The 72,089-nt window shown below is 34.8% G+C and overlaps 2 protein-coding genes, 1 long non-coding RNA gene and 1 pseudogene across 3 annotated transcripts; all 4 read left to right on the top strand.

Annotated features, from left to right (window-relative positions):
• The first annotated feature begins 588 nt into the window (after positions 1-588).
• LOC146906461 (F-box/LRR-repeat protein At4g14096-like) lies at positions 589-2,141 on the top strand. The gene is made up of 3 exons (XM_085728835.1): positions 589-1,447; positions 1,593-1,730; positions 2,052-2,141. The coding sequence occupies exons 1-3, from the start codon at positions 683-685 to the stop codon at positions 2,139-2,141; spliced, it is 993 nt and encodes a 330-aa protein (XP_085584961.1). The 5' UTR covers positions 589-682.
• A 1,205-nt stretch (positions 2,142-3,346) lies between these two features.
• On the top strand, positions 3,347-7,009 carry LOC146906462 (FBD-associated F-box protein At4g10400-like; annotated as a pseudogene).
• Positions 7,010-13,018: 6,009 nt separating this feature from the next.
• LOC146906463 (SNF2 domain-containing protein CLASSY 4-like) lies at positions 13,019-18,313 on the top strand. The gene is made up of 4 exons (XM_085724026.1): positions 13,019-14,527; positions 14,903-15,366; positions 15,579-15,722; positions 16,314-18,313. The coding sequence occupies exons 1-4, from the start codon at positions 13,072-13,074 to the stop codon at positions 18,270-18,272; spliced, it is 4,023 nt and encodes a 1,340-aa protein (XP_085580152.1). The 5' UTR covers positions 13,019-13,071; the 3' UTR covers positions 18,273-18,313.
• Positions 18,314-68,532: 50,219 nt separating this feature from the next.
• On the top strand, positions 68,533-69,333 carry LOC146906464 (uncharacterized). The gene is made up of 3 exons (XR_015019742.1): positions 68,533-68,649; positions 68,737-68,846; positions 68,921-69,333. It is a non-coding gene; the product is annotated as an uncharacterized LOC146906464 (long non-coding RNA).
• The last annotated feature ends 2,756 nt before the right edge of the window (positions 69,334-72,089 follow it).

Here is a 72,089-nt window from a genome sequence, read left to right on the forward strand (position 1 = left end):
TATATTTGATGTAAATGTTTTTTTTTAGGAAATATTTTATGTAAATGATAAAACTACTTTGCAAAAAATTATATTTAATTTGCTCCAAAACTTAATTTCTAATATTCATATAATCGCAATTCATATTTTTTCTAATATTCATATAATCGCAATTCATATTTTTTTCTTTTCTCATAAACAAATAAACCAAAATAAAAAACAAAAAAATTAATGAAACCCTAACTCATAAAGAAAAAGGCAATCAACAGCCGCAGGAGCTTGCTTTTCCTCTCTCTCTCTTCTCTCTCGTGTTTTCGTGTCTGTGCTGTGCGACTCCAAAGAAAAACATACGAGGTATACGGTTCTTTAAAGAAGAAAGTTACAACATCCTTAATTAACCTTGTTGTGAGTACAAATAACTTGCTCTTAATCACTCTTCCATTCTTCATGATATGCAATTTTTCATCTCATGAATTTTGCCACAATAATAATTTTTATACACATGTCTCTTTGAATTGAGTTCTCTCTTCTATGATGGTCGGTTTTCTTTTGCGGTCTAAACATTCATGTCTTATATGCGTTTTGCGTGCTTTACTTTGCATGATTATGCATCAGCAGTCTTGTTTTTATTTTATTTTATTTGAAACTTTGCATTTTTGTTTATTTTTGTTGTGTAGAATTTCAATCTTTGGTACACCCTAAAATGTCATCAAGAACAAGAAGGAGTTATGATGTCATCAGTAATTTACCAGATGCCATTCTCTGCCATATTCTTTCTTTTCTCCCAACCAAACAGGTTGTTGCAACTAGCGTCCTATCAAAGAGATGGAAGCATCACTGGCGCTCAGTTCCCGATATCGACTTAACTGACGACCAAGATGTACAGGGAACCGATGCCATTGAATTGGATGATCAAATTACCCTTTATCGATTTAACGAGTTTGTGTACTCTGTTTTGCTCAAGCTAGATTCCATCAAGAGTTTCCGGCTCAAGGTTGGATATAATGGTTCTGATCTTGGATACCTTGGCTTTACTAGAGTAGCTGATTGGCTCGACCATGTTGTACAACGCGGTGTTGAGAGAATTCTTCTCACTCTTTTCTTTAGCGTTGATATGAAATTGCCCGTTAGCATTTTGAACTGCAAGACCCTTGTGGAGCTCCACTTGTTTTCATTTAATGTGAAGGGTTTTTCTTCTGTTAGACTTCCCTCCCTCAAAATCCTTCATTTAGAGGAGTGTACATTTCTAAATGCTAAAGATTTAGTATTGCTTCTGGCTGGATGTCCAATTATAGAAGATTTACATGCATATGGTATAGAGTTCCTCTCTCAAGACTCTCTAACCTATACAGAGTGTGAAAGCTTAAGCTTAAGCAAGCTGACCAAAGCACAAATGGCTGGGACTTATTGTCATTTTCCGTTGAAAGCACTTCATAATGTGGAGAAACTGCAGATAGCAATAAATCAGGTTTGGAATTTATTATTGCTATATGAACACACTGACAGTGATGGAATAGATGAGAAGAATATGTTGATTTTGTTTCTGCTTTGTTTTTGAGAATTTTGTCCTTATTTTTTATACTATATCGTTCTATGTTGTTTACATTTTTTAGGTGTATCGAAATTTTGATGAGATTCCTACCTTTCATAATATGATCAAGTTGAGACTTCACTCTATTGAATATAATTGGGATTTGTTAGTGCAAGTGCTCGATCATTGCCCTAAGCTTCAAAATCTTGAGCTTGATGAGGTTTGTTTAGTTTAGGGATATCTTATTTATTTTGTCTTACATGCTTTTGTGATTTTATTTATTTTATCTATGTTAATAGGGCACAAAAATCCAGAAAAAATGGGTGGACCCAAAATTAGTTCCTCAATGCCTTTCATTACACCTCAAGACTTGCATATTTCCGAACTTTTTCGGCCAACGGGGCGAGCTTAATTTAGCAAGATATATTTTGAAGAACGCAAGAGTTTTGCAAACCATGATAATTTGTGGCAGTAAAGTTAAAAAATTATCCTTATGTCCAAGGATCTCTCCTAGGTGTGAACTTATATTTGATGCAAATAGGTTCCCCAACTACCAGTTCCTCTGATTAACTTATATGATGCAACTTCTTGGTTTGTTTTTGTTTCTAATGGGCTAGGTTTGTTGGTTTGAATTGTGAACCTTGATGGTCATGAATTTTGTAATTTTGCACAAGTAAGGAAAAATTATCCTTGAACTTGTACACCTGATTTTTTTAACTTGTTTAGGACTGCAATTAAATTCATTCTTCGCTTTTTGTGTTGTTGTATGCTAAATTATGATTTGATGCATGGCCTTCTCTTTGACACAAAAGCATGTACAATGATTAAACGAGTCATCTCCCAAAGCATTACACTCAAATGAATGAATCAGAGAAGTGAACCAAACATAGTATTTTGAAACAGTGAAACCCTAGTGAAAGCAAGGCTTCGACACCATTAAGGTTGCAAGTCTCCAATGCTTTATTCCTTGCTATGGTTGATGTAAAAACTCGAGTTTGATAACTTTTAGAGGAAGAGTTTGTGAGAAGCTACTATCCTTGCCAGGGCCAAAAGAAACAATGTCGTTCGGGAGTTATCTCCATGATAGTTTACGCATTTTTTAGGGACCAAAAGAGAAAGAAAGTTATACCCCATACCCCTACACAATATTATTTTTTTGAAGAAGCCGTACCCCCTTTGTTTAACCCTTCACCCTTACTAACCATGAAAAATTACAATTTTACCCCTAAAATCCTTTTGGATTCACCTCATCAAACATTTTTGGTATGCAAAAATTTTCCAAAATTGAATTTACATACCGTAAAACTTAAAGAAAGTTTCCTGGAATTTTAGCTATTAGCCATAAGATTATGTTAGTTCTATTAATTCCTCCAAAAGAATTGAATTTTAGTTTAAATGTGAGAACTAAAAGGAAAATGGATGTTTTGGTTGGTACCAATTGAAACTCAATTCACTGTCCACTGAAGCTTCTCAAACAAATAAAAAAAATGATTAATTGTGACGGGGCCAAGCCCAAGTGAGGAACCTAGCTCAGTACTCACCTTCATTCACTTTTTCATCCTTCGCTCGCTATTTGAAAAGACCTTTCCAAACGCAGGCTCTCTTTTTCTTTCCTTCTACGATTCGATTCAAGGTATGTTCTGTTTGAGTGTTTTCATTCATCATCATGTTAAATATTGGTTGGTGTCTTTTGCTACAATAAAATTAGTATGTATGTTTTATGTTATGCCTAATCTTCTTTTAGTTGTCTTGTTCATGTAAAACAATTTGCAGCAAATATTTAACGTGTATGACATTCCTTATGCAGAAAATTCAAGTTCTCTTACACTAGAAGAAATGTCACCAACTTTTGTACCAAAAAAGAAAAAGAAATGTCATCATGATGTGATCAGTAGTTTACCTGACACTGTCATCTGTCATATTCTCTCTTTTCTCCCGACCACACGGGAAGCCATTGCCACTAGCGTCCTTTCAAAAAGGTGGACACATCTCTGGCGCTCAGTTCCAGTTATATCAACTTCTTAGACGTGGAGTTGAAAGACCGAGAAACCTGTTTTCGCTTTAATGAGTTTGTCTACTCTGTTTTGCTCGCACATAAAAACTCCATCAAGAGTTGCGTCATCGACATTTTGTATGCGGATTCTCATCTTTGTCATCTTGGCTTTCATAATGTCATCAAATGGGTCAATGATCTGGTGCAACGCGGAGTTGAGTGCCTTGAAATTTGGACTGGCGTGATTGATGGTTATCTATTAAAATTCCCTATTAGCATTCTCAGTTGCAGTACCCTTGTTGTGCTCAAGTTCTATAAGTTCATTGTGAAGGATTTTTCTTCCATTAAACTCCCCTCCCTCAAAATTCTTTATTTTGAAGAAACTAACTTTTTAAATTATCAAGATTTACTATTGCTTCTGGCTGGATGTCCGATTCTTGAGGATTTACATGCAACTTATCTAGATTTCCACTCTAAAGAGTCTCTTACCTATCAAGAGCTTGAAAGCATAAGCTTAAACAAGTTGACGAAAGCAGCGTTGGCTTGCACTTTTTGTCACTTTCCATTGAAAGCACTTCATAATGTGGAGCAATTGTGCATAGAAATAAATAAGGTTTGAAATTTATTATGAACGTGATGTGACTTGATTTGAATTTTCTTGGGGGGAATTTCGGCCTTATTTAAATATTTCTATGTTGTTTATTTGTTTAGGTGTATCGAGGCTGTTATGAGATTCCTATCTTCCATAATTTAAAAAACCTGGGACTTTACTCTATCAATTGTAATTCACATTTGTTAGTAAAAGTGCTCAAGCACTTCCCTAACCTTCAAAATCTTGAGCTCTGTCAGGTATGTTAAGCTTAGGGATCATACCTGATTTATTATTCCTAAAATGCCTTTGAGAGTTGTTTTATTTTATCTGTATTAATAGGACTCCGCCAATGGGAAAGTAAAAGATGTCCTGCAAAAAAATTGGGTAGACCCAATATTTGTTCCGCAGTGCCTCTGATTACAAGACTTGCAAAATTCTGCACTTCTTAGACCAAGAAAGTGACCTTCTGTTGGCAAGATATATTCTAAAGAGTGCAAGAGTTTTGCAAACCATGAAAATCAATTGCGGTGAAGACCTAAAAATACAAAGAGAATTATTATCATGTCCAAGGGCCTCTCCTATATGTGAAGTTATGATTGACAGCAAGCGACGTTCTATGTAAGTAGCACTTCTACTTTTCAACTAATAGGTTTGATGATTTGAATTGTGAAGCTTGATGGTCTTGAACTTTGTATCCTTAAACTTAAACTTATCCTTAAACTTGCAGAGCTGTTTTTTTTTCACTTGTTCATTAACTTCAACTAAATCTATGTTATCCAGTTTTTGGTTAGTTGTATGCTAAATTCTGATTCAATGCATGACCACATGGTAAGAGAGTAAAAGTTGTACATTAGTGTTTTTCATGTGCTAAATTATGATTTGAATCTTGATGCACAACCTATTAATTGACACAAAAGCATGGCCAAAGATTATTCATAACTTAGTTGGAATTATATTTTAAAGACTACCAAACATAAACTAAGGGAATCATGAATAGACCGAAATTAAACTCAAAAGGTGAATCTAGTAAGGCTGATTGCTCCGGTGTAGTTTTAATGGCGCTTATGGCGACTTCTGTTCCATGGTTAATGAGTCATTTAGGCAAACTTGTTCAGCTTTTCAATTCAATTGTTGAACCTCCATTTTAAGCTAAGTGTAAGAGATATTTGATAGATTCAACTTTCAAGACATTAGGGATAACATTTCTTATGATGTCTTTTGTCTTGTGTTGTCTTTTCTCTTTGACACAGAAGCATGGACAAAGATTAAACAAATACTTGATTTCTTTTTTCTTTTTTTGAGCAAAAATACTTGATTTCTTAAAGTAATATGTATTTGTCTTTATTTTGAATGTATTAATGGTTTGATTGTTCCATCGGAAAAGAACTTCAAGACTAAATGTTTTTTATTTTCCGGAAGATTTGGTTTATCTATCATGGGTCACTGGGCAGTTAAGCTATAAGGAATCAGTAATTATAGTTGTATGACTTTGGATTGGGTACAAGCTCATGATTAAAAATTAAAATACCGTAAAGACATATAAGTAAGTGAAGCTTAAGAAAAGGTTCATCAAGAGGAGAAAGGGTAGTAAGTTCTTCCATCCTCCAATATCTCACCGCTTTTTCTTTTAAATAAAAAAAGAACTTAATCTCACATGCAACAATATGAACTAGACGTACTGGATAAACTTTGTAGTGCTGATAAAATTTGAACTTGAATTTCTTGTTGTGGCTATTTTTAAAGAACCTATATTTCCCTGCTCTAATTTCATGATTTCATCCTTGTACGACGCTGAAGTAGTTACAGATTTGGCACTAATATTTTTCAAAGGAATTACAATTATGGTTATGTGTTGTTTTTACATTTTCTTAAATATACCCTATCGTTCATCATTGATGCCTCAAACTTACTTGTTTCCTTTTTTGGCTATGTCAGGTTTCATCACCATATGGTTGACCTTAACCTATGATATCCTTACCTTTTTTTCTTTTCCAACGAACGCTGAAAACTTCTACACACATTGTGGGTTTTATCATGTGTTCTACACATCCTATATCATTTTGTGGAGGAGCTGATTTATTTTGGTGGAAGGATTATGTTTTCTCAGGCAAGATGCTAGAGCCCTAATTTCCGGTTGACATTAGTTGACTGTGTTCATGATAGATGTTGTACAAAAGGAAGTATATTGCATTTTTGTTTGTGAAAAAATGGTTTAATCGATGCAATACTGAACCAATACTACGATATTATTTATTCTTTTTGTGCTGCATCCAAGCTATAGCTTTTTTGAATTAATTTCCTTTACATCTTTGGTAAACATTAAGATTTAGTTATGCAAGGGCTAAGTAATAGTGTTGTACCTGGCTAATGTTCAGGGTTAAGGGTTAAGTAGTTCTGTTGTACTCCCTTTGTTCCTTTATAAGCATCGTTTTAGTATAATTTTTTACTCTTATTTAACAGTTGTTTTATAGTTTACGTTGAATTTATCAATTATACCCTTTCTCTATTACTTCTACATACCGAGTATTTCTTTGGTTAGTTGTATGTTAAATTCTGATTCAATGCATGACCACGAGATATTAGTAATTGTATGGTAGGAGAGTGAAAGTTGTACATTAGTGTTTTTCATGTGCTAAATTATAATTTGAATCTTGATACATGACCTATTTGACACAAAAGCATGGACCTAAATTAATCGATTTAGTAGTTGACTTCTCAAAGGAATTTGTATAAGTTAGAGTTATATTTTAAAGACTACTAAACATAAACTAAGGGAGTCTTCGTGAATAGACCTAACTTCAACTCAAAAGGTGAATCTAGCAAGGCTCGTGGTTCTGGTGCAGCTTGGATGGCGCTTACGGAGACTTCCTTTCCATGGTTGTTTCATAAATGTAGTGATTATCCAGATTACTGATGACTGGTTCGTATCAACTTCCCCCGGATAGTTAGTATTTCTTTGAGAACTGAAAACTCGTTTCTTTTAAGTCTAATAAATTCAAAAAATACTGGAATGAGAAATTGAGCTTTTATGTTACAAAAAAAAATAAAGCTTTTGAACTGTCTTAATGAGTCTGTTGGGGAAGTGTTCAGCATTTTAATTCAATTGTTCAACCTCCATTTTAAACTAAATGTTGGAGACGATTGATTGATTCAACTTTCAAGACATCAGGGGGTAACATATTTTATTCTCTTACCTAAGATTTCGTCATTACAGATTTGCAATGTCATTTTACAACATTATGTGCTCGAGTAAGAGACAAAAAGGCTGAAGAGGAATTGGGCGCTTCAAAGAGGAAGGAGTAAGAGTGGCATTCTTAATTAACCTTGCCGGTATAATTAACTTGTTCTTAATCTTGTGCTGCTCAATTTGATTTGAACTTTAAAGTTTAAACCAATTTATTTCGTTTTGATTGAATTTTCACATTAATGAAACTGGTTTGTGAAAGAAACTCATCACTTTGTGGTATTCATGTTCTAAGTATATATAAAAGTTCATTCTTTTATTAATCACTTAGAAGGTAGTATAATTTTGTATTGTAATTTCATTTTAAGTTGTCCTAACTCCTAATTATATGTTTGGTTTATTGAGACAATAAAAAAATTATGGTTTCTCACTCCGTAAGAACATTTATATTACTTTTTGACACCTTGTTCATTAGGGATTGAAAACGACCCAGCCCGCCCCATTTCTAACCGCCTTGCGACTAACCCGTCTAAAGGTGACATGCCAACTTTAGTGGTTGAGCCAACTTTAACGGTCAAGCTTAAAATTTCAACTTGAGCTGCCTAAAATAATTGATTAAACAGACTTGATTCATTTTGACACCTCCACACATCATGGTATTGTCCTCTTTCTTGTAGTGGGGATTATTACGCATAAATTACGGCGAGCACATTTCGTCAACATAGTTTTGATATTTGAAAGATTTTATCATGCCCACATAAATTGGTCCTTCCATCCTACATTTTCACAAAATTTCAATAATACCCTAGTTGCTTTTAACCATATTCCACAAAACTCAAATTATACGCCATAAATTTTATGTAATACTAACAAAAAAGACGGGCACTCCCGTGTTTGTCTTTCCGCTCTTTTCATTGCGCTAACGTTTGAAAATTATAAATGGTATTTTTATATGAAATTTTGATTTTGATTTTGATTAAAATTAAAAATATGAATGTTTTGTCCCGTGAGCATAGCTCAGTTGGTAGAACAATGCATTATTATATGTAGGGGCCGGGGTTCGAACCCCGGACACCCCACTTTCTAGCCACTAGGCTACTTGACAAAAAAAATATATGAATGTTTTTTGCTTTCAAATTATAACAAATCAAACTAACCATGATTATCTACTTTAATGACACCAACAATATAAAAAAAATTAATGTTTTTTTAATGACGACAACACAATATTTATTATAGAAAAAATTATTTAAGGTTATAACTGAGATAATGAAAAAGTAAGTATATATATAGTTATATATTCATCTAGTTTGTTACATTTTTTAAAGGATAAAGGAAAAAAATTGAACATATATATACTCATATCGTGTTTGTTACTCATAAGTATATATATGCTTGATTTTTTTCCTTTATCATTTAAAAAGTGTAACAAACTAGATGCGTATATTTATACTTACTTTTTCATTATCCCAATTATACCATTAAACAATTTTATATATAAAAAAAACACCGTTTATAATTTTCTAATGTTAACGCAATAAAAAGAGTGGAACGCCGTCTTTTCGCTAGTTTTACATAAAATAATTTATATAAATTAAAATTACAAGTATAGATATCTTTAGTCAAACAAAAAATATAAATATTTGCGACCTTCAAATGTAACAAACTCAACAAATATTTATCCTTTTTAATGACAATAATAATAATATAACAAATATATATATATATATATATATATATATATATATATATATATATATATAGTGTAAAGTTTAACAATATACGGTCAATTATAGGTGGACTGTCCAAGCAAAATTGTAACAGGACAATAAGTTATAGATCAGGTTTAAGGCAAAGTATAAGTTATAGATCAGATTTAGACATATAAATAAAAACAGACTGACCTATATATATACGCACACAAATAAAATTTAAAATTAGTATTATAATTTTTAATACCTCTATATAATTAATATTTCTAATAAAGATAAAATTTTGCGATGCTATAATAATACATTAATATTTATTATATTTAAAGAAAATACTTTATATCAGCCAAAATAAAAATACTAGTAAATTTTAGATAGTTGTATTTAGCAGAATACAATCCATTTTATCTTGTTGATTCCTTTATCTGTGACCATAATCTTTTGAACTATTATTTTCTGAAAAAAAATCATGTTTACAACATTCTTGTCGTTTATTTGACGAAGATCGTCTTTAAAACTTTATAAAAATGACCTACTTAGAAGATGTGAGTTTAGGCCTTAATATACACTAGACTTTTAAATAGACTTTTGAGCTTAACAAACCTTCACAAGGCCAGATCTAGGCCTTGAAAATTGGCATATTACAGGTCGAATTATGCTCTTTACCCAAATAGATTTGCCCAAAGTATATGACCAAAAAAAATGCCCCTGCGTGAGTTAACTCACGCTAGTGCAAATCTCATTCACTCTCAGCATGAGTTAACTCACGGTAGTACAAATTTCAGCGTGAGTTAACTCACGCTAATGTAAATCCTGTGTAAATCTCTGCGTCACTTAACACATGTAGCGTGAGTTAACTCACGCAAATTTAACACTAGCGTGAGTTAACTCACGCAGGGGCATTTTAGTCATTTACTTTGGGAAAGAGAAAATCCATTTGGGTAAAGAGCAGAATTCATACAGGCCAAAGGTCATGCTCAGGCCTAAACTGTTTATAGTAGGCCAGACTCAGGCCTTAGAAATCTCAACCCGACCTGACATATTCCACCCCTAATAACACACTTCATTCGGTTTTATTTATAAGCAAAAAACTACTTTTTAAGTTCATTGAATAACTAATGCATTTGACCACATTTATAGACCATATACATTAGTGATTCAATGAATAAAAAAAAATGTTTTTTTTTTTGTTTATAAATGTGATTGGAGGAAGTATGTTTCAATGGTCAAACGAAAGAGTATTTTCTTTTCATCCGCTCAATCCTCTATTCAACTCTCAAAATTTCATTTTACTTTATAATTTTTTAAGGTATTAATATAAATTGTAAAACAAATAACCAAATTCTAAAAGTTTAATTGAGTAATCAAAGTGGTTATTGTAGTCCTTGTGAGCTTAGCTCAGTTGATATGGGCAATGCATAAAATATGCAAGGTTCAGGGTTCAAACTCTGGCCACCCAAAAAAAAAAAAAAGTGGTTTTATAATTAAAAAATGGTTAACAACTTATATTTTTGTGTTGTTGGTAAAAAAAATTTGGAAATGTTAACTAGTGCCAAGGCACTAGTTAAGGGATTATAAAAGGAAAAGTATTCTCAGAAATTGTGTATTTTACTTTTTAAAACTTTAAAAAGTGTTGTTTTTAATGCTGATTTTATTTTTTCTTTCCATTTTTAGCTCCTTAACCGGTACCCCGGGGGCACCGGTTAACATGACCCAAAAAAAAAACCTTGCTTCGACCTTGTTTCCTTCTTCTGGATCTCGCTGTTAAACTCGGGCAGAACTAGACGTTGAAACCGATTCGCACTCCTCATTCTCTTCTCCGGATCGATCTGGTTCTGTGAACTGTTGTTTTGAGTCACGGTTTTGAATCCTCCTCTGTTCTAAATTGAATTTATGTGAGATTATGTTGCCATGGTTAATTTGTGTAGCTTCGGTTATGAATGATGGTGATGTTGTTTGTGCAAACAATTTGATTTGGTGCACTGTGAATCTGGAAAATGGTTGTTATTGAGGTATTGTAAGATGTGTTCTGGAATTGATAGGTTATGTTGATGAATTTGAGTTTGAATGGTGAAGGAAAAAGAAAAAAAAAAGAAAGAAAAAATGTTGCTGGAAAAAATTTTGTGTTCACATTGTTCTTAGTGTTCTTGAGAATTTTGATGAATTTTTGGTTTTGATCTGTAAAGTGGGAAAGAGAAAATGGGAAATGTGGTTTTGATCGTCCAGTATGCGTGAGACTCAGACTCTTCCTCCTTGACCTCGCGTTGACGTTGATTCCGCTTCTTTGCACCGATTTGCCCTTGTTTCGGACTCGATTCACTCCCTCTCCGGTCTCGGTTCTGGGAATTGATGAAAAAGAAAATTCAAAACCATTAAGTACATCTAATGGTTTCGGAGTACACCTCACAGAAACCATTTCGACAGCAAAATGGTTTTGGAGTCCAACTCACGGAAACCATTCCCACAGCAAAATGGTTTTGGAGTACAACTCACAGAAACCATTTCCACAGCAAAATGGTTTTGAAGTACAACTCACAGAAACCATACCCATAGCAAAACCATTAGACAATTATTTTGGTTTCTCATAGAAGACTGTCAAAACCATTAAACCATAATTATGGTTTCAGTAATAATTTCAGTGTATAACATGTTAAACAACGTTCCAGTAAAGAAACTCATAATCCATACTCATTTCTCTCTCTCTAACTCATAAAAAGCTCTCATCTCTCTCTATAAAACAAATAAACAGCACCGCCGACAAAAGCCTTCTTCTCCGACGAGACTCTTTTTTTTTTCATTTCCGAATTAAAATTTCAATTTTTTTCGTTGTTAGGTTTCATCTTGAAGCGTGATTATGAAGGTATTTTGTTTAGTTCCTGATATTGTTTAGCATCCTAGGAGAACTTTTTGAGAAGAGAAGTGTTTAAAACAGCATATTCTGATACTTATTTTAATGAGAGCTTACTAACAGTTATCATTATCATCTTTACCATCAACTATTAGTGTAACAGAATACTTGCTAACTATCAAATAACATGAACTTAATTTTTTTTACTGCACAAAGAAAGACCTCATTGGAAATTCGATGATAATAAGAAATTGGGTCAAAAGTGCAACACTATACTATTTTCAGTTTCACTACTGCACAGAGTTGACCATAACAAAATCCAAGGACTCTCAGCTAGTTAAGTAAAATTGAGGACAAATTAATATGATTATTCATGCTGTGTATTCTTATGTCTGTTATGACTGTAGGATACATAGCGCAATCAAGTCAGAATCATATTTGCATTGAAATTATATCAGGAACAATATCATTGAAACTAGTTGTTGATATTGTCAGCGGTAGAATTAGAAAGCAATTGGGGTGTAGAAAGGTTAAATTGTTTTTGTTGAACTAGGTATTAATGGGCTGAACTTATGCAGGACTTAATAGAATTAAGCTTTCACTTGGGGTGTAGAAAGCAATTATGTTAGGTGTAAAAAGCAATTATGCACGGTGCATAAGGATTTCCTTATGCACCATAACCACACCCTCAAGATGTCGCCTATTGTTCTATAAAATATGCTTTTTTATTTATTGAACAAAAAGCTAGTAAAGTTTAACAACGTTATAATTTGTAAACCAAAACTCAACTGCTAAAATTCAAATACGTTTAAAATATTCAATTTAACTGAAAACCCTCTTAAAGAAATACATTGAAATGAATTAATAAAGGAAGACCAAAGTAAAGTTTATACTAACATCAGTAACATGTGTATATATATATATTTATTAAAATACTAAAACTAATAAATTAGTCAACCTAGGAAACAAGATCTTGGACTATTTTGTTTAGTTTGATATCAAATCAATTCTTCTTCTAGTTTGGCGCCATTTACACGTCTCTCTCTCTCTTTGCTCTGTCAGTGTCAAAATCTTTTTGTAGCATCTCATCTCATGACATCACATTCTTAATGTTAACCTTTTCATCCCTTCAAACACTTTTTGTTGTTGTTCTTTTTCTCTCACTAACATAGTACAGAGACATTAAAACATTTTTTCATTGTGTTTTGTTTTTCCATTGTTGTTTGTAAATTGTAATGGCTGGTGTTTCTAGCAGAACTCGTAGCAAAAATGTTCCATTGTTTGGTTGTCTTCCTCCGAAATCGAAGCGGCGAAGAAAGAGTGATGAAGAACCTTTTGTTATTTTCATTGATGGAGATGATGATGGTGATGATGAAATGTATTTTGACTCTGCTTCTGATTCTAAGAATATGATGCTAAATGATGAACCTTTTGTGGTTCCTGAAGGTGCCAAGGTAATTTCCATTGACGAGGATGATTATGGTGATGAAGAAGGGTTAGTGCAGCAATGTGATGAGAAGATGTTTGAGGGTTGTGTTGATGTTGAAAAGGAAGAAAAAAGTGTTGAGTTTGCTGAAAAAGATGAAAACTTTGTTGGTGATGAAGATAACCCTATTTCAATACATTCAGATGAGTATGATGAAAGTGATGAAGAACACTCTAATGGTTCTGATTCTGATGTTGCTGATGCTGATGATGTTAAAGACGGACTACAAAGTGATGCTGATGAAAAGGAAGAAAAAAGTTATGAGTTTGCTGAAAAAGATGAAAACTTTGTTGGTGAAAAAAGTGGTTGTGATGAAGATAACGCTATTTCAATACATTCTGATGAGTATGGTGAAAGTGATGAAGAACACTATGATTCTTATTCTGATGCTGATGATGCTGATGAAGTTAAAGATGGAGTGAAGAGTGATGCTGATGTTGATGTTAAAGATGGTGTAAAGAGTGATGCTGACGATGGGGAAAAAATGGATGCTGATGATGATGCTGGTGATGTTAAAGACGGAGTAGAGAGTGATGAAGGTGGAAGGAACTGTGAGTTTTATGATAAAGATAAGAACTTTGTTGATTTGGGTGATTCTGATGAGAGTGATAGTGATGATTCTAATGAAAGTGAGGATTCTGATTCTGATGAAAGTGAAGAAAATGAGACTAGTGATGACGATTTTAGGGTTGATGAGATGAATGAGGTTTTTGGCAATGATGATGACAGTTCTTCTAGCTCCTTTTATGTGAATGAGAAGCAGAAGGAGGAGGAGGAAGAAGTAGAGAAGAAGAAAACGGGTGGGCCGAAATACTATACCGCAGTGGAGGAGCTGGTGAGAGAGGTGATGGATAGACAAAGTGGAATTTCTGAGAGGAACAATGAGGAGGTGAATGTTGAGAATACTTCATCTTATGATAATGATGAAGAAATGGTGAGAGAGGTGAAGGGTAAAAAAAGTGGAATTTTTAAGAGGAAATATGAGGAGGTAGAGAATGAGTTGGAGCATGCAGATCATGCTAGTGTTTCCTCCTGTACCATTGAGAAGAAGGGTAGTTCTTCTTCTAAACCGAATGGAGAATCAGAGACACTGAAACCAAAGAGTGTAGAAGGGAAAGTGAAAAATGTCTCTGATGAATGTGTGAATGTTGGAGTGAATGCCAAGTCAAAAGCCAAATCCAAAGACAAATCCAAAGAAATTGTTGGTGATTCTGATCGAGGAAAATATCAATTTGTTACAGGCTTAGATGTTGGAGGAGTTTCTTCAGTTAAAAAAAAGCAAGAAGAGATGAAGAATGAATCAAAAGCTGTATCCAAGGTAATCCTTAGGAACATTTAAATTTGAACTTTGCATTTGTATATTAATTTTAATTCGTAAACTATAGGACTGGTGCTTAAACTTAAATTATTTATATGTTTAAACTTTGGTTCTTTTTCAAACCAGAATGAAACATCAAAGGGAAAAAAAGCAAAAAGTGTAGATGTTGCCAAATCCAAATCCAAAGGCAAAGACAATGCCAAACCTAATAACTGTGTGAATGTTGCTGACTGTGATATAGGAAAAGAAAAGTATCTCAAAGGTTTAGGTGTTGGAGGAGTTTCATCGGTTCAGACGAAGCAAGAAAAGATGAAGGAATCAGATAAAGAGAAAATGACGGAGAACAAAGGAAGGGATTTTAAAGGTGTAGCTAACATCCCTATTGAGAAGAAGAAGAAGGAATCTATTGATAACAATGGTTTCAATCAAAGCTTCAAAAGCCCGCATTTTATGCCAAAGGAGTTGCGTTCACTCGAACTCCTTGCTCAATGCTATTGGGAAAGAAAGAATACCATGAACAAAGACTCAATTGTGTTGGAGGTCAATGAAGATTGTGTTGATCGGCAAGATTCACAGCCACCACCAGTTTCTGTGGACACACCTCATGAACGGATATGGAGCCTCAAAAAGGTGAAAAAAGTTCAAAAGACTAAGGAGGAGGAAGAGAATGAGGTGTTATGGGATGAATTGGAAACATCCCTTAGACAATCAGAAGCTGTATCCAAGGTAATCATCCTCTTTAAGAACATTAAAATTTGAACTTTGCGTTTTAATGTTAATTTGTGAACTATAGGACTAGCGCTTAAGATGATTTAGATTTTTGATATAAAGTGTTTATATGTTTAAACTTTGGTCTAAACGATATCAGTAAGATGCTCAATGAGATTTGCAAAGACACATCAGTGACATTGATTAACTTAGTGTGTTACTATCTGCAGATTGGAAATTTAGAGACAGATGAAGCTAGCGGAAGTCCATCATCATGTTGTGACCACAACATTTTTCTAGATGAAGAGATCGGTGAATTTTGCAAATCATGTGGCGTGGTTATTACCGAGATCAAATATATCTCAGCACTAGTGGTAAGCAAGGTTTCATGTTGATTAATGTAAAATAACTTTGTTAATTTTTTATTTTGATCTTGATTGGTGAAATTTGAACAAACCACTGTTTGTTCCACAATACGCAGTGAGTCCATGCTAAGCGTTGTCTAATTGCGGCTAAAGCGGTGCTATTTTGTACTGCTACAAGCTCGATTTTGAATCTAGCGATCACTCTATTTTGACGGAGCGTTTATAATTTTCTACTGTTTGTGCACTCTTATTTTGAAGCTAGTTGTTGGCACCTTTTTCTATTCACTGTTGAGTTTTGAATTGAACCGTGATGCTAAATGGTAGTAGTTAACTATACTTGCATTTATTTTTCTCAAGATATGTACAAACTGAAGAGGAATTTAGAATTTAATACAGTGGGATTTGCTGAACCATGACACTAAATAGTATTAGAAGTATTTTTGAGCTCTTATATCTTTTCAGGTTATGTAAATACTAATGAGTAAAACAGAAATTGATTGTTGAGGGATCCAAATAATTTGCATAAATTTGTGTTTGCTTTGGTTCCATTTATGATTTATGGCACTGAATTTTCACATACTTGTTCTGTACATGACACAGATTGATAGATTTCCCCATGAAGGTTATAGAAAGAGAGCTTCATTTGATGATTCAGTAAATGCCTCGCTCTTTGATGGCTCTAAGTTCAATGTTTCCGATGGTGGTTCAGAGACTAATTTCTCTCATAATGAAGGCACCGTTTGGGACCTAATTCCTGATGATGTGAAAGAAACCTCGTATCCTCATCAAAAAGAAGGCTTTGAGTTCATTTGGAAAAACTTGACAGGACACATCGATCTTCACAAGTTGAGTAAAACTGATCCTCGCAGGGAGGGTGGCTGCATTATCTCCCATGCTCCTGGAACCGGAAAGACAAGGTTGACTATAATGTTTCTCATGTCATATCTCAAAGTGTTTCCTAAATGCTTGCCGGTTATTGTTGCTCCTGCGAGTTTGTTACTTACTTGGGAAGATGAGTTCAAAAAATGGGACGTTGGAGTTCCATTTCACAATTTGAACAATCTTGAGTTATCCGGTAAAGAGCATGGTGATGCCGTTAATTTTCATAATTGGTCTAATGCACGACCTAGTAAGGATACAACGCGGATGGTGAAACTGATTTCGTGGTATAAAGAAAGTAGCATTCTGGGAATCAGTTACAGTTTGTACGAGAAGCTAGCTGGAGGAGGGGGGGAATCTGATGATGAAGATGAGAAAAGGAGAAAACAAGCAAGAGGAGGGCGATCCAAAAATAAGAAGAAAAAATACGCAAGTGCAGAGAAGAGAAATAGTTATATGAGAAAGGTTTTACTTGAAGCTCCAGGTTTGTTGGTTTTCGATGAAGGACATACACCGAGAAGTGAAAAAAGTCTTCTTTGGAATATGTTGTTGGAGATCCAAACAAACAAACGGATTATACTTTCTGGAACACCTTTTCAGAACAATTTCATGGAACTGTACAACACTCTGAGCTTAATGAAGCCTTCATTTCCTAAAACGATATCGCTTGAGCTGAAAAACTTTTGCCAGAAGCCGGAACGTAAAAAATCATCGAAAAAATCCAGCTGGGAACTGGATTCTGGGAATTCTTCTGATGATAAGATCAAGCAGTTGAAGTTGCTCATGGATCCCTTTGTTCATGTTCACAAAGGTGCGATCCTTCAGAAGAAACTTCCTGGGTTAAGAAATTGTATGCTGACTTTGAAGCCGGACAGTTTTCAGAAGCAAACTCTTGAGAGCATTAAAAGTTCTCACAACATTTTTATCTCTGAGCCTAAGCTGACAATGGCATCTGTCCATCCATCTCTTTTGCTCGAATGCAAACTTTTGGAAGAAGAGGAATCTGTTCTCGACAAGAACCGGCTAGAAAAGCTTCGATTGAATCCAAATGGAGGTGTGAAAACCAAATTTTTGGTGGAGTTTGTTAGGCTTTGTGATGCTGTTAACGAGAAGGTTCTTGTGTTCAGCGAATTACTCGGTCCTTTACGCTTAATTAAAGACCAATTAAGCTCTTCTCTTAATTGGACCGACAAGGAAATTCTGTACATGGATGGCGTGGTTAGATTAAAAGAAAAGCAGGAGCTAATCCATAGCTTCAACGATGCAAACTGCCAAGCAAAGATTCTACTTGCATCGACAAGAGCTTGTTCCGAGGGAATTAGCTTAGTCGGAGCATCAAGGGTTGTGCTGCTCGATGTTGTATGGAATCCTTCTGTCGAAAGGCAGGCTATCAGCAGAGCATATAGGATTGGACAGAAGAGAGTTGTTCACACATACCATCTGCTCACTGAAGGGACCACGGAGCACCTAAAATATTTCAAACAGGCCGAAAAGGACCGGTTATCTGAACTCGTCTTTTCGGATAAACATGTTGAGAATGATCAGTCCAAGAGTTGTGCTGTGGACTTTGAAGATAAAGTTCTTGATCTGATGCTTCAGCACGAAAAACTTAAAGACATGTTTGTTAAGTGCGTGGTTCAGCCGAAGGAGCGAGATTTTGTCGAGAGTTTCGGCTATTGATTAAACTTTAGATGAATATCAACTTCTAAAGTATTAGTGTATAGGCCAAGGACTACTTTCAAAGGTATTACAGATTTTATATTTTCTTTTAGTTTCACTGATTTCATTTATTATTACTATCTGCAAAATCATGCTATTTCCTTGCTAGGACTCATGGCTTAGGAAAATATAGTTATGTGTCAATAACATATAAATATTGTCATTGTTCCTAATACACATCAGTTATATTTTTAGTTAATATTCTAAACTGTAGTTAGAGGTAATAGGGTTTACACTTTCAAGGAAGAAAATAATCATTAGAGTTCATTTTAACAAAACTTTACCTCATCAATTATTACTATAATCTTATTTAAATTATGATTCTTGATTTTTCAGGATACCTATAATCCGGATGGGAAAAATTTGTCAGTAAGAGCATAGATAATGTGTCAAGCTTGATTGGATCAGCACATAACATTCTATTCAAATTCTTATTTGGTATTTACATATTTTGTATTTAAAGAATGCTACAATTCACTTCAATATTACACTGTCAGTGTTCATTGTCTTGATTGACTTGTAATATTATTTTTTCTTGTGAGAAGCATTGAATGCTTTTCCTTAATCTAAGGCTTTGAGACTTCTCTCTCATTACATTTTGAGCAAACAAAACTCATTTACTTTGAACAACAACCCAAAACATTGCAAATCCATGCAAACCCTTCTTCCAACATAATTCCATTTTCATCAATTTCTTGTGGTCAAATTTCATCTTCTCACTTTATTATCATTTTTGCCATTTCATTGCTTCTTTTCTGCAGCCACCTGAACAAGTACAGCTACATCATAAAAGTTCTGAGATACTATACAAGCAATTGAAATTGTAAATTTTCCAGGCTGTTTGAGAGGTATGTTGATTTGTCTTATATGATATGGTCCTAAATATGGTAATCTAGGTACAATATATATTGGAAGTTGTAATGTAATCCCATTGGAAACTACTACTTTGTTTGGTACATGTAAATTAAAAATATCTATCTGGTACATATCTTCCAAAACTTATGGTTATTTTCTATGCAGCATGCTTTGATATCAAGTACAAAGGTTATGACCATGAATGAGGCTATTAAGATTTGATATAAAGTACAGAGGTTTATGTGTAAAATCAACTACATCTAAAACGTCCAATCTAGATCGGTTGATTAGACAATCCAAATTTAATTTTATGATATAATTTGATTATTATTTTATAAATATAAATACTCCCTCCATAATAAAATATAAATAAAAGTGATAGTTAAAAATTCAATGTATGTGGTTAAAAAGTTAATCTACGTACATCAACTTTTCAATTATCTTTTTTACTTAAATTTTATTTTAGAAACAGTAGTTAATTTGAAATTGTAACAAAAAAAAAAGTAGTTACATTTCACATTCATCCAAAAGATCAATAACTTTCCCTGTGTGCAATCTGATCCTATTTATTGTGAATCACATTTTACATTTCATTTCATCCAAAAGAGGGGGTTATCTTTTTCTTAAAGAAATAAATCAAATCTCAACATACCAAAAATATGAAAACATTGGTCAATGAACTAACTTGTCTTAGGGGACTTGTAAAACAAGGGAACACATAGACACACTTTCTTTGCAATTTCAAATTAAATTATAATGACAGTGACACTACTTTAAGAAAATTTCAAATTAATTTGGCTTATTTTAAAGTGTCAATATTTAATAGTTGTTGTTATTTTCAGCACGTAATCTCAAAGTAGTCTCTGTCTATTATCTCTTCTTTGAGCTCTTTATTACAAAATCTTTCTATTTCTATATTCAACTATTTGTTCATACAAACATGCTTCAGTTACAGCTATCTCCTCTCTACTGGCTCGCAACCATATCATCCTATTCAGAGTAACCAAGTAGCTGGCATTCAATTAATTAGAATAGGTCATTATTCATTTAAGGGCTTTTTTAAAGGGTTTTGGAAGAGGTTTTTTTAAGGTTTTTTTTTTTTTGAAAGTTGAAGGGGTTTTTTTTTTTTTTTTGAATAAAAAGGGGGTGTTTTTAAAGACTTAAATCTATATTTTGATATATAAATGTAATAATGTTTTTGCTAAAAAAAATGTAATAATATTTTTTTTAAAAAAAAGAACAATATAATATGCTCATGCATTAAAAATATCAAATCAAATATATATTCAACCACAAACTTAAACTCCAATTTTTTTTTTATTTACAAATGTTAATATTTAGATATAAGGGATGACTGATTTTAGTTGAGACTAGAGATGGTTTTTTTCTACAATTTCAATGGGATATTAGTTAATTGCAAAGCTACAAATTTGGCTTTTTTGATTCCTTTTTATTTTTTTTTTATGGAAGACTTTTCTAATTGAAATTTAATTTTACTATAAATAGATCAAGCAGTGATTTGTCGCAACACAAGTCAGATTTTGATGATTTATACAAATGGGGTGTTGTTTGAAATGAAATGTATAAATTCTATGTTTGGTTTCAACTGGTAGGAGATGCATGATGCATGAGCCCAATTCCATGTTTTAGTTTCTATTATTGAAATTTAAAAACTGTGATCACATCTATTTTTTATTTACTTTTTTAATAATTGATTTCCATAGTAATGATGATGATTCTGTTATATACTTCTTATAGTCCTATTTCTAAGAAATATTTAGATTAACAAAAGTTTTTATTTTAACAAGCTAAAATAAAATATATTAATACCAAAACGTTTCTCTGGCTAAGAAATGTACATGAAGACCACAACGTACAGAAAGGTATTTACATCAAAACACACGATGAACATACGGATCAAAGAATGCCTATGAAGTCCGGATACGAGATATGATACTGCACCAATACGCTGATACGAAAAAATTTCAAAAATCAAGATACGATACGTCTGTGATACGTTAATAAAAAAATTATATAATTAAATATACAATATAATCATAACCATTTTTTTTAATATGCAGATATATTAACCAACAAAAGAAATCAGTCATAGGCTTGTAGACATCAACATAAATATAAATAATATTGATGATTAAGAGAGTGATAATTAGTCAATTACATACACAATATATCCCAAAAAGAGCATCGTCAGTGCTATATTATATCCCAAAAGGAACATTGTTAGTGCTATACTATATCGATCAAAAAAAGAAAAAAAGAACACATCAGTACTCAAGAGTTAAGTTATTTTAGTTAACATTAATTGGGAAATATCGGGGCATGTATCAGTGCAGGATAATAGTCAGATACTCTCTTGATACGTATCGGGAAGTATCGGATAATTATTTTTAAAAAATAAAATTTAATCTTCGGATACTCTCCTGATACGTATCGGGAAGTATCAGGCAGGTATCGATGCAGGATACGCAGGGAATACAATACGTCATCCATTTTGAAGTATCAGGGCTTCACAGAAGAACGCCATTAAGTAGTTAATCCCATAAACATTAAAGGATTAACCCACCAACGATGTACATAAAAAAGTAAACAATAATTATGAGCTTTCATCCATGAAAATGATAAAATTTTAACTTTGTAGACCAAATGAGCAATCGTTTCCTCCTTTTGTCGATAATAGGGGGAATTCAATTATTTCCAAATCACCAAACACACAAGCAAATCAAACGATATGCAAAGAAGACTTTATATTCTTAGATAATCCCCCTAGCGCACTAAATTGCACAATATGATCAGTAAGATATGAGGGATTAACTGAATGTATACCCAACCAATGTTGCAATACCACCCAAACGCTATCAAAAATCTCATAACCCATAAATAAATGATTCATATTCTCCTCTAGACCACAACTACCAGCAAAAACATTCAAATGAGATTGAAGTATACCTCGCTTTACTAGATTGTCTTTTCTAGGATAATGGTTTTGCAAAAGCGTCCAAGCATAGATATAAACTTTTAATGGTACAAATTTATTCCATAAAATTTCATGAAATTCATCTCAATTATGTTGCTCCACCGCCGTCAACAATTGCTACACACGACTGACTGTGTACTCTTTATCTAGCATGAGTTGCCAACTCCACCTGTCTTCCACACCAACCAGAAGAAAAATGTTAGTTAAAAGCGCACAACACTCCGCCAACATCTTTTCCTCCCACGCAAATAATCGACACCGCTAATTCCAAGCCTTTTCCCCTAACCGCCAATCTTTAAGTTTTTTCCATTAGTCTTTATAATTATTTAAATTTGTAACAAATTAGTCTTTAAGTTTTTTTTTTAATAAATTGGTTATTTAAGTCAAAAAATATTTTACCATTACCCTATTTTCTTCAAATTCAGTTAAAAAGTATTGATGTGGATGTCCAATGCTAAGTTGGTGGGTCCAAATTCACTGCTCTCTCAAAACTAAGGTTCATATGTGTAGTATTTAATCTTGGTTTTAAACGAAACCAATCGATGACTTGATTTATAATGTTGTTCATGAAACATTTATGTGTAAAATTATGATTGAATTTAGAAACAAAAAGGAGAATATATGTGTAATCATCTTTGATATCATAAACAATTTATGGATATGTCACCTCAATGTTAAATGGTAATGTAAGCACTTGTTGAGGAAGTTGAATGAAAAAAATGTAATAATCTAAATATTTTATGACTTAAAAACTAATTTATTACAAAAAGAAAATTAATGGCCTAGTTTCCAAAAAAACAAAACTAAATTACTAATTTTTTAGAAACATCTAACTTAAACGACGACAAGAGGTATTTGACCCTTAATATTATTATTTTTCCATTGATATTTTTTTTCGGTTACATTTTTTCCATTGATATTAATAACAATAATTAAAATACACAGACACAAACAATTAGGGTGCAAATATCCATTAAAATGGGGTGTAAAAATTAAATAAAATAGCGTTACATGGGTTGGGCTTCGGGCCTGAACGAAATGGTCTCATTTTCTTCATAGATGTGGAGGAGGATTACTTTTTAGGCCCTCCAATATCTCTTTAGGCTCCCTAAACATTTATAAGACGTCCGATTCTTAAATATTTGTAGATCATTTTATTTTTTCACATTTTGCACCTTCGGTCTGTACATACCGGCTGCACATTTAGCACATACGGTAGTTACAGTTCGGAGGAAAATTTTGAAATTTCTATTTTACACCTCCGGTATATACATACCATACTCCAGGTAGTTATATATAAAAGAGTGCAGTTTTTTAGCAGTTATTTTCTATTGTGCACTCAGCTTTAATATTGTTCTAAACCCTGCATTTTTTGGGCAATTTTGTTGTGTTTTCATCACAATCAATAAAACAAATAGCGTCAATCTTCACTCAATTGCAAGCAATTAGCAGGTAAACCTTACTTCTTCCTCTCTCATTTTGTTCCTGCATAATTTTTTAGAGTTATGTCATATTCAATGAAAAGTTTGATCCTTTTTTTTCTGTAAATTATGTGCACCTTACCAAAAGTTTGTGAATTTGCCAATAGAGCATAGAATGTACATATGAATAACAAATTCACACTACAATTCATGTGCAACAGAACTGCTACTGTCATCCTTCAAAAAAAAAATGCCACCGTCATACGTACAGATGCCGTTGTAAGAAGAGTAGATCAAATGGAGGAGAGTCAGGTTAAAAGAGATAGAGGAAGTCCTGAGAAAACCATTAGAGAAACCATTCGAAAAGATTTAGAGGTCAATGAGTTGGATCCAAATATAGTTTTTGATAGAACACTATGGCGTCATTTGATCCATGTAGCCGACCCCACTTAGTGGGATAAGGTTTGGTTGTTGTTGTACCGTCATACGTATAGAAAACAGCCCTAGGTTCAATTAAAAGAGTGTCAAATTCAATGAAAATAACTTTGCTTTCCATCGAGGTATTCTTAAGTGAATACTAATAAAAGACCTGCAACAACAGTTCTTGGTCAGGTTATCATCATCTCATGGATGAACTCCAAATGACTAGCGCACCTTTCCCTTATGAACTAGAGGGTTGATGCATAATTTTTTTTATTGATTTGAAAAATCAAATACATTTCTATTGTAAAAAACTTCTAACAACTATAAAAGATAACAAAAAAATCATATAAAATTTTCTCATTTACAAATCAATCAGAAATAAAAGCACAACATAATTATTCTTTCAAAAAAAAAAAAGCTTATGGTATGGAATTAATCTTTAATAAATTCTTTTATAAATAATGGCTATCAATTAAATTTTATAAATATGAATATGATTAACTAAAAAAATAATGGATTTCGTTAATATTATAGGATCATCAGTACTTTTTAATTTTCATATAATAAAATATTGTAGTTTTTGTTCTATAGCATGGTCAAATCTTCGGTACCAAAAATTAGTTTTTTTATACTAATAGATTCCTTAACCATTGCCCTTAGGGCACCGGTTAGCAAGACCCAAAAACATAATATTCTTTTGGTAGTGAAAAACATAATATTCTAATCATACACTCGACTAACTCTCAATATACTAGAAAAAAAAACTCTCGACACTAACTCTCAATAATATTTTTGTCATTGTCCCAATTTTCTTTATTTTTGTCTTAAATTTTATTCTATTAGAAATTATCAATTTTAATTTTGAATAGTTTTCGGTATTGCTATTCTATTGTATAAACTTCTAACAACTATACAAGGCAGGCAAAAATCAAATAAACTTTCCTCATCTACAATATGAAACACAAATCAAAGCACAACATAACTATGGAATAGAATTAATCACTAATAAATATTTTATAAATAATGGCTATCAATTAAAATTTAAGAATTTGAATATGATTGACTAAAAAATAATAATGGCTTTCTTTAATATTATACGATCATGAATGCATATGCAAGTTTGTCAAAAAAACGTCACATCATTTTTGAAAATCTTATAACCATTTATTTTGTCAAACTAGCAAAATGAATTTTTCGTTACCAAAAACCAAAGTGAAGAAATTTAAAATAATAGAGGTTGAATAAGAGATATGGAATGAAAGTAAATGACATTCAATAATTAAAATTTAAGATGAAAACTCAAATTGACATCACATCTTCATCCAAATTCTTAATGCATTAGGTATATGATTCATCTCACTTGTATACCATCTCACCATCTACTCTTGCATCAAATGTGAAGTTATAACTCGCATATGCCATATTAACACATCTCTCTTAAGTGTTAGATTCTATACATTTGTAATCAGGAAACATATCTGATGACGGTGCATCAACATTAGTTTTTAGTCGTAATTGTAACAGCCCGATTTTTCGATAGATTTATTTTATTATTTATTTATGTGTGCTCGTATGTGATTATTTGCCTCTGTGTGTATTCTTGGTTGGGAATTGTAGAATTCGTGTTAGAGGATATTTTAGTCATTTTAGACTCAGGGGTATTTTGGTCATTTTACGAGTAGGGATAATTTTGTAATTTGATGAGGATTATTTTTAGTACTTAGTGAAAGTTGTTATTTTACTAAGTTACTAGAGAGAGTGTAGTAATTATTTTATTACCGGTAAGTGACCGTTAGTAATACATTTTACCGTTAAGTGAGTAGTAACATTTTGGGTTAGAATAGAAGTGGGTTAGGCCCATTAAGGCATTGTGAGTTGAGCCCAATTAAGTAAAGCCTATTTAAACACTAGTGTTAGTAGAGAAATAGGGTTTTTACCAACATTTGTCATTTGGGAAGAGATAGAGACAAGAGAAGAGAAAAGGTTTGAAGGAGGAGAGCTAGAGGGAGCTAGAGGTCCAAGCTTTGGGAGCTAAAGTGAAGCCTTAGCTTGAGTTTGTGGAGAATTAAGGTAAGGGGGTTACTCTTTGCTCATAATCACTTAGTTGTAGCTTCTACCCTAATTTCCTACATAAGTGTTTATTTGAATAATTGATTATTTGTGAAATTAATTGTGAAATTCGTGCTTATGTTGTGATGCAATGTTTGGGTATGTAAATTGGATGTTAATTAAGTGGTTGTTGATGGAATTGCAAGCTTAAATCATGTACATATGTATGCTTTGTGTTTTACCCAAAAATTGATGATATGAGATGTTGTTGTTGATGAATTGTGATGAATTCATGATTGGTTGTTGTTGTTGATGTTGTGAGGTGCTGTTGTTGATGTTAGAAACCTTGGGTAATCATAATCTTTAATGTTGTTATGAATTTGTGTTGTTCATGAAGTTTTCATAAAAATGGGTCAAATGATGATTTTTGTTGTAAGGATGTTTTGATGCAAATTTTACATGATTTTGGGTGTCTTTTCATGTTTAGAAATGTTTGGACAAACCTTGGGATCAAATTTGGGCATTGGGAAGTCAAAATTGGGGTTTTGGGGTGAAAATGGAGGTTTTCCTGAGACTGAACTGTCATAACTCGCCACCGTGCTCGCGAGGCGAGTTGGATGCGAGCAGCAGGGGCTCCCTAGAGCTTACTCGCCTCGCGAGTAAAGTTACTCGCAATGGCGAGTTGCACAGGGCAGTACCCCCTGTTTCGCGTTCTTGCATCTTTTTCCCTCGTCTCTGTTTTGATTTGGTTTTTGGTGTAAACATGAAAGTTCTAGATAATTTTGTTATCTTTCCAATGACGTTGGTTTGACTTGAAAATGATTCTTGGATTTTAAGTTATGAGGAAGATGCTCTAAAGATGTCCTAGAGGAATTTTACGAAAACTCCGCATAACCACTTTTAAGTCAACCCAAACCTTATGGATTGTTTCCTACTTTCAAACTTGGCTTCTATAAGTTCAATTGTGGTTTTCAAACTGTGATGTGTTGGGTCTAACTTGTTTTGCTTAGAAAATGGGGAATTCTTGAAAAATGATAAGAGAGACGAACTTTGGGTTTTTCATGATTTCGTTGCATTTGGCCGGTGAAACGCCAAAGTATCCTCTACTGCACCCACATGTGGCCTCGAGGTATACTTAGTTGAGGCATTGAATCTTGTTTACTTGGTTTTGGTTCAATACTTCAATTATTTTGAAAATGAGATATCGATAGACGAACTTGGTTGAAAATGGTTCTTTTAAACCAATTACCTTATAAATCTTTGATGAATGGTTTTATATGATTAATTGATGATATGTGGATGATTGTGGACGATTGAATATGATGTTTATCATGAAACGATGTGTTGTTCCATTTTACTTGGTTTATGGAAAGTATATGGAATTGTTATGATATTTGGTAAGTTGATGTTGATGTGTGTGATGATGACTCTTATGTGAATTATGATTGTTGAATGTGTGGGCATGTATACTTGATAATGCAATGTTGTTGAGATAGTCAATGTAATGGGAGGTGTACTTTTACATTGTCGTTGTGATGTAGAACTGTCTTATTCGTTTCAATTATTATTTATTGATTATGATTAATGTAATGCTAACCTCTAGTGGTTTTGACCGCCTACCTGTCTGTATGGATGGGTAGACGCTGTGCAGGAGTAGTCCACTTACGGTGAGTGCTTAGATAGCTGAAGTTAGCATCCGCTATCATTTTGGAGTTTAGTTTAGGGCTTGGATTAGGTCGAGTCGGTGTCCCTTTCTTTTGTTGGATTTTATCTATGTTGAGGTGTACTCATTGTTGAGACTTTGGAGGATTTTATGTTGATGTCGATGTTTGACCATGGCATATGTATTGTTTTGATTTTGGAGATGTATGATTATATCCGCTGTGATTGATGAAATATTATATATATATATATATATATATGCATGACTGTTGTTATTTTGTTTAGACGTAGCGTCTAATTCTTGAATATTTGTTATATTCACATGTTTTATTGCTTTAATAGAGTTAGGGCGTTACAAGTTGGTATCAGAGTCGTGGTCAGTCCTTGTCCGGACTAGTATCCGTTGATTTTTCCTGTTAGTATACGAACGGTAATGAGTTACCTTCGATACTTGGTTGTTATGCTGTTGTTCTTATCTGTTGGTTGGTTTTGTGTAGTCTTGAGATGGCTGGTGGTAGAGATGATGCATTGATTGCGCAGGCTTTGGCTTCGATGGCCCAGGTGTTGGCTCAGACCAATGAGCAGGCTGCGGTTGGTCATCGTGATCTTGGAGAGGCTGAGGAGCGGAGGCTTAATCGTTTCTTGAGAAACAGTCCGCCGACATTCAAGGGTAGGTATGACCCGGATGGAGCTCAGACATGGATGTAGGCCATGGAGAGGATCTTTCGTGCTATGGTGACTAGTGAGGATCAGAAGGTCAGATTGGCTACTCATATGCTTGCTGAGGAGGCCGAGTATTGGTGGACCAATGCTAAGGGAAGGCTTGAGGCCGGTGGTGGAGTTGTGACTTGGGCTAGGTTCAAGACTGAGTTTTTGGGGAAGTACTTTCCTGAGGATTTGTGGACCAAGAAGGAAGTGGAATTCTTGAACTTGAAGCAAGAGAATCGTTCAGTGGCTGAGTATGCGGCTAAGTTCGAAGAGCTTTCGAGGTTTTGTCCGTACATCAATGCGGAGGATGCTATGGTTTCCAAGTGTGTGAAGTTTGAAAGCGGTTTGAGGCCCGATATCTATCAGTACATGTGCATTCAGGAGATCCGAGATTTTGACACTTTGGTGCATAAGTGTCGTATGTTTGATGATGCCGACAAGGTTAGGGCTAATCATTACAAGGCTCAACATGAGAAGAAGGGAAAGAGTCATGGATTCGGGAAACTATACAACAAGGACAAAGGAAAGAAGAAATAATCTGGTGGAGGCTCTAAGATGAATGTTGCTGAGGTAAGGTGCTTCAAGTGCGGCACATTGGGTCATTTTGCTAATGATTGCAAGAAGGGAGAGAGTTGCTACAAGTGTGGGAAAGCGGGTCACAAGGCTTATGAGTGTACTTATGTTGAGAAGGAGATCACTTGCTACAATTGTGGTGATAAATGGCATATCAGTATTAAGTGTACCAAGCCGAAGAAGGCGGCGGGGAAGGTGTTTGCATTGAATGCGGAAGAGGTGGAGCATCCAGATAATCTCATCTGAGGTATGTGTTTTATCAATAGTACTCCTTTGATTGCAATTATTGATACTGGTGCTACTCATTCTTTTATCGCGGTTATTTGTGTTGAGCGTTTGGGTTTGGTTGTGACTCCGTTGTCGCGAGGGATGGTTATCGATACCCCAGCTAGTGGTTCGGTGACTACTTCCTTAGTGTGTGCTAAGTGCCATGTTAGTTTTGGTAACGTGGATTTGGAGTTGGATCTTGTGTGTCTTCCGTTGAAGCATATGGACGTGATTTTCGGTATGGATTGGATGTTGACTTTTGGTGTTAACATTAATTGTTTGACCAAGAGTGTGACGTTTTCTAAGTCGGTAGCTGAGGAAGGTGGGAAGTTTTTGACCGCGGAGCAAGTGAAGAAGTCTTTGGACGGTGAAGCTAGTGTGTTCATGATGTTTGCTTCCTTGAAGGAAAGTAGTGAGAAAGGAGTTGGTGATTTGCCGGTAGTGCAAGAGTTTCCAGAAGTTTTTCTGGACGACATTACCGAATTACCGTCGGAGAGAGAAGTTGAGTTTGCAATTGATTTGGTACCTGGAACGAGTCCTATTTCGATTGCGCCGTATCAGATGTCTGCATCGGAGTTGGGTGAATTGAAGAGTCAGTTGGAAGAGTTGCTCGAGAAGCAGTTTATTAGGCCAAGTGTTTCTCTGTGAGGTGCTCCTGTGTTGTTGGTTAAGAAGAAGGATGGAAGCATGAGGTTGTGTGTGGATTATCGGCAGTTGAACAAGGTGACAATCAAGAATCGGTATCCGCTTCCGAGGATTGATGATTTGATGGATCAGTTGGTTGGTGCGGAAGTGTTTAGCAAGATTGATTTGAGGTCAGGATATCATCAGATTAGAGTAAAGGCGGAAGATATATCCAAAACTGCGTTCCGAACAAGGTATGGACACTATGAGTATTATGTGATGCCATTTGGAGTGTCTAATGCACCAGGTGTATTCATGGAATATATGAATAGAATATTTCATCCTTTTCTGGACCGTTTAGTGGTGGTGTTTATAGATGATATTTTGGTGTATTCGAAGTCGGAAGAAGAGCATGCAGAGCATTTGAGGATTGTGTTGGGAGTCTTGAAGGAGAAGAAGTTGTTTGCTAAGTTGTCGAAGTGTGAGTTTTGGTTGCGGGAAGTGAGTTTCCTTGGTCATGTGATTTCTAAAGGTGGTATTGTCGTGGATCCGTCGAAGGTTGATGCAGTGTTGCAGTGGGAATCACCTAAGTCTGTTTTTGAAGTTAGAAGTTTTCTTGGGTTCGCAAGTTATTATCGGAGGTTCATTGAGAGATTCTTTAAGTTAGCGTTGAAGGTGAGAAAAACACAAGAAGGGGGGTTGAATTGTGTTTTAGAAAAATTCTTCGTTTCTCCTGAAAACTGAACACACTGATCAGAAGCTAAGTGAGACAGCTTCTGAAGTGATAATCAGAATCTAAATGCAGCGGAATAAAACAGAGAGAGAGAAGAAGAACGACACAAAGCAATTATACTGGTTCCTTCCACAATCCGGAAGTAGTCCAGTCCCCCTTGCACTTCCAAGGAGATTTCACTATGAGTAATATCTGATTACAAATGCTCAAGCACACAAGCAAGAGACTTCCAATGCTCAAGCACACAAGCAAGAGACTTCCTTTGCTCAAGAACACAATCAAGAGACTTCCTGCTCAAGCACAACTGCAAGAGACTTCCTAACTAAACAAAATTACACAGAAAATTGTTTAAGGTTGAACACTTGATATACAATCAGAGGTGCTCACAATACAAATCAGATACAGACTCAATGGACTTAAGAATTTCTAAGATATGACTTTGAGACACAGAAATTCTAAGTGAATGCAGAACAATTTCAGCAGAGGTTTGGTACTTGTGAAAATCTTTGTGAGTCTTTCGTTCAGCGTTCTTGCATTACCAATTCTCTAGGTCTTCACTCCTTTATATAGAGGTGTGAAAGAGACGTTGTGAAATTGCCAGCACACCAAAGAGTCGTTGTTGAAGCTTGATCTTTCACCAATGATCTTTTGCCTGATTTGGTTGTTGTCCTATGAAGAACAAATTTGAAATCCATTCCTTATCCAAAGGAACATCTATGCAGGCGAGACCGTATTCTGGAGCTGTTTTCTTGTCTTGAAGTGCAGACACAAAACAGAGTAGTGGAGAACGTGGTTGTACAATTCGTACAAAGTACAATGTCAACGCTTTTGTCCAAATTGCAAACACATGCCTTCAAACACCTTTGAAATGACCGTTGCAAACTCCACTAATCCTTTGTTTGTGTTTTCGAATCCAATAGACAGCTTTTGCATTGATAATTCTTCAATTCTTGATTCTTTGCAAATCCAGTTGATATTCAGCTTCTGGTGAAATGGCTTCTGATGAGGCAGCTTCTGATGATGCAGCTTCTGATGATGCAGCTTCTGATGAGATGACTTCTGCAGCTTCTGATGATGCAGCTTCTGATGATGTGACTTCTGGACCTCTTGTCTTCAGGAGCACTATTCTTCAGGAGCAGCTTACTTCAGGAGCGCTATTTCTTCAGGAGCAGCTTGACTTCAGGAGCGCTTTTTCTTCAGGAGCAAGTTGCCTTCAGGAGCGTCCAAGCTTCAAATTTTTGTTGTTTCCATAGCTCTTTATTTGCTCATTCAGAACCAATGATGATGTAACTTTATAATTATGGTCCTGTACACTTGAACAAATATTAGCTAATCCAATTTACAATTTTTAATACCTTGTTATCATCAAAACTCTTTAAGGTTTATTGTTAAACACATTTTGTTCCAACAATCTCCCCCTTTTTGATGATGACAAACAAAAGTATTTAAAATTGATCAATTGTTGTTAATCTAATTAACAAGTTGACTTTGGGGTTCTGAGGTTTGTAAGCTCAGAATCTGAGGTTTGTAAGCTCAAACTCCCCCTGAGTCTGATAGTCTTTAAGGTGAGGTTTGTAAGCTCCCCCTAAGTCTATCCAGGTTAATTAAATTCATTTTGCGCGCAATAATTATTATCAGAGCTTAAAAGCAAACTTGAATCATTGAAAGAATTAACTTATAGATACGAAGAATGGTTCAATTAACTTTACTTGAATTTTGATACTCCTTCGTTCATTCATAGCTTATACCAATAAGGTAAAAAGATAGAAGTTTTTCAAAAATTTCAAATGCCATTAATGGGGCTCAGAGCCTTTAAATACTTGTCACATATACTCCCCCTTTTGTCATTATCAAAAAAAAATAAAATAAATCTAAGCACAAAAGACAAAAAGATATGAGAAAAAACTCAAACGTGAGAGAGTATACTAAGCAATGAACTAAATAAATCAGAGCAAAAAATCATGTATATTCAATTGTCAGAAGCAGCTAAACAGTCAGAATCAGTAAGCATTCAGAAGCAAAAGAAATAAGACAAGATGATTTCAGAAGCAAGGACTAAGAAAATAAAACAAACAACAAACAAAGAAAAACACAAGGGTGTGCAACTAAGGGTTGGTTTGTTGTTGTTTCTTCATCTCTTCCATTTCTTCAATCTTCTTCTTCAACAATTCTTCAAGTTGTTGTTGCCTCTGAAGAAGAGCTTGTTCCCTTTCTTTAGCTTCTTGCTGCTGCTGTGCCATCTGTTTCTTCAGAAGCTTACACAGCCTTGCTTCTCTGGTCAAGTAATCCGTTTCAAAGAAGAAAGGCTGGTTTGCCAGGAGCAGTGTAGAACTTCTTACTCTAAGACTCTGATTCAGATTTTCCATTAGCCTTCTGACTGAAGCTTGCTTGAACCTGATGCATTTAGCCTTGATCTCTTCAATAAGCTCAGCTGCCCTGTTCTGAAGTGATGCCCAGGAGTCTTCATATGCACCTGTGAGATCAATCGTCCTTCTTTGATCCACCAGATTGTGCATCTGACTCAAGATTGTCAGAAATTCAGAATCGATATATCCAGATTCCAGGATGTTTGTGGGTGGATGTTCAAGGATTTCAAGATCAGAATCACTGATTTCTAAGTCTTGAATAGGGTTAGGAACTGGAATGGTAAGGTGTGTTTGTGTGTTAGAAGATGAGGGCTGGTCAGAATCAATGTGTGTGGTGGAGGTTGAGGCTTGAACATTGACTAGAGAGATGTCAACATCCATGGGAGTTGGTTCAGGAGAGTGTTCAGGTAAAGGTTGAAATTCAGTTTCAGATGGTGGTTGTTGTGGTGAAGTTGTTGTTTGAGTGTTGAGTTGGGGGTCAGTGATGGCTATTGGTGATTGTGGGGGTGTTGTGGGTTTATGTGGTTCAAGTGTTTGTTGATGAGGGTTTTCTGAAACAACATTTTCAGAAGCAGCTGCTTCTGGAGTTGTTTCAGAGGCTTTTTCTGAGGTGGACTCAACGTTTTCAGGAGGAATCATGTTGAGAGGTTGAATATTAAGAGGTTGAGGGTGAAGGCGAAAGATAGAATCAATGACTCTTTCTCTCTGCTCAGCCAGTTCAGCCAACTTCTCAATAATTATGTGACCAACTGGTTCATAAGTAGTTGACTGAGAGGGCTTATCGTTGGTTTTGGATGATGTTGATTGGCTTTTTACTGGTTTTCGAAACAGTTGAGCTAAGGGTATATCATCATCAGAATCATCAGAATCTGATAATGATGCGGATGCGGAATCTGAAGATATATTAATTACCTTTTCTGGTTCAGGTTCAGAATCCTCTTTAGCAGATTCACTGGACACCTGCAACAGTTGCTTGGCTTCTGAAACTACAGACTCTCGTAGCTCAGCAGCAATTTCCAGAACTTTTTCAGCGGCTGCTTTCTTCTCTTGTAACTCTTTTAACTTCAAATCAGAAGCAGCTTGAGCTCTTAAGGTGATATGAGGAAAATCCTTGGTTCTCCTCAAGGCTGGCTTTCTCTTCCTCTTTGGTATAGCAGGTTGATCAAGAGAAATGTCAACACCCATGATCATCCTGGAGTCCATGTCTTCAATGGCTTCTTCAATAGAAGGTACTGATGAACTTCCAATTTTGAGCTTGTCAGCAGCAACTTTTGCCTTTTTAGTAGGTTGTTCAACCTCTAGATATTGCTCTGCAGTCATCTTCCTTTTTGACTTTCTGCCTCTGGCTCGTGGCAGAGCACCACCATACATTTCCTCTGGAATATCTTCCAATCTGATTCTCTCATTGGTTGCCTCAAAATGTTCCTTGATATAGTACATCTGCACTTCAATGGGATCCTTCTTGCAGATGGGTGGAAAGTCCTTCATAAGATCAGACTTAACAAGTGATTCACTTAAATCAGTTTGAAGTTTGGTGACTTCACTGACTAGCTTCATATTCAAGAGAGTATGAGCATTAATGAATTTTCCAGTTTTTGTGTCAAGTAGCTGATCTGTGAAGCCTTGAGATTGACTGAGACTGTCCAAGATACCTCCTTGATAGAATATCTCTGAGAGGAGTCTTCCATAAGGAACCAAGGGTTTATCCAGTAGCTGACTCTGTTTCAAACACTCTACCAAGTACTTGAACATGTATTTGGGCACATTCACCTTTTCCTTCTTGATGAAGTGCTGGAGAAGGACCTTCTGAGCTAGATTTGGCTTCACACAGTCACCACTTGGAAACAGGGTCTCATTCTGAATCTTCAGAAGCATCTTGGTTTCCATGCTCAATTCAGCATATTTCTTCTCCTTCTCAGAATTGTAAATCACCAAGTTGGCTTGCTTTTTCCAAATGCGTTTTTCAGCAGCATCTGAAAGATCAATTCCAGAGTAGTATCCAGAGGCTGCAGCCTTGAGAACATACTCTATGTGCCATTGTGCAATTCTTATTGGAATACCACAGATGCTGGACCTGATTTCATCTTCAACAAATGGCGCAAGACCCATTTCTTCTCTTGTTTTCCCTTCTAATTCAGGATACATTAGCACCATTTGACTTTCCTCAGATAAGGATGCCGCTTTGTTGTAAAATTTTGCTCTTACCCAGAAGTGTCTAACCAGAGCTTCATATGTTGGTCCATTCAACATTCTGAAATAATCCATGAGTCCTTGCTCTTCATAGTAGCTTCTGATAGAACACCTATGAAAATTCAGAGAATCAAAGTCCACTGGATTCTCTATCTGAACTTGCAAATCCCATTCTTCCAATTTCATGCTTCTTCCTCTGTAGTCATATTCAGGGACCATTCTTGAAGTAGATACTGAATCTTTTCGTTGCGAGCTTGATGATGCCATTTGATGATTGACGAAGATTTGAAGAAGATGAAGATTTTTAGGGTTCTAAGGTTGAGAGAATGCGCTTACTTCGCAAACGGTTTGAGAGCAAATGTGTTTGTTGTGAGTGAGTAGTGTGTGAATTGACAAAGTGTTAAAAGTAAAACGATTGCAATTCAAAAGAGACAAACAAACATAACATTAATGACAAAATTGGGGGCGCGTGAAAAGTACTTTCATAGCTATTAAATCATCATTGCCCTTTTTAGTTATACGCCAACACATACAGGCCACGTAAGAAGTTCACAGAGTAACTACCAAGTTAGTGGGCCAGAAGTTACTTTAAAAAGTAACTCCTAACGTTTCCACTAATCCAACTATTCAGAAGCAACAAATCCAGCTTCTGGACTTCAGATGCTGATGTCATCATCAGAAGCGAGTTTTCCTCAGAACCTCAATAAAGAGCTTCTGATGGACTACTGCTTCTGAACTAACTTCAGAACCTAAAATCCTATTCAGGAGCAAGCAAACATTTAATCAGACACGAAGTGCATGTTCAAATTTTTCTTTATAAAATCAAATCTTTCAACAGTTAAAGGCTTAGTAAATATATCAGCCCATTGATTTTCAGTATCAATGAATTGTATATCTAAAATTCCTTTTTGAACATAATCTCTGATAAAATGATGTTTGATTTCAATGTGCTTAGCTCTTGAATGCAAAATTGGATTTTTAGACAAACAAATAGCAGCAGTATTATCACAATAAATGGGAATACTGTTAGCAGTTATCTGATAATCTTCCAACTGATGTTTCATCCAAAGTAGTTGTGTACAACAACTTGCAGCTGAAATGTATTCTGCTTCTGCTGTAGACATAGCAATAGTTGTTTGTCTTTTGCTAGCCCAGGATATAAGATTATCGCCCAGAAATTGACAATTGCCACTGGTTGACTTTCTTTCAATCCTATCACCAGCATAATCAGCATCACAGAATCCAATTAGCTTATAATCTAAGGATTTCCTATAAAGGAGTCCAAGATTGGTTGTTCCTTTCAAATACCTGAAGATTCTCTTGACAGCAGTCATATGAGATTCTCTAGGATCTGATTGGAATCTTGCACACAAGCATACACTGAATAAAATATCTGGCCTAGATGCAGTGAGGTATAACAAAGAACCAATCATACCTCTATACAGCTTCTGATCTACTTTAGTTCCTTCATCTTCTTTGCTCAGGTTGCACGTAGGATGCATTGGAGTGTTCATCACTTTACAATCTTCAAGTTTGAACTTCTTCAGAAGCTCCTTTGTGTACTTTGATTGATGAACATAGACTCCATCTTTGCATTGATTGATTTGAATGCCAAGGAAGAACTTCAGCTCTCCCATCATGCTCATTTCAAATTCATCCTGCATTAACTCAGAGAATTCCTTGCAAAGAGATGCACTAGTAGAACCAAATATTATATCATCAACATATATTTGCACAACAAGAATATCTTTCCCAAGGGTCCTTCTGAAGAGTGTAGTGTCAACCTGTCCTCTCTTAAAATCATTTTTGATTAAGAAATTACTTAGTCTATCATACCAAGCTCTGGGAGCTTGTTTCAAGCCATATAGTGATTTCTTCAGTTTAAAAACATGGTCAGGATATTTAATATCCTCAAATCCAGGAGGTTGCTTAACATACACTTCTTCTTCTATGACACCATTGAGAAATGCACTCTTGACATCCATCTGATATAATATTATGCCATGATTATCTGCATAGGAAAGAAGTAACCTGATTGCTTCCAATCTTGCAACTGGAGCAAACGTTTCAGTGTAATCAATGCCTTCTTGTTGACTATACCCTTGTGCAACAAGCCTTGCTTTGTTTCTTGTTACTTCACCTTGCTCATTCAGCTTGTTTCTGAATACCCATTTTGTTCCAATAATGTTCTTGTGCTGAGGTTTGGGTACCAGATCCCACACATCATTTCTTTGAAATTGATTCAACTCTTCTTGCATAGCTAGGATCCATCCATCATCTGAAAGTGCTTCATCAACTGTTGTAGGTTCAATCATTGAGATTAGTCCAATCATTGACTCTTCTTGTCTGAAATGTGATCTTGTTCTTCTTGGACTATCTTTGTTTCCAATGATTAGCTCCTCAGGATGTGAAGACTTGTGTTTGAATGTGTTTCTGGGAGGATCTTCTTGATGTGAGCCATCTTGTGCTTCATCAGAAGCAGTTTCATTTTGCGCTTCTGATGTGGGTTCAGCTTCTGGACTATCTTCAGACTCAGCTATCTGATCAGGTTCTGGAGTAGCTTCAGGAACCTGTATCTCTGCAAAACTTTCACCCTGCTTTGAAGTTTTATCTTCAAGCTCCTTGTCATCAAATTTAACGTGCATAGATTCTTCAACACAGAGTGTTTCTGAATTATACACTCTGTATGCCTTTGACCTTTCAGAGTAACCTAAAAAGATTCCTCTTTGGGCCTTGGCATCAAATTTCTTTAGGTAGAGCTTGTTGTTCAGAATGTAACAAGTACATCCAAATTGATGAAAGTAAGAGATATTGGGTTTTCTTCCTTTAAAGAGTTCATATGCTGTTTTCTCCAAAATAGGTCTAATATAGATCCTGTTTTGAACATAGCATGCTGTATTCACTGCTTCTGCCCAAAAATGTTTTGGTAAATTGTTTTCATGAATCATGGTTCTGGCCATTTCTTGTAAAGTTCTATTCTTTCTCTCTACAACCCCATTTTGTTGTGGTGTTCTAGGAGAAGAGAATTCATGGAAAATTCCATGTTTTTCACAAAAAGCTTCAAATGGCTCATTTTCAAATTCTCCACCATGATCACTTCTGACTTTCAAAATTTTTGATTCTTTTTCAGATTGAATTTGAGTGCAGAAGCTACTGAATACATCACACGCAACATCTTTACTCTTTATGAATTTCACCCAAGTCCATCTGCTGTAATCATCAACAATGACTAATCCATATCTACTTCCATATAAGGATGCAGTACTCACTGGTCCAAATAAATCAATATGGAGTAATTCTAAAGGTCTTGAGGTTGAGACAATGTCTTTGGTTTTAAAAGATGATTTCACAATTTTCCCTCTCTGACATGCACCACAAAGTGCATCTGAATGATAGTCAATGTCTGGTAGCCCTTTCACAAGTTGTAACTTACTAAGCTTAGAGATTAACCTCCAGTTAGCATGTCCCAACCTTCTGTGCCACATCCATTTCTTATCATTCACTGATAGTAGGCAAATCACCTTCTGATCAGCCAGTTCAGAAAAATTGATTTTATAGACATTGTCAACTCTCTTTCCCTTGAACACAATGGATTTGTCTTCCTTGTTGATTACTGTACAGTTGGGTTTTTCAAAAAGCACATCATAACCATTATCACAAAATTGACTAATGCTCAAAAGGTTATGTTCAAGACCATCTACCAACCATACATTATTAATTGAGGTAGAGGAATTACCAATAGTTCCTGTACCTATGATCATGCCTGACTGGTTCCCTCCAAATTTCACATTTCCTCCCTCTTTCATTGTTAGGCTGAGGAACATGGACTTGTCTCCTGTCATGTGTCTTGAGCAACCACTGTCTAGGTACCATGATCTTTGCTTTGGCACTGCTCTTAGACATACCTGCATCATTGACATTTTTAGATTTAGGTACCCATTGTTCTATGGGTCCTGGAAGGTTAGTACTTAAGGCTTTACTCTTCACTTCTTGTACCTTGTGCTGTGAGTTGGGTTGCTTCTGATTAGCCATCACCTTAGGTTTTGGTACTTCAGAAGCAGTAACTGTCTTCTTCTGAAACTTGGACTTCAGAACCCCAGATTTTGGTTTCACCAGACTCTGAGGAATAGGTTCTGATCTTTTCAGGATCCTAACCTTTGAAGTTTTGGAATCAGATTTGATCATAGCCTTTGACTTAGAGTTCTTTGGCTTTGAAGTAATCTTAGCCTTAGAACTAGAAGCTTCAGGTTCTGATTGAACAACAGTTTCCAACTCAGCCCCTTCTGGTACAAAGAATGTTTTCAGACCTTCCTTGATGCATTCACAACAAGACTTTAGATTGGTTTTCTCCAGTTTCACTTCTGGAAAACCAATTCCTCTGCCATTGTTCTTGTAAATGCTATAAATCATAGAAGCCACTCTGCTTCTGTCAATGCCAGATATAATGAAGTCTTCAAGAGCAATTTCATGATTACTTAAAGGTTTTTCATTACACTTTTCTTGTAGCTTCTGACATAAGAACCTGAGCTGGTCTTCATATGTTTTACACATGAAGTCAAAGCCCCTAAGTCCCTGTTCAGAAGCTTTCAGATCCAATAGAGTTGATTTTTGCTGTTGTACCAAATCAGCATATTTTTCTTTTAAATCCTTCAACTCATTGGTTCTTACTTCAAAATGTGTAAGAAGTTCTTTAAGTGACTCAACAAGTTCATCTCTGGGAATTTTGGAATATACCTCATTTTCATCTTCTGAGTCTGAATCTGATCCAGCTTCTGAAGTTGCTGTTGCTACCAACCCAACAGCTACCTTTGCATCTTCATCAGCTTCCTCTTTATCAGATCCAGATTCACTACCCAAATCATCCCAGGTTGCCATTAAACTCTGCTTAATCTGCTTCTTGAATTTGCTTGGTTTGAATGTAGACCTCTTTGACTTGTCCTTTGACTTTTCTCTTTGAAGATCAGGGCATTCAGCAATGAAGTGACCTGGCTTCTTACAGTTGAAGCATCCCTTCTGATCTTCTTTCCTTGAGCTTCTGGAGTTACCCCTTCTGGAGAGAAACTTTCTGTTCTTCTTGGCCAGATATTGAAGTCTGTTTGAGAGCATGGCCATTTCAGCAGCATCTGGTTCAGAGTCTGAACTTGACTGTTCTTCCTCTTCAGATTCAACCACTTTGAGAGCTTTTGATGACTTGCCTTTGGATGGAAGAGCTATTGATTTACTCTTCTTAGTAGACTCATGTTCATTAAGACTTAACTCATGAACTTTGAGAGAACTAACAAGATCTTCGACACTTAAAGTGTTTAAATCTTTAGCTTCCTCAATGGCAGTCACTTTTGGTCTCCATCTGGCAGGTAAGCTTCTGAGTATCTTGCTTACATGATCAGAAGCAACATAGCTCTTCTTTAGAATCTGTAGACCAGAAACTAAGGTTTGAAACCTTGAGTACATCTCCTCAATAGTTTCATCATCCTTCATTTTGAATAACTCATACTGATGTACAAGCAGGAGAGCCTTTGCTTCTTTGACCTTCTTGCTCCCTTCATAATTTGAACAGAGAGAAGCAAACATAGCTTTAGCAGTGGATTTGTCACTCATCTTCATGTATTCTGCTTTGGGTATGGCAGTGACAAGAGCTCCTCTGATAATATGATGCTTCTTGTAAAGTTTCCTCAGTTCTGGAGTATGTTTCTTTCTATCCACAGCAGCTCCTTCTTCATCAAGGACTAAACCACCAACGCCGTCTTCCAGAATATCCCACAATTCTTCATCTAGGCTCATGATGTAACTGTAAAAATTGGTCTTCCACCAAGAGAACTCTTCAGCATCTCCATTGAACTTTGGAACTTTTCCAACACTGGTTTTCTTACTATCACTATAATCATGTGAGACATTTTTATAGCTAGTATCACCATCAGGAGGAGGAGTAGTCATGTTTTTCTCAGATCTTTGACTGTTGCACGGTTAAGTGATACACAACAGACCAAGGCTCTAGATACCAATTGAAGGTGAGAAAAACACAAGAAGGGGGGTTGAATTGTGTTTTAGAAAAATTCTTCGTTTCTCCTGAAAACTGAACACACTGATCAGAAGCTAAGTGAGACAGCTTCTGAAGTGATAATCAGAATCTAAATGCAGCGGAATAAAACAGAGAGAGAGAAGAAGAACGACACAAAGCAATTATACTGGTTCCTTCCACAATCCGGAAGTAGTCCAGTCCCCCTTGCACTTCCAAGGAGATTTCACTATGAGTAATATCTGATTACAAATGCTCAAGCACACAAGCAAGAGACTTCCAATGCTCAAGCACACAAGCAAGAGACTTCCTTTGCTCAAGAACACAATCAAGAGACTTCCTGCTCAAGCACAACTGCAAGAGACTTCCTAACTAAACAAAATTACACAGAAAATTGTTTAAGGTTGAACACTTGATATACAATCAGAGGTGCTCACAATACAAATCAGATACAGACTCAATGGACTTAAGAATTTCTAAGATATGACTTTGAGACACAGAAATTCTAAGTGAATGCAGAACAATTTCAGCAGAGGTTTGGTACTTGTGAAAATCTTTGTGAGTCTTTCGTTCAGCGTTCTTGCATTACCAATTCTCTAGGTCTTCACTCCTTTATATAGAGGTGTGAAAGAGACGTTGTGAAATTGCCAGCACACCAAAGAGTCGTTGTTGAAGCTTGATCTTTCACCAATGATCTTTTGCCTGATTTGGTTGTTGTCCTATGAAGAACAAATTTGAAATCCATTCCTTATCCAAAGGAACATCTATGCAGGCGAGACCGTATTCTGGAGCTGTTTTCTTGTCTTGAAGTGCAGACACAAAACAGAGTAGTGGAGAACGTGGTTGTACAATTCGTACAAAGTACAATGTCAACGCTTTTGTCCAAATTGCAAACACATGCCTTCAAACACCTTTGAAATGACCGTTGCAAACTCCACTAATCCTTTGTTTGTGTTTTCGAATCCAATAGACAGCTTTTGCATTGATAATTCTTCAATTCTTGATTCTTTGCAAATCCAGTTGATATTCAGCTTCTGGTGAAATGGCTTCTGATGAGGCAGCTTCTGATGATGCAGCTTCTGATGATGCAGCTTCTGATGAGATGACTTCTGCAGCTTCTGATGATGCAGCTTCTGATGATGTGACTTCTGGACCTCTTGTCTTCAGGAGCACTATTCTTCATGAGCAGCTTACTTCAGGAGCGCTATTTCTTCAGGAGCAGCTTGACTTCAGGAGCGCTTTTTCTTCAGGAGCAAGTTGCCTTCAGGAGCGTCCAAGCTTCAAATTTTTGTTGTTTCCATAGCTCTTTATTTGCTCATTCAGAACCAATGATGATGTAACTTTATAATTATGGTCCTGTACACTTGAACAAATATTAGCTAATCCAATTTACAATTTTTAATACCTTGTTATCATCAAAACTCTTTAAGGTTTATTGTTAAACACATTTTGTTCCAACAAGCGTTGCCATTGACGCAGTTGACTCGGAAAGGACAAACTTATGTTTGGGATGCTATGTGTGAGAAGAGTTGAAGAAGAGGTTGACTTCATCTCCAGTGTTGACTTTGCCGAATCCAAAGGAATCGTTTGTTGTGTATTGTGATACTTCTAAGATGGGTCTTGGTGGTGTGCTTATGCAAAATCGTTAGGTTGTGGCTTATGCGTCGAGGCAGTTAAAAGTACATGAGAAGAATTATTCGACTCACGATTTGGAATTGGCAGCTGTTGTGTATGTGTTGAAGATTTGGAGGCATTATCGGTATGGTTCTAAGTAAGTGTTCAGTGATCACAAGAGTTTGAAGTACTTGTTTGACCAGAAAGAGTTGAATATGAGGCAAAGGAGATGGTTGAAGTATCTTAAGGATTTTGATTTTCAGCTAAGCTATCACCCTGGAAAAGCGAATGTTGTTGTTGATGCTTTGAGTAGGAAGTCGTTGCATATGTCTGCTTTGATGGTGAAAGAGTTGGAATCGATTGAGCAATTTCGAGATTTGAGTTTGGTTAGTGAGTTAACACCGGAGGGTGTGAGATTGGGAATGTTGAAGCTGACGAGTAATATCTTTGAAGAGATTAAGAATGGTCAGAAGGAAGATTTGGAACTTGTGGATCATGTAGTGTTGGTTAACCAAGGCAAGGGTGGAGACTTCAGGTTAGGTGAGAACGGTGTTTTGATGTTTCGTGATCGTGTTTGTGTACCAAGTGTTCTTGAGCTTAAGAGAAGGATTTTAGAAGAAGGTTATGAAGTAGTTTGAGTATTCATCCAGGAGCGACTAAGATGTATCAGGATTTGAAGAGGTTGTTTTGGTGGCCTGGAATGAAGAAGGAGATCGCAGAGTTTGTGTATGCTTGTTTGGTTAGTCAAAAGTCTAAGATTAAACATCAGAAGTCGTCGGGTTTGATGCAACCATTGTTTGTTCCAGAATGGAAGTGGGATAGTATCTCTATGGATTTTGTTGGAGCGTTGCCGAAGACTGTTAAGGGTTTTGACTCGCTTTGGGTGAGTGTTGATCGGTTAACGAAGTCGGCACATTTTGTTCCTATTAAGACCGGTATGTTTGTGGCGAAGTTGGCTGAGATCTACATTGAGCAGATTGTCAGGTTGCATGGTATTCCTTCTAGTATTGTGTCGGATCGGGATCCGAGGTTTACTTCTATGTTTTGGGAGAGTTTGCAGGCTGCTTTGGGAACTAAGTTGAGGTTGAGTTCTGCCTATCATCCCCAGACTGATGGTTAGACGGAGAGGACTATTCAGAGTTTAGAAGATTTGTTGAGGGCTTATGTGTTGGAGCAGGGTGTCAGTTGGGTTGAATGTTTACCGTTGATTGAGTTTACTTACAACATCAGTTTTCATTCTAGTATCGGGATGGCACCGTTTGAGGCTTTGTATGGTCAGAGGTGTAGGACTCCTTTGTGTTGGTATGAGTCAGGTGAAAGTGCTTCGTTAGGACCTGAAGTTGTGCAAGAGACTACGGAAAAGGTTAAGATGATCCAAGAGAAGATGAGGGCGTCTCAGAGTAGGCAGAAGAGTTATCATGACAAGAGGAGGAAGGACATTGAGTTTCAGGTTGGTGATCATGTGTTTTTAAGGGTGAATCCGGTAACCGGTGTTGGTCGTACTTTGAAGTGTCGGAAGTTGACTCCTCGTTTTGTTGGACCATTTGAGGTTATTGAGAAGGTTGGGGTCGTAGCGTATCGGATTGCGTTACCACCATCTTTGTCGAATCTTCATGATGTGTTTCATGTGTCTCAGTTGAGGAAGTATGTGTATGACGTGTCTCATGTGATTCAAGTGGATGATTTCGAAGTAAAGGATAATTTGACCGTTGAGACTTGGCCAGTTAGGATTGAGGATCGTGAAGCGAAGCGTTTGCGTGGCAAGGAGATCGTTTTGGTTAAAGTGATTTGGGTTGGGCCAACTGGTGAGAGTGCCACGTGGGAATCAGAGAGTAGGATGAGGGTTGCGTATCCAGAGTTGTTTCCTTCAGGTAATTTTCAAGGGCGAAAATTCTTTTAGTGGGGGAGAGTTTTAACAGCCCGATTTTTCGATAGATTTATTTTATTATTTATTTATGTGTGCTCGTATCTGATTATTTGCCTCAGTGTGTATTCTTGGTTGGGAATTGTAGAATTCGTGTTAGAGGGTATTTTAGTCATTTTGGACTTAGGGGTATTTTGGTCATTTTACGAGTAGGGGTAATTTTGTAATTTGATAAGGATTATTTTTAGTACTTAGTGAGAGTGGTTATTTTACTAAGTTACTAGAGAGAGTGTAGTAATTATTTTATTACCGGTAAGTGACCGTTAGTAATACATTTTACCGTTAAGTGAGTAGTAACATTTTGGGTTAGAATAGAAGTGGGTTAGGCCCATTAAGGAATTGTGAGTTGAGCCCAATTAAGTAAAGCCTATTTAAACACTAGTGTTAGTAGAGAAATAGGGTTTTTACCAACATTTGTCATTTGGGAAGAGATAGAGACAAGAGAAAAGAAAGGGTTTGAAGGAGGAGAGCTAGAGGGAGCTAGAGGTCCAAGCTTTGGGAGCTAAAGTGAAGCCTTAGCTTGAGTTTGTGGAGAATTAAGGTAAGGGGGTTAGTCTTTACTCATAATCACTTAGTTGTAGCTTCTACCCTAATTTCCTACATAAGTGCTTATTTGAATAATTGATTATTGGTGAAATTAATTGTGAAATTCGTGCTTATGTTATGATGCAATGTTTGGGTATGTAAATTGGATGTTAATTGAGTGGTTGTTGATGGAATTGCAAGCTTAAATCATGTACATATGTATGTGATGAAAGACTTTTACGTGGGTTTATTATCTTGTTTGTACATGTCATCTCATATAACTATTTTATACGTGAGTATAATATAGGATCGTTTCCACAAGGAGTTACGTTTAATCATGAGTATTTTCACAATAATTCATATTAAGAGTTCGGGTATAATTTGTTTGTTTAATTAATTCTAGTTGACAATAAAATAAATATGATAAGAGATAGAGTAATTCCACTTGAGGTCAGAGACATCAACCAAGTGTAATAACTTACCATCTCTAAATCAATTAACAATTAATAAAATAAATATGATAAGAGATAGAGTAATTCCGCTTGAGGTCAGAGACATCAACCAAGCGTAACAACTGTAATCTCTCGATCAATTAACAGATTCTAGCTTTATAACCAATATTATCACAATCATTTCTACAACCTCCTTCGTGTCCAAAGTGATATTGTTATTTCCAAGTTATCGTTTAAACATTCGTGTCCTAATCATTTAAAAGATAACATAATCGATCGTGTCATAAAACGATATGTATTTTTATAACCTATCTTTTAAACAGTTGTGACCAAATCATTTAAAAGATAACAAAGTCGATCGGATAACTTAATCGACCGTGTCCAGCCTGACTAAATGTCCGAAAGCATTAAGTTCTTGATTAAAAGTGATTATCAAAGATTTACAAACTTGTCAAGAGTGATATAATTTAAGATAGATTGTTATTCTAGTTATAAATTCAAGAGTTTGTGTCCAAATCATCTTGAATCTTATTGAAAATATTATGAACAAGAATAACAACAATATTGAATTATTAAGCTAGAACCTTATGTATTAAAAGATCAAAAGATTACATAATAGCTTGTTTGATTACCTCAATACTACAAGAGTAGATGATAGTTACACATAGACATGTAAACTATGCAAAGGATGAAGGAAAGATGAAGATTCCATGCAAAGATCCTTGATGTCTCAATGAATCTAAGATTGAATCTACTCCTAAATCAATTGCTTTGTGTTTCTCTCAAGAAATATCTCTAACCTCTCTCTTAGAATGTAAACTAACTTAAGAAAATAAATATGTATGTAATTGTGTTTTTCCTCTTCCAACATGTGTTTTGTAATGGGTGAAGCATGTCTATTTATAGCCACCTCTTAAGGTCTTTTTCTTCAAGTTGCAATACATATCACTTGTTGCCACCTATGTTACATAAAGATATTTTTCTCCAATCCTTTTTTTTTTCTTTTGTGTTGCCATTGCTTTCTTTGAATGAAGAAGAAAAATTCCATTTGGCTAGCTTCTTTCTATCTTGTTGTTGCCGTGCTCCTTTTCTTCATTATGCTAGCACATTAATTTCTTTTGATTCCTTGGCCTTCAAAACATGTCACTAATAGACAAATAATAATAATAATAATAATAATAATAATAATAATAATAATAATAATAATAATAATAATAATAATAATAATAATAATAATAATAATAATAATAGTAATCTCTTATTTGACTCAATTAATAAATAAAACCACAATCTATTTAAAAAGACTCTAAATGAAATACTAAACTAATAAAATAGACTAAAAACTTAATTAAAAAGACTCTAAAAATGTGATATGACGGACTGTCATCACAACCCCAAACTTGAATCATTCCTTGTCCTCAAGGAATCTACTTGCAAAATTGACAATCGACAGTAAAATAACAATTACCTAATCAAGCAATAGTACCCAAAAGTTCAACTCCTGACTAGCTAAAGATGAGCTAGTTTGACTTGTTTGCATCCACCTTTCACAACTCCACACAATAATTTGATAAGGGTTCACACAGTCGACGTGCATGTCTACATATTACCATACGCTTGAAAAGTTTTTAAACGTCAATTAAAATCAATGTTATTACACACTTTGAGGTCTTTAAGGGTTATAACGGGGCTTAGGTAAAGATGGGATAATATTTGGATAAGTAGGCTACACAAAATTTGAGTTGGGCACTCCTACGGAAGCATGGATTCGATCCTTCATTCACCCCTTGAAACAACAATTGTAAAGGTACTAGAGATTATTTGTAACTATCGGGACAATCGAGTTTGAAATTACTCAAATTTTTCATTGTTTGTCCCCTTTTTCTTTTCATTCTATATTTTTTTTTATACACCGTTTTTGTGTGTATTTTTCATGCTTTGTTCTTATTTCTCTAGTACCACACCCCCAAACTTAGTTGGTTGCAAATTCCAAAAGCAACCCCAAACTTATTGTTCAGCAACACCCTATTTAGCCTAACTCAAATATAACATTTTGGGTTAAATCCTAAAAGTCTCTAGGCTAAATATGTAGTTTGTCACCGAACAAAAAGATCTAAACCTACTGGCTCAATTTGGCTTTCAAAAAGGATAATTTCAAATTAAATAAGGGTAGGCTTCAAAGGCTCACAGGACCAAGCAATTTTGCCTCAGTGTGTAAATGACAAAGACCAATCAACAATAAAGAAACAATGCAAGTTCTAGAATTGTAGTTGCACGGAACACTCTATATAAGTAAATTGTAAAATAAAATTTGGCTATGAACATTACAGTGTTAGATTTCTGGGAGTTGTGACTATCACATATGCCGTACACTTCGCCTTTGAATTTCAAGTCACTGCCTCCTTATGAACTTTTGGAATACCGCTTGACCACACAATTGTTACTAAACTGGAAAAGGTCAATAAACAAGCAAATTCATCAATAATAAACAAGTTTAGATTCAAGTACATAACAGGAGGTACACTGAGTTATCCAATTAAATAACACAACAATTAAAAGTTCAATTGACACAACTGTCAATAAATACGAGTTATTTTACACACTTTTTTTTTTATGCTTGTCACCTACAACTACATGCGATAAACATATAAATACTTACAAAACTGGGTGTACCTCCCAGCAAGAGCTTGTTTTACGTCATGAGCTCGACGCATTTATCTTTTTAAAAATCATGGTTCGACTAGTGAAATCGTCGGAAAACACTGATCAATTTCACCACCGTAGTAGGGCTTAAGTCTCTGCCCATTTACCGTCCAGCTGGCTTTTGTAACTGGATCCTCTAATTCAACAGCTCCATATGGTTTCACCTCTTTAACCATGAAAGGTCCGGACCATTTTGACTTTAATTTGCCCGGAAAAAGTTTGAGTCTTGAATTGAAAAGCAATACCAATTGTCCCGGCATGAATTGCCTTTGGATGATCTTTTTATCATGGTATTTCTTGAGCCTCTCCTTGTAGATTTTTGAAGATTCATAAGCTTGATTTCTCATCTCTTCAAGCTCATGCATTTGAACTTTCCGTCTTTCACCGGCCTTCTCTTGATCGAAATTTAGGAACTTGAGTGCCCAAAATGCTTAATGTTCAAGCTCGACCGGTAAGTGACAAGATTTACCATAGACCATTTGGAAGGGAGTGAGGCCTATAGGAGATTTGTAAGCAGTCCTATATGCCCACAAAGCGTCATCAAGTTTAGCCGACCAATCCTTCCGAGATGTAGAGACCGTCTTCTCAAGTATTCTTTTGATCTCTCGGTTGGAAACTTCAGCTTGTCCATTTGTTTGCGGATGATAAGGTGATGCCACCTTGTGCTTTACTCCATAATGATCTAAGACTTTGGCAAGTTGTGCGTTGCAAAAGTGTGAACCTCCATCACTAATGAGAACTCTTGGTGTACCAAATCGGGTGAAAATATTCCTTTTAAGAAACTTCACTACCGTTTTGCTATCGGCTTTTGGTGATGCTACGGCTTCCACCCACTTTGATACGTAATCAACAGCTACCAAGATGTATTCATTAGAGAATGATGAAGGAAAAGGGCCAACAAAATCTATGCCCCAACAATCGAACACTTCTACTTCAAGGATGTTTTGTAGAGGCATCTCATTTCTTTTTGACATTGATCCGGTTCTTTGACATTCATCACAATACTTGCAATGTATATTGGCATCTTTAAAAAGTTTTGGCCAATAGAACCCGGATTGAAGTACCTTTGCGGCGGTTCTTTCTCCGTTGAAGTGACCTCCATAGGGTGAGTTGTGACATCGCCATAGGATCTTCTTTGCCTCTTCTTCATCTACACATCTTCGCAAGAGATTGTCTGCTCCAATTTTGAACAAGTATGGCTCATCCCATACATAATGATTAGCATCATGGAGGAACTTCTTGCGTTGTTGCCATTTATAATCTTCAGGAATGAACCCAGTTGCTTTGTAGTTCACCATGTCGGCAAACCAAGGTCTTGCATTGATTGCAAGCAACTGTTCATCTGGAAATTCTTCAAGAACTTCAGGTTCATTCTTTGTCACCTCATTGTTTGTCAACCTTGAAAGGTGGTCAGCTACAAGATTCTCAGTGCCTTTCTTATCTTTGATCTCCAAGTCAAACTCTTGCAGCAACAACATCCATCGGATGAGCCGTGGCTTTGAATCGGACTTTGTGAGGAGATACTTGATAGCTGCATGATCAGTATAGACAACAATCTTGGAACCTATAAAGTAAGAACGAAACTTCTCCATTGCATAAACTATTGCAAGTAATTCTTTCTCAGTGGTGGCATAATTAATTTGTGCCTCATTTAAAACCTTACTTGCATAGTGAATAGCATGAAAAATTTTGTTCTTACGTTGACCTAATACTGCACCAACAGCATAATCACTAGCATCACACATTAATTCAAAATTTAAATCCCAATTAGGAGCTATGATTATTGGTGCAGTGGTCAATCTTTCTTTCAAAGTTTCAAATGCACAAAGACATTCATTATCAAAAATAAAAGACTTATCTTTGTTGAGCAAGTTGCTCATAGGCTTTGCTATCTTTGAGAAGTCTTTGATGAATCTTCGATAAAAACCGACATGGCCAAGGAAACTCCGAACACCTTTGACATTTACCGGTGGTGGAAGCTTTCCAATTACATCGACCTTTGCTTGGTCTACCTCAATACCCTTAGAAGAAATCTTATGACCAAGGACAATACCCTCGGTAACCATGAAATGACACTTCTCCCAATTGAGTACCAAACTAGTTTCAATACACCGCTTTAGTACGGTGTCCAAGCTCTTCAGACACATATCAAATGATGATCCAAAAACAGAGAAATCATCCATGAACACCTCCATACATTTACCAATTAAATCGGAGAAGATAGATTGAACACACCGTTGAAAAGTTGCAGGTGCATTACACAAACCAAATGGCATTCTTCGATAAGCAAAAATACCAAAAGGACAAGTAAAAGCCGTCTTCTCGTGATCATCAGGGTTCATGGCAATTTGATTGTAACCGGAGTAACCGTCAAGAAAGCAGTAAAAGGATTGACCGGAGAGTTTCTCAAGCATTTGATCCATGAAGGGCAAAGGAAAGTGATCCTTCCTTGTTGCTTGATTAAGTTTTCTATAATCAATACACATCCTCCATCCGGTGACGGTTCTTGTTGGGATTAATTCATTCTTATCATTGGTGATCACCGTCATTCCTCCTTTCTTGGGGACTACTTGAACCGGGCTTACCCAAGCACTATCCGAAATTGGATATATCATGCCGGCTTCAAGTAACTTCACAACTTCCTTTCGCACCACTTCTTTCATGTTTGGATTCAAGCGGCGTTGCGGTTGTGCTACCGGTTTGTAGTTTTCTTCCATCATAATCTTGTGCATACAATAAGATGGACTTATTCCTTTCAAGTCAGATAAATTCCATCCTATTGCTTCTTTGTTGGCTTTGAGGATTTCTACCAACTTTGTTTCTTCATCAATGGACAAGGAGCTACTAATAACCACCGGTTTGGTACCATCATTCTCTAGAAAAACATATTTCAAATTTGATGGTAAAACTTTTAATTCAACCTTGGGGTCATCAGTTTTTGTTTCTTCTTTAGATTCCTCTTTCAATTCTTCAAGTATGGCTTCATGTGCAGGAATCTTTTTCAAGAAATCTAACTCCTTTAAACACTCTTCAATTTCTCTAGTTTCATCTTCATTTATAGTATTGAGTGCGTCCATCAAAACACTCTCAAGAGGTGTTCTTTTGTGAATTTGCTTTCGAGTTGTCAAGATGACTTCTTCGGTTGCATCTATTTTGAAACATTCACCCTTGTCTTTGGAGTGCTTCAAAGCTTCCCGGATGTTGAAAGTAACCTCTTCATCATTTACTTTAACCTTCATGATATTATCATCAAGATCAATCATCATCCGAGCTGTCTGCATGAAATTCCTTCCCATCAAAAGAGGCACATCCTCATCTTCTTCGACATCCATTACCACAAAGTCAGTCGGAAAAACAAATTTGTCCACTTTTACAAGAACATCTTCGGCCATACCTACTGGTTTTGCAAAGGATTTGTCGGCCAATTGCAACATCATCCTAGTCCGTTTTATACAAAGGTCACCAACTCTTTTGGCAACGGACAAAGGCATGAGATTTATGCTTGATCCAAGATCAAGTAGTGCTTTACCTACATGGTTTGTGCCAATAGCTACCGGTAGAGTAACTCTTCCCGGATCTTGTTCTTTCTTTGGCAACCTTCTTTGAATGATAACACTACAATTGGCATTAATTTGGATAGTTTCTTCTTCATTGACTTTTCTCTTCTTTGAAAGGATATCTTTCATGAATTTTGCATAGACCGGCATTTGCTCCAAGGCTTCTGAGAATGGTATATCAATTTGTAACTTCTTGAAAAGTTCAAGAAACCTTGCATATTGCCGCTCTTTGTCTTTTTTCGATGGAGCATGTGGGTATGGTAAGCGTTGAGCCACCACTTGCTTCTCAACTTCTTGTTTCTTGCCTTTATCTTTCCCCACATCTTTCTTCTTCCTCTCCATCTCCTCTTGTTCCACTAGTTCTCTTTTTTTATTTTTTTCTTTTTCAACTAATTCTTCTTTATTCTTTATATACACTTCCTTTTCTATCTCTACTATATCTTCCTCCTCTACAACTTCTTCAACAACCTTCTTTTTCCCTTCAATATCATCACCTAACCCTTCACTTATCACCCTGCCACTCCTCATTGTTATAGTTTTTGATTGCTATGTTTTGGGATTTGGTTGAGTGTTGGCAGTGAATGGTCCTCCTTGTTGATTACCTTGTGCCATTTGTTGAGCCAATTGTCCGACTTGTGTTTCAAGGCCTTTGATCGACGCGTCGGTATTCTTTTGGTTGGCTATTGACAATTGCATGAATTGCTTCAAGGTTTCTTCAGTACTTTGAGAACTTGGTTGTTGTGGGTTATTTTGTTGTGGATTTTGGTATTGGTTATTGAATGGTTGTTGGTATTGATTATATGGTTGTTGGTATTGATTATATTGTGGATTCTGGTAATTGTATGGTGTTCTCCATGATTGATTGTATTGGTTTTGTCTTTGGAAATTGTTACTTGGATATCTTGGTTGAAAATTGCTTGGATTTTGGCCTTGATTTGAGTTCCCGGCTTGTTGACCTTGTGGTTGGTTAGGTCTTTGTTGTTGATTTCCCACATAGTTGACCTCTTCTTCTCCGTAAGAACCAGGTGTTGGACAAAAATCGGTGGGATGATCACCAGTACATAACTCACAAGTGTTAACCTGATGTGTTCCTCCTTCTTGCTTGAGAGATTCAAGAATTTGTTTTGGCATAGCTCTCATCTCCTTTTGCATAACTTCTATTTGTTGAGTGAGAAGCTTATTTTGAGCCAAAACTGCATCATTTGCTTCTAGTTCAAGGATACCGGCTTTCCTTTGTTGAGGATTCCGGTTGTGAGAAGATTTTCTTGTGTTGAGAGCCATTTGGTTGATGATTTTGACAGCATCAGCTGGATTTTTCAAAGCAATAGAACCACCAGCACTAGCATCTAACATTGTCTTGGACATATCTTGCAGCCCTTGACGAAAAAGATATAGTTGCATTTGGCTATCAAAACCATGCTTTGGACAATTCCTTAGCAATGATTTATAGCGCTCCCAAGCTTCACATAGAGACTCACTTTGGCCTTGAGCAAAAGTTGTAATTGATGTTTTAGCTTCAAGATGTCTATCCTCAGGAAAGAATCTTTCTTGAAACGCTTTCTCTAGCTCAGTCCAGTTTTCCATCAAAGAAGTTGGTTGATCAATATACCACTCTTTAGCCTTCCCGATCAAAGAATGAGGAAACAATTGCACGAACATACCTTCTTCCTCATCTTCCTTCATTCCTAGTGTACCAGCGATAACATAGAAGTTAGTTAAATGTTTATATGGATCCTCATGATCCATACCGGTAAACTGGTTATGAGTTAGCAGATTTATCAACCCAGACTTCAGCTCAATTGATTTGACTTTTCGATTTCCAAGATTAGCTAACCTCCTCGGATTAACCCACATCGGTAGAGCATCATTATTTTCTCCTTCATTAGCCATGTCTACAACTGGTTCACTCTTCGGAGATGATGGTGCAGAAGAGTGTGAAGAACCACTAAGTGATATAGTATGAACCGAACCGGTGGGAGAAGGAATAAAAAGTAAAGATTCAGGCTGAGCCAGCCCGGCTAACCTCTTAGCTTCCTTTGCTTGTGCTCTAAGTAACTTAGCAGTTCTCTCTATCTCTGGATCAAACTGAAGGTCTTCTTTAGCAACAGTACCTCGCATACACAAAGTTCATAGAGACTATACCAGGTGGTTAGCAAAAAGGAAAAAGAATATGAAAATCTGATTTAAGTTAGTAACTTGTTAGTTTACATCAAAAGGTTCTTAAATTAATGGAAGAAGTGGAATCCATATTTACCAAGCATTAGATGTTGGTAAATATAATGCTTCTCTCTTTAAATGAAGATACTTTTGATGTAATTAATAATAAACTTATTTTATATTACACATAACAATAACATCCTGAAATCAGGTGTTTAGAAAAAGTATAAGTTATATACAAGAAAGAATTTTGTGCAAAATTGCTTAACATGACAAAATTGTTTCATTACTTATGATAAATTCCGTTACTCCCCGGCAACGGCGCCATTTTGATGAAAGACTTTTACGTGGGTTTATTATCTTGTTTGTACATGTCATCTCCTATAACTATTTTATACGTGAGTATAATATAGGATCGTTTCCACAGGGAGTTACGTTTAATCATGAGTATTTTCACAATAATTCATATTAAGAGTTCGGGTATAATTTGTTTGTTTAATTAATTCTAGTTGACAATAAAATAAATATGATAAGAGATAGAGTAATTCCACTTGAGGTCAGAGACATCAACCAAGTGTAATAACTTACCATCTCTAAATCAATTAACAATTAATAAAATAAATATGATAAGAGATAGAGTAATTCTGCTTGAGGTCAGAGACATCAACCAAGCGTAACAACTGTAATCTCTCGATCAATTAACAGATTCTAGCTTTATAACCAATATTATCACAATCATTTCTACAACCTCCTTCGTGTCCAAAGTGATATTGTTATTTCCAAGTTATCGTTTAAACATTCGTGTCCTAATCATTTAAAAGATAACATAATCGATCGTGTCATAAAACGATATGTATTTTTATAACCTATCTTTTAAACAGTTGTGACCAAATCATTTAAAAGATAACAAAGTCGATCGGATAACTTAATCGACCGTGTCCAGCCTGACTAAATGTCCGAAAGCATTAAGTTCTTGATTAAAAGTGATTATCAAAGATTTACAAACTTGTCAAGAGTGATATAATTTAAGATAGATTGTTATTCTAGTTATAAATTCAAGAGTTTGTGTCCAAATCATCTTGAATCTTATTGAAAATATTATGAACAAGAATAACAACAATATTGAATTATTAAGCTAGAACCTTATGTATTAAAAGATCAAAAGATTACATAATAGCTTGTTTGATTACCTCAATACTACAAGAGTAGATGATAGTTACACATAGACATGTAAACTATGCAAAGGATGAAGGAAAGATGAAGATTCCATGCAAAGATCCTTGATGTCTCAATGAATCTAAGATTGAATCTACTCCTAAACCAATTGCTTTGTGTTTCTCTCAAGAAATATCTCTAACCTCTCTCTTAGAATGTAAACTAACTTAAGAAAATAAATATGTATGTAATTGTGTTTTTCCTCTTCCAACGTGTGTTTTGTAATGGGTGAAGCATGTCTATTTATAGCCACCTCTTAAGGTCTTTTTCTTCAAGTTGCAATACATATCACTTGTTGCCACCTATGTTACATAAAGATATTTTTCTCCAATCCTTTTTTTTTCTTTTGTGTTGCCATTGCTTTCTTTGAATGAACAAGAAAAATTCCATTTGGCTAGCTTCTTTCTATCTTGTTGTTGCCGTGCTCCTTTTCTTCATTATGCTAGCACAGTAATTTCTTTTGATTCCTTGGCCTTCAAAACATGTCATAATAGACAAATAATAATAATAATAATAATAATAATAATAATAATAATAATAATAATAATAATAATAATAATAATAATAATAATCTCTTATTTGACTCAATTAATAAATAAAACCACAATCTATTTAAAAAGACTCTAAATGAAATACTAAACTAATAAAATAGACTAAAAACTTAATTAAAAAGACTCTAAAAATGTGATATGACGGACTGTCATCAGTATGCTCTGTGTTTTACCCAAAAATTGATGATATGAGATGTTGTTGTTGATGTTGTGAGGTGTTGTTATTGATGTTAGAAACTTTGGGTAATCATAATCTATGATGTTGTTATGAATTTGTGTTGTTCATGAAGTTTTCATAAAAATGGGTCAAATGATGATTTTTGTTGTAAGGATGTTTTGATGCAAGTTTTACATGATTTTGAGTGTCTTTTCATGTTTAGAAATGTTTGGACAAACCTTGGGATCAAATTTGGGCATTGGGAAGTCAAAATTGGGGTTTGGGGGTGAAAATGGAGGTTTTCCCGAGACTGAACTATCATAACTCGCCACCGTGCTCGCAAGGCGAGTTGGATGCGAGCAGCAGGGGCTCCCTAGAGCTTACTCGCCTCGCGAGTAAAGTTACTCGCAATGGCGAGTTGCACATGGCAGTACCCCCTGTTTCGTGTTCTTGCATCTTTTTCCCTCGTCTCTGTAAACATGAAAGTTCTAGATAATTTTGTTATCTTTCCAATGGTATTGGTTTGACTTGAAAATGATTCTTGGATTTTAAGTTATGAGGAAGATGCTCTAAGGATGTCCTAGAGGAATTTTACGAAAACTCCGCATAACCACTTTTAAGTCAACCCAAACCTTATGGATTGTTTCCTACTTTCAAACTTGGGTTCTATAAGTTCAATTGTGGTTTTCAAACTGTGATGTGTTGGATCTAACTTGTTTTGCTTAGAAAATGGGGAATTCTTGAAAAATGATAAGAAAGACGAACTTTGGGTTTTTCATGATTTCGTTGCATTTGGCCGGTGAAATGCCAAAGTATCCTCTACTGCACCCACATGTGGCCTAGAGGTATACTTAGTTGAGGCATTGAATCTTGTTTACTTGGTTTTGGTTCAATACTTCAATTATTTTGAAAATGAGATATCGATAGACATGAAAATGGTTCTTTTAAACCAATTACCTTATAAATATTTCATGAATGGTTTTATATGATTAATTGATGATATGTGGATGATTGTGGACGATTGAATATGATGTTTATCATGAAATGATGTGTTGTTCCATTTTACTTGGTTTATGGAAAGTATATGGAATTGTTATGATATTTGGTAAGTTGATGTTGATCTGTGTGATGATGACTCTTATGTGAATTATGATTGTTGAATGTGTGGGCATGTATACTTGATAATGCAATGTTGTTGAGATAGTCAATGTAATGGGAGGTGTACTTTTACATTGTCGTTGTGATGTTCAAGTTGTTCATTATCGGGTCGTTGTATGTCCATGCATCATATCATATTGAGTCATATGTTGAAATGTAAAAGGAGGTGTACTTTTACATAGTTGTTGTAAGAGGAGGTGTACTCTTACATGTAAGAGGAGGTGTACTCTTACATAGATGTGCAGTTGGCATCTAATGACTGTTGTTCGGTACCGCATGCATGTACGTGTCGAGAATAGGCGCATTGCATATTGAAATGGAATCTTGATGTGATAGGTGAATGTTGTTTGTTGGTGATAAGTAAATGTTTGCTTGTAATATTTAGATTGGATGAATGAATGAATATTTGGAGGTTACTTGTTTATGCAAGCTATTTGAAAATAGAATTGTCTTATTCGTTTCAATTATTATTTATTGATTATGATTAATGTAATGCTAACCTCTAGTGGTTTTGACCGCCTACCTGTCTGTATGGATGGGTAGACGCTGTGCAGGAGTAGTCCGCTTGCGGTGAGTGCTTGGATAGCTGGAGTTAGCCTCCGCTATCATTTTGGAGTTTAGTTTAGGGCTTTGATTAGGTCGAGTCGGTGTCCCTTTCTTTTGTTGGATTTTATCTATGTTGAGGTGTACTCATTGTTGAGACTTTGGAGGATTTTATGTTAATGTCGATGTTTGACCATGGCATATGTATTGTTTTGATTTTGGAGATGTATGATTATATCCGCTGTGACTGATGAGATATTATATATATATATATATATATATATATATATATATATATATATATATATGCATGACTGTTGTTATTTTGTTTAGACGTAGCGTCTAATTCTTGAATATTTGCTATATTCGCATGTTTTATTGCTTTAATAGAGTTAGGGCGTTACAGTAATTATGTCTTTATTATAGCATTTAGAGAGTCAACTACATGAAATCCATGGTGATATCAGACCAGAACAGGAACAAGAGCTCAAGAGAAGAAACTTTGAGAAAACAAGGAAAATTGCCCAAGTATGAAGCATCGTGCCACGTTTTTGACCTTCGTGGCACGATTGATGAGCGTGGGACAAAGGATGCACTTCTAGAAATTTCGTGGCACGAAGAAATATGCAACGTGCCACGATGCTAGGTTTTGTCTGCTGCCACGTAGGATTAATAAAGCCATCGTGCCACGACCAACCCATAACGTGGCACGATGATGGGCTTTTCTGAAACCCTAAAATTCTTTCTATATATAGCCAGCTGCAAGCAAGGATTAGGGTATCGATTATTATTGCGATTTTGAGCATAGAAGACTGGAGGAGACCGAAGATCAAGCCCTGAATCTCATACCAACTCTCCGTTGGTTAGATTTATGTATGTTTTCTCTTGTTTATGTTTATGATTGTTTAGTTATGAGTAGCTAAACTCTTAGTTTGATTGAGCTATGATGAAACTATTGCAATATATGAATTTGTAGTTGAACTCTCTTATTATCAATACTATTCAGTCTTTATTCAAAATTACTTCTGTTCATTGCTTTTCATGTTATTGTTTTGTATGACTACTAGCCCTACCTTCTTTCAATTACATGAATTGTTCTTAGGAATTGAATGACTACTAGCCCTAGCTTTTGATCCTGAAATAGTAATTTTGTTTAACTCAACACTAGGAACCTAGAGATAGGAAATTGAGAGTTATGATATATGAATTAACATTCCGACATCGCTTTCGCAGTTATTCAATCTAGTTAAGAGATTAATAGGGTTATAACTTAGGAAAGGGTTTTGAGTCAAGAGATTGATCAAAACCACTTAGTTAATTTATCGTAAAGATTGAGTAGTAATTGAGAGTAACGAGAGGTAGACTATTCATATAAAGCAATAGAGGATTCACCGGCTTAATCATTCATCTCAATATAATTTTCTCTCGCACTTTGTCCACTTTAATTAAGTCTTATAAAACCAAACTTTTCTGTCTAGGGCAACTAATACAAACTTTACACATCCTAACGTATAACGCGCTTGCAAGAATTGAAATTAACATAGTCCTTGTGGTTCGATATTTATTACTACTTCGATAGTTTTTGGTACACTTGCCAGATATCTATCAATATCCAAATAAGATTAGAGAAGACATAACATAGTAAAAAAATGGGTTGGTGGTGATTTAATGGATGTAGGTTTTTGTTCCTTTCTTTCATGAGAAGAAAGAAAATAAATTAATAAAAATAAAGAAGACAAAAAAAGAATTTGAACATGAAAGGGACAATAAGGAGAGGAAAAAAAAAAAGGAATGTTTGTGCTTTGTCTGTGATAGTATATAGAATAAAGTGAATTCCTGATAATTTACGGGTTTGTTGAAGGATTTGGAGATTTTTTTAGTATATATTTTACTAAAAAAATTAAACTAAATAAAAAAATGTCACATTATTTTAAAAAAAATATAACAACCATTTATGTTGTCAAATTAGCAAAACAAGTGCAATTTTTCATTGTCAAATCCTACTAAAAACCAAAAGTGACGGTTTTTGAAATAACAACAATTGAATAAAAGATATAGCAAAAAAGTGTATAACATTCAATAACGAAAATTTAAGATAAAAAATTAAATAAATAACATCCAAAAACGAACAAAACAGTTTATCATAATGTTGGGATAATGTTCAGACTTTCGGATAATGTTCACGAGAACAGAGAAAATAAATTAGAAAAAGAAAGAAGATGAAAAAGTAATTTTTGGCATGAGATAGATGACAAGGAAAACAAATAAGGGATGTGTATTTTAACCTTGAAAGTATATGGAATGTAGTAAATTGCTTGCAATTTTGCAGGTTTGTTGAAGGATGGAGACATTTTTTTACATAAGATAAATGGTAAGGAAAACAAATAAGGTGTGTGCTTTAACCAAAAAAGTATGGGGAATGGATTGAGTTGCTTGCAATTTTGCAGGTTTGTTGAAGGATTAGAAGATTATGGGGTAATTATTTTACGAAAAAAATATACTAAATTAAAAAACGTCATATCATTTAAAAAAAATTAATAAGTCAAGGAATTTAAAATAATGGAGGTTGAATAAAAAGAGCATGAACGTGAATGACATCCAATAACTAAAATTTAAGATTAAAAAATAATAAACAAATGACATCTAAAAGCTAACAAAATAGTTCATCATGATTTTGGGACTTATGGGAATTCTACATTGAGTTTGATCACCATCTTAGATTAAAAAAAAAATCACACAAGTGTGTTTTATATCATATCTTCATCAAAAACTTTTAGGCATCAAGAGTCATATAACTTATATGATGTTCAAAATCTACTCTTCAATCCAATATAGAACTTTAACACACACTTGACATATTAACATATCTTAGTCAAGTGTGCAACTATCCACATATGTAATTACGTGACATATTTAAATAATGTCAAATGAAGGTACAAAATGTTCAAAAAGTTTGGTTGGTGGTGGTTTCATGGAGAGAGTTTATGTTTCTTTCTTCCATGAGAATAAATAAAAAAAAATTAAGAGCAAAAGGAAAAAAGAATTCAAAAAAGGAATTGAAACATAAGAGAATATAGGAGAAAGAAAATAAGTATTGTGCGTTTTGTTTGTGAGAGTATAGAGAATAACGTGAGTTACCGGTTATTTTATAGGTTGGTGGAATGAGTAAGATATTTTTGGGTGATTATTTTACCAAAAATTAGATTCAATTAAACAAACGTCACATGATATTTTTTTGTGAAGGAAAATATCGCAAGATTTTAAATTGTCAAATAAGCATATATTTTTGTCAACTCAACATAACACATCGACAATTTATATGTAAGAGAATGACATCTAAAAACTAAACTTTAAGATAAAAATTAAACAAATGACATCCAAAAACTAATAAAATGGTTCATAACAATATTGTGACTTTCACAGAATCCTACATTGAGTTTGATCATCTCAACAAACAAACAGAATATACACAAGCGAGTCTGATGCCACATCTTAACTTAAACAATAAGATATTAGGTATGTGGATCATATCACTTATATGTTTCTCAACACATACTTTTGCATCCAATGTGGAACTTTAGCTCACACTCAACACATTAACATATCTCACTTAAGTATAAGACTCTCCACGTCCGAGATCTACTACCAGGAATCACTCTTGCTTCATCTCCAAAGTTGAATCGGGTTATGATATCGTTGTTGGACCTTATGGAGGGAGCCAACACTGCTGTAGATCTACTCATTGAACATAGAGAAACCACGTAAATGAAAATGATACCACATCTTCATCCAATATTTTAATTACGATGAAATTCTAGCCCGTGCTTGGCACATGTGTCCATACTAGTTCAAATTATGTGCCACCTTTAATAGGCAACGTGACGTTGGATAACAAGGAAAAGGCAAAGAAAACTCATAAAATTCAGCTAATAACTCCAAAATTAATGCATATGATGAATTGTTACAAAAAACATTACAAAATGAGTGCAAACTATAATGGAATTAATGGTGGCTGAATTGTTACAAAAACATTAAATGTTGTTGATGGTTATACTTTTATGGGAAATGTTAACTTGTGCCCTCAAGGCACAAGTTAATAAGCTAAAAATAGAAGTATTTTCTTGAAACTTGTGTATTCAATGATGTAAAAGTTGAAGAATTTATATTTTCAATACAAAATTCATTTATTATTTCTTTTTTTAGTTCATTAACTTGTGCCCTTAGGGCACAAGATAATAACAGCTCTTGATGGTCTTGGATGATGTACATCTTCATTTACTCTCTTTTATGAAGTCTTGTATCCATTTCTTTCTCCATTAAATGTTTTTTGATCTTTGTGTACTTTTCTCGCTTTAGCACCTTAATCGCACGAAATAAACACACCAAAAATTCAATTTAAAGCTTTCGAAGCTTTAAAATGGATTAAACTCACAAAATATTCAAACTTGGTATTTTTTTTCTTGGCCAAATTTGGTCCGATACACTTTTATTGCATTATAATTATAATAAAAGCATCAATCTTCCATTGACTTAGGTAGACTCCAAGGAACTTAAAAAACTCATAAAATTTGAAGCAATACAAGTGATGGAAGATTGACTTAGGTTTTATTTATCTTAGGTAGACAATACAAGTGATGAGGCAGTTGGGATGTTACTAACCTAATCGGTCGTCAAGCTGCACCTACTGGTCACACAGTGATCCTTACGTGTGGGGTCTATACTTCTCAGTTGACTAGGTCTATCCCTCCAATGTTTGGTTACAGCTGCTGGTCAAACGGTGATCCTTACGTGTGGGGTCTTACCACCTCAAGGTTAATTGAAAGCATATACTTTATATTGGCTTTCCACGATTTCCAAAGGCAGTGATGGTCAAGGTTCATGTAGGTCTACCCATATATGAATCTTACGACACTCATATCACACTCTTTCTCGCACTTAGTAGTTCGACAAACGGGAAACCCTAACAGCGTCTACCTTACCAAGGGTTCTACTAGGCTACGACTTATTTCCTTCAGGAAGATACTTGTTTCCTTAATTATAAACTAGTTACCTCTCAGGTTCAACAGATTTCACTCAACATTAGTAATGTCACCTCCGACGTACTTACTACTAGGGTCAACTCGCTTTCGGTATCTTTCGGTAGTTATAACTAATTACTTCCTAGAAAGATAAATATTAGTATCAAGATATAAATATCAATATATAAGCACCAAGATAGTAATATCAATAGCAGGCCCTGTCACAACCTAAGTATCTAATCTAGGGTTGCACTACTATAGAAATAAACTAAATTCCTAATAAAACTTAATAGCGAACAAAAGATAAAATCGACACTAAATTAAATAAATGTCCAACAAAAATAAATGGAGGTTCATCTTATAACTCTAACCTAAAAAGAATTAGTTACACATGGTAACTAAAAACAAATTACTAAAGATAAAACATACCTTAGAAAATCAAGGAGAAGATAGAAACTCCTCCGAAACTCTAGAATTGCCTTCCTCCTGAACTGCTCCAATTCTGAATGAGAAATTCTGAATGAGGAAGGCTGGTATTTATAGTGAGAGTTTATAACCGGGTTTGGGCTAAAAACGCGGGTTTTACCCATAAAAAAGCAGGAAAAGACGCTTGCGCCCCACACATTTTGGATGTTTTAGGCGCATGGGTGTGTAGCACAACCCATGCTCTAGGCACATGGTGCTGCCTCCCGGGCCCAGTTTCTCCGATTTTTCGCGTTTTAGGTCGTCGTCTTCAAATAACTTGCCTCGGAACTTGGAAACAAAATTCCTCCCACTGTAAAGTCTCCTAAAACCTCTTGAATCTTCATTCCTGATCTTCCTAAAGTCTTCACATATCTTCCTAAAGTCTTCACATATTTTGGATGTTTTATATCTTGATGGCTTATGTTCTCATCAAGTTGATTACTTTGTTATTAGAATTTTTGGTTATTTGACCTTGTTAGGTTGTTTTGTATTGTATCACCCTTGTGAGTTGATTATTTTTTTGCTACACCGAGTTAGGATATATGTCCTCCTGATTTCGTACTCTTTCTTTTAATTTTAATCTACTTAAGGGAGTGACGTGAGGCCTTTTGCGGCCCTTTTTTTTAAGTTCTTTGCGTATATTAAGTTTAAGATAGAGATCAAAAAACAAAATTGAGTGAGAAAGCATTGGTTTAAAGCCTATATATATATAGTTTCTATTAATACAGTAAATTTGGATCCTCATGAGGAAATTAGTGTTCTTCCGCTAAAATAATTTAATAAATTAATTCTTGAATATCGAACCCAACACCCTCAAGAAATAAAGCTTCATGTTTCATGTAGGATTGTCAGAAAAGAGAATTTTGTTCGATATGACTGAAAGAATCTATTAGAACAATCATGTCAATTTTTATTTAAATTATGGAACTACATAAGATGAATGCCAATATAATATTTTTTAATGGTGACATTGATTAAACAATATGGTGCAACCAAAAAAATTCTATGTCAATAGACATAAAGTGGATGGTTTGAATAGTCGCGGAATCCCCTTATGAGTTAATAAATTTGTCTCGTTAGTGATACCAAAAAGTGTCATAGGGTAATTGTCTTATCTGGTTTTGAGATGAATGTTATATAAAATTTTGGGTTTTTCAAGGTCAGTGGGAGTAAATTTATAGTCATAGTTTGATGAGTTAATTTTAGTTTATTTACTCAATAGTGATATAGACTAATTATTCAAAGTTGATAAATCATTTGGACTAACAAAGTTTACCGATGAAATATTTTGTCAACACCTATATTGTGTTAGGCATTTTGATACTTTGAGATTATTCTCAAAATATTATTTCGATATCACAAAACAGTTATATCGATAAACTTGAAAATTCAACATGAAAGACAAAAAATTAAGGGACACCTCAATCATCAAGGGAGATTGCTTAGTCTCGTTGTCTAAAAGAAAATATGAAAATTTAGAAAATTAAGTATTTTCCTATATGCTCTAACTGCGGTGTGTGTGTGTGCGCGCGCAATACATAATAAATACATTTAGCGGATACTTAAGACATTCAAATTTGAATTGTTGAAAAAGGAGACCATAAGAATTGTTAAAAAAGAACAAATGCTCACATTTCAGATATCTAATAATATGACAATCATCATTAAGTGTGATTTTGATATTTTGGATGTCTTATATAGTAAACATCATTAGTCAAGAAATAATGGTAAGTGTGTATGACATTTGGTTGCATATAGCTAAAGGTATTGAAAAACAACTCAAGTTATATTATGATATAAATTGGCCATATAATATTTCAACAACATTTTTTTTATAAATTTCATTAACGTATACTCTTTCAGTTCCTTTTCAAGAAAAATTTAGTTTCAATTTAACTATCACTTTCAAATTTTAATGCAACATTAGATGTTGTTTTACCAATATTACTCTTAGTTATTTATTGCGGAGAGAGAAATATATGAAATCAGATATTAAATAAATAATGTTATTATAGTAAAAGTATAAATTATTGTATCAAAAGTAATAACTTTTATTGATTATCTTAGTTTGTATAAAATGTCAAAAAGTGACAATTAAAAAGGAACAAAGATAGTATATTGTTGTTGTTGAAATATAGAAAATATAGAGATATATTTCATGCTAAATGACTCACTAATCAAATATTTGATAGCTAAAATCTTTCATATGAATGTTGTCATTGATGATATCTAGTAGAAGTCTCTCTTCCTTTATATTCTACATTTTGATTTTGATACCGATACATTTTTTGCTACGTTCTTTTTGCAAAAATAAAGTTATGAGGTCATTATTGTTTTAACCGATTTAGTATCATGTGTGTGAATATTGAATTTGCATTTACAAAATTTTACTAAATATTTTAGTTGGACGAGTTGAAAATATACATGATTTAAAGATTATATTGCCTTATATTTTTGTGTTCCTCGTCTATGTCAATGAACATAATCAAGTACATGGATATGATGGTCGTCGATGTTTAGTCACAGTGTATGTCAATGATGACAGTTGAGGAGGTCCCATCATAGATGTATAAGGTGGACTGTATTATAAAAAGGAAATCTAAATATAAATAACATTGTTTCCAAAAAAAATATAAATAACATTCGGATGTGTGCCTAGAGAATTATGATATATATATATATATATATATATATATATATATATATATATATATATATATATATATATATATATATATAGCTAAAGTGGAAGATGGTTTAAATATTTTAATATTATGTGGGCAAATATCTTTATATAATAATATTAGCTATTTATCAATTATGAGTGTTAATTGATTAGTTATCTAATTAAGTAATAAAGATAATTGATAAAGAGGATCTTACCTATCGTTGTAGAATAGTAAGTGTTATGCCGATTTTATCAAAAATAAATTGTATCCATCCATAAAACCGCACTTAATTACGATCGTTCTTAAATTAACATAAATTCTAAATTAATATTTGAAAAGTTGGTTTGGTAGAAGATTCACAAGTAATGTTAAAACAACTTGGAGAAAGTTCTTCTAGGATTAGACTCAAATATCCTCTCATATAATGATCTCTCTTAATCGATTGTACACTTTCTATGCTTCGAATATAACTCCACTTATTCCTCATCGTACATTTTAGCGTCTAGAAAACAACGTAAAATCCATTGTATCAATCTACTTTCGATGCTCGATGGAAAAATAGTTGATTGATTAAATGGCATATGACTAATAGTTATATATGAACACAAACCTAACCCTATGACTAAGAATTAGCATATATACGTGAATTAAACCAAACTTGTTAGATAGCAAGTCGATGTCTCACACCTACTAAATCAAAAGATTATTTGCAGAGTGCTCATTGGCAAAAACATTGAGAATGGATTTAAACCAAAAATTATATTGAAGACATAGATCATATACAACCAGTCATATTAATAGTAATCCATTAAAATCTTAGCTATTTAAATCTAATCCTAACACAAAAGAAAATTTAATTACCCATTGTGAGCATAACTAACAAATAAATGTTGATATATGAAGGAGATACATCAACAAGCTTGCTTCCAAGCTCCCTGAAGCGGCCTAAAAAATTCGAGGGATGTTCGAAAGACAAATGAAGTCGCCACCAATGTTTATTAAAATAGGGAAAACTTTGGAAAAGCCCTTTTAAGAGAAAAAATGGTCTTTGAAACCAAATTTTAGGTTCGGGAGTCGATTATGCGTAGGGAAGGTATTAGCACCCTACAACATCCGTTAAAAAACGGTTACCTCTAATTAATTGTGCAAAATATTGTTAACTTAAAATATTAATTTCTCCTTATTAGTAAATGCAAACAAAAATTGAGTTTTTAAATGGGAATACAATGCATCTTGATAGAAAGAAAAAAGTTTTTTATTATTGTGCTTGACAAGAGTTTGATCTTGCTCCTACGTATCTCCTGTTGCGATGGAGAATTCAAAGCTACGTAGTTCTGGGTAGAAAATGTTTGTGTGTTGATTGATTTTATTTATGAAAATGATCTGGTCGCGCGCTTGGGCGAAAAAGTTTGCCTTTTTTAAAAAGACGGACTCGCACTTGGGCGATGGTATCCGTTTTGAGAGAAAAAATTAAACGCACATGGACGTGAAAAAATAAAGCTTGGTGGGTTGAGATTGATTTTAAACGGAGGACGAATATCCGACCGAAAGCGAAATGTCTACCTCGTTTCCGAATATTCGGGAAGCGTCGGGTGTCTACCCAATTTATCCTTTTTCACTCGCATAAGAAATGTTTTATTATTTTTGTTTTATTAAGAATTTAATCGAAAGATGAATACTTTACACGTGATCGAGATGGAGATCTCGCGTTCCGCATTCTGGGAAGCGTCGGGTGTCTACCCAAGTTTCCCTTTTTCGGTCAGTTAAACTCATAATATTTTAAACATTTTAATGTTTTTTTTTGGTTTTTTTTAACAATGACCAAATCAAAAGAGGATTCGACGTAGTCACCGATTTTTTTGAAATCTAAATAATAATCGAATCAAAAGTGGATTTGATGCAATCGTTACTTTTAGATTTTTTATTAAAATGGAATAAAATCTTAATCATACTAAATGCTGCCTGAATGAGAGCTTTTAATAGCAAAATTAAGTTATCATGGTTTTACTACTCAGGCCCAAACCAGCCCAAACAAAAAGTCTTTATAATATTAATTAATAATAGGGTTAAATATGTTTTTGGTCCCTATAAATATACAAACTTTTCGTTTTAGTCCCTCTAAAATCTTCCTTCAACTTTTAGTCCCTATAAAATTTTTAATCACTACTATTGGTCCCTATTTTTAAGTTAATTTTAATATTTTTTTTAATGAAATTGTGCATAAATGGGTAGAATATTGTAAAAATATTTCCCAAAAAAAATTAGAATTTTTTAACAAAACATAAATTTAATATGAATTTTTAACCATAAAAAATATAAAAATTCATATTAAATTCATGTTTTGTTAAAAAATTCTAAATTTTTTTGGGTGGAATTCTTATAATATTTTGAATTTTTCTGCAAAATTGTATTCAAAAATATGAATTCTGCATATGAGTTTACTTTAAAGGAGGGACCAAAAGTGGAGATGGAAAATTTTTTAGAGACTAAAAGTTGAAGAAAAATTTTAGAGGGACTAAAACGAAAAGTTGGTATATTTATAGGGACCAAAAACATATTTAACCCTTAATAATAACATGCTAAATTAAATAAAAAAAGAATCAGGACATTTTCTTTTTGAGGTGTAAAGCATTGAAAGCAAAACAAAAGTCAAAGACCAAAATAAGAAAACAAACAGTACTAGAGGATGAACAGAGAGAACACGTGAGAGAAGGGAGAATAGTGCCACATGCGGTGGTAACGGCGGCGGTAATCACTTCTTTATACCCTCTTCTTCTGCTTACTATTATTATTTATTATCATGTTTATTCATTCAATTGAAATTTTAATGTGCAGGAACATGATTCAAAGATGAACAAAGAAATAGTAGCAAGAGAAAGACAATTACCACAATTAAAAGATAGATACAAGAGGAAAGATTTACCTCTTGAAGAGCAAAGAGGAAGGTGTGACAAATCTCTTTTCTTTCCTTTGATTTTCACTCAAATTATTTTAATTTCAAACTCTCTGTTTTGTTCAGAAGATTGTCCTTAATTGCTGAAGTTTATCCTCTATTTATAGAGGGATTTGGAGCTCTAAGCATTAAATGTTTGGTTCCTAATTATCAAGTTTGGATGCACTGTATATGACTTTGGCTTTCACATTTGTCATCCATTTCAATTGTTTCTGACATCTTTTGAACTTATCCACCGCAAGCTATGCCTATAGGGATGGGGAAGAAGAATTTTTCAACATATCTACCTAGTGTAGCACTGTATGCAGAGATGAAAGGTTGAAGGGCTTCACTGTGTGCTCTGTTCTGCCTACTTTTCATTATTTTATGTTTTTATTGTATTTTATATTTTTTTATTTTTATTTATTGATGTAAAAAAAGAGTAACTGGATTGAACACATTTGTACTTAATTAATCTATGAATGAAACCGTTTAGCTTATTTTTTTTATTTTATATTTTTTTATGAGAAAATTAACAAAGAGAAAAAAAAAACAAGATAAAATCTATTGTCATTTATTTTTATTTTTTTTGAAAAGGCCTGACAAAATTGGGGTACTACACTCCCTAACCCTCCAATGGTGGAACCCTGGCCTTCCTCTCTCTAAATTATCTTATGTTACAATTGAATTAAATTAAAATCTGATCACACTCCTATTTATAATGTTTCTGCAAGTGTATATTCGTTGGGTGAAAGTGATGATCGCCCAGCGAATCAAGCTTTCTTCAATGAAGGCAAATGATAACTATCTATTTCTGGAACCACCTTAGTTCGCCGAGCGAGTTGTTGCTCGCCTCATGAATGCACTCTAGATTTTCTTTCTGGATTCTCTGTTTTTGCTTGCTTTCACTTCGTTGCAGCTCGCCTAGCAAATTGGGCTATCCCCAAATGATTGCACTTGCAATCACAATTTTTTGTTCCAGTGTAATCACATCAAAAACCTACAAAAATAGAACGTGATATATTTTTGGCATATTTTATCAAAATAACTATTTTACATATAATTGTGGGTTTTTATACTTGATTGCTTGCAAAGCAAGTCGATAAGTGCTAGAGAAATTAACTATATTTTGGCACTTATCAATAATTAAATTTCTAATTGAATAATTAATTATATATATTTAATTTTTTTTCTCGCTAAACCAGGAAAAATGACAGGCATCAAGGGGAAGCAACGATATCTCAACTAGGTTGGCACCCCAAAGAACCCCCCATAGTATGCCGCCAAACTCGAATATTATTAAAAAAAGGGAGGAAAAAATTTACAAGAGGGGGGACTAGACCAAAACCCTCAAAAGAAAAAGAAATAATAAAAAAGGAAACAAAAGGTAAACAGCCGCCTAAGGAAACACGTAGCGAGGCATACCACAACGGTCCAAATAAAACTCCGCCTGCAGGTCAGTAGGTAAAACCGATAGCTAAAACCAAACATGGATCAAGTGACCCATATTAGCTAACTTATCAGCATAAAAATTACCTTCGCGGACAAAATTAATCATAGGTTCAGCCAAAAAACTAATCACAGGCTTATGAGACAAAAAAAAATTTAAAGCAATTTTCGTGTCCGAGTTACCAAAACCGCACATGTTCCAATACAAAACAATCATTGATTAGTCGGAGAGGGAGAACCTCTAGAGCGCGCTCTGTACGGCGGCTTACCAATATTCAATTTCTTTAGGTGTTGCTTATGTTTCTTAGATAAAACCGGTGTGAATGGCATTGCATCTGACTCTATCATATTCACGAATATGGCGCTATAATTTCATATCTTGCTGAATTCTCAGATTACTACGAATGTCTTCCTGTGCTGCCAAAACCAAACTATCTGAATCTACAACTTGCATCACAGTAGTCATAGCCACCTCCTTAGTCCTCCCTTAAATATCTGTTATCGTGATTGACTCAATATAAATGGACCGAACTATGAGAGGGCCAGAAGGGGAACTTGTGTAACACCCCGTTTTCCCAACATAAAAATTTCACATATAAATCAGAGTCATTCAACATAAACGGAATGCTACACTTCTTAAAAATCATAAATGGAATAAATAACAATTCATCCTTCATAAATTGGTCAACATAAATATTCAAAAACTTCGCAGTAGATTTTAATTCAACAACATAATTAGTCTTGGCACGAAGGTCTCATCAAAACATCTCGTAATAATCCAAAAACTAAATCATAGTCATGTAAAATCATAAGCAGTACGTAAGGAATAGAAAATAGCCACAAAAGTTCACATCCCGTTACGTATCAGAGCACCTAAAGACACAGTGAGAGATAGCCACTGACGACAGCAATCAACAGCTACTTATTCTCGATCACCTGCAAGTTACTCATACGAAGAGCAACATTTCCAAGCAGAAGGGATGAGATTCACAAACAATAATGTTAAGCATATAATTCAACAATTATATTTAACAACATAAACATCATCAACATATCATAACAATGGTCATGTAGCATCATTATCATCATCATCATAATCAACTTCATAATCAACATCAATATCAATTTCATAAATCAACTTAACAACTTGATTCGACAATGCAACTTAACTCGACTATGCAACTCTATCATTTTACTCATGCATGTGGTACCATTCTAGGGCATAAGCCCTCGTCGCTTTTGAGCATAAATATACTCCTAGGGCATGAGCCCTCATCGTTATTGAGCAAAAGCTCCTAGGGCATGAGTCTCATCTTTAAATGAGTATGCATGGACTCAACAACAATACTTTGACGACCAACAACTTCAACGACATCGACAGACAACTTACAACTTAAACGACATTGACAAACTACTTACAACTTTGAAGACATTGATGACAACTGTGGTAACGACAGCGACTTCACATCATAATTTCATATTCATCAATCATAAACAACGTCATATAACATCGTATTTAAACATCAACAATTCATCATATAACATCATATTTAAACATCAACAATTCATCATATAACATCGTATTCAAACATCAACAATTCATCATATAACATCTTTGTAAAAACATAATAAATTATACACAACAAATTTTCATGTCAAACCAAGGCTACTGGAAAGATATCACAATTATCAAGCAACTTTCATGTTTATACCAAAGACCAATTCAAAACAGAAAATGTGTGAAACAGACGCAAAAACATGAAACAAAGAATGATATCACCGTACAATTTCGCTAAGACCTCCTTGG

The sequence above is a fragment of the Medicago sativa genome, chromosome 7 (genome assembly GCF_051527215.1).
Source record: "Medicago sativa cultivar Bolivia chromosome 7, Bolivia_mono, whole genome shotgun sequence".
Taxonomy (NCBI): Eukaryota; Viridiplantae; Streptophyta; class Magnoliopsida; order Fabales; family Fabaceae; genus Medicago; species Medicago sativa.

Coding starts and splice junctions, on each gene's coding strand:
- LOC146906461 (XM_085728835.1), top strand. CDS start 683: ATGTCATCAAGAACAAGAAGGAGTTATGATGTCATCAGTAATTTACCA. Junction 1,448..1,592: donor TGCAGATAGCAATAAATCAG/GTTTGGAATTTA, acceptor TACATTTTTTAG/GTGTATCGAAATTTTGATGA. Junction 1,731..2,051: donor AAAATCTTGAGCTTGATGAG/GTTTGTTTAGTT, acceptor TGATGCAAATAG/GTTCCCCAACTACCAGTTCC.
- LOC146906463 (XM_085724026.1), top strand. CDS start 13,072: ATGGCTGGTGTTTCTAGCAGAACTCGTAGCAAAAATGTTCCATTGTTT. Junction 14,528..14,902: donor CAAATCCAAAGAAATTGTTG/GTGATTCTGATC, acceptor AGTATCTCAAAG/GTTTAGGTGTTGGAGGAGTT. Junction 15,723..16,313: donor AATATATCTCAGCACTAGTG/GTAAGCAAGGTT, acceptor TACATGACACAG/ATTGATAGATTTCCCCATGA.